General features: G+C 34.5%; 2 protein-coding genes across 2 annotated transcripts; both read left to right on the top strand.

Moving 5' to 3' along the window:
- The first annotated feature begins 2,294 nt into the window (after positions 1-2,294).
- On the top strand, positions 2,295-7,597 carry LOC120633250 (proton-coupled folate transporter-like). Its single transcript, XM_039903413.1, has 5 exons — positions 2,295-3,324; positions 3,448-3,549; positions 4,311-4,532; positions 6,400-6,556; positions 7,436-7,597. Exons 1-5 carry the CDS (start codon positions 2,376-2,378, stop codon positions 7,533-7,535), a joined length of 1,530 nt encoding a protein of 509 aa, XP_039759347.1. The 5' UTR covers positions 2,295-2,375; the 3' UTR covers positions 7,536-7,597.
- A 4,795-nt stretch (positions 7,598-12,392) lies between these two features.
- Positions 12,393-32,104, top strand: LOC120633350. Its single transcript, XM_039903543.1, has 5 exons — positions 12,393-13,365; positions 25,220-25,321; positions 27,324-27,545; positions 29,344-29,500; positions 31,812-32,104. The coding sequence occupies exons 1-5, from the start codon at positions 12,393-12,395 to the stop codon at positions 31,903-31,905; spliced, it is 1,548 nt and encodes a 515-aa protein (XP_039759477.1). The 3' UTR covers positions 31,906-32,104.
- Positions 32,105-60,948: the final 28,844 nt, after the last annotated feature.

Genomic DNA, 60,948 nt, shown 5'->3' with positions numbered 1-60,948 from the left:
TCTCCTCTCAGACTCAGAATGATAAGTTTTTTGAATTGAAAGAAGTAATCAATTTAAAACGAAGAACTCTTCACAGTTTTCTTCAAGGCGAAAGATTACATTGAAAACTTCATTTGGTACCTTACTCATACGGATAAACACTAACGGATAAACTCTGATAAATCGTGAAGATATAAAAAAAAAATACAGTTGAAAGATTTTAAAACAGTTGGGCTTGTTTATTTTGTAGTTTTAACGACCACTATTGTTAAACATAGCAGTTTTGTAAGAGATTTACTGATAGGTGCAGACTTAAAAATTTTACTTTCTTCCTGTCATATTCTTGTACCCGGAAACAAAGCTTACTTTTTTATTTGATTCCTATAACCAGTATCTGTAAGTATATTGAATTTCACCGAAATAGGGGCCGGTGTTTGAGTTACAAAGACTTACTTAATAGAAGCACTTTTTATTCGGTGTAGGCAGCAATACACGGTCAGATATTTCTGCTGCTAGGACCGCAAGTAATGCTAGTTTTAATAACAGTGGCCGAAGGTAAGGTAAGGTAAACTATAAAAATCAATTTTTCTAAAGCAAAGCGCCTAGTGATAAATTACAGCAGTAACGCTTAAGCGGAAAATAAGAACTTAAAAAAGTAGGTTTTGCTGCGTGTATCATTTTTACCAAGTTGTTCGCCTCAAACTAAGATAACCTTACATTTTTCGTAATTTTCTTTTACATGCCGAGTTATGCTTACACACCATCTAAAATCGTTTAATATTAAAGATGATTACAAAAAAAATGTTATGACATTACTGTTTAAGATGTGCATTCCAACAATGTTTCCTTTTAGAGACACTCAAACACGTTTTTTAGAATTCATAATTTTATTTATAGCTTAGGACCTTTAATTACCATAATATTTGTGAATTTAGTGATAAGGCGATGTCTTGTTTATTTTAGGATTTAGATAAACTAACAGTGAAATGATTTGCAAAAATCTCTTGGCCGAAAATTTCGCCGTCTAGGGAGTGCCAGGAGTGACAAGTAGGGTACATAGTACGAAAGGGTATAATTATTCAAGATGAATTTTGAAGTTGTCATGTTGCTGTATTTATTGTAATTAAATATGTTTCTTTCCTAGGTGATTTTCATTCGTATATTGAAATACTGGTATAGTTATATAATCAACACCTTTAAGTCGGTCTTAACAAAATTAGTAAAGTAAAAAGTATTGAATAGAGTTGACTACAGGGTAGGGTTCTTCGCTGAACTCTGTTACAGACATACACATCTAAACACATCAAAAGCCTGTGCCAGTTCCGCATTCCACAAGTTTTGTCCAGGGGTAGACTCAGTGGCGTGCATAGAGAGTATGCAATGGGTATGCAGACGATATAAAATGAAGAAAGTCTCCAGTACGAGTTACTAAAAACTTAAGGATAGGCTTTGTTAGGGATATAAAAAGCCTCCCCTCAAGTATCTATAACTCATACTGGAGATTTTCTTCATTTTATATCATCTGCATACCCAGTGCATACCCTCTATGCACGCCACTGAGACTGGAGAAATGCTACATAGATGTGCCGAGCATTGAAACAGGTCGAAAGTGCAAAAACTGACACTTATCCTCTCCAAAACCAAGACCATTTTGCAGTACCATTTACACCTAACCAATTATTTCTAAAAAAAAGGTCGCTAGTTGCCAAGCTAAGGCAAAACCTTTCTTTCTAATACAATCATTACTTAGTATAAATATTCTAAGATGATTAAATCATTTTATGTATATTATACCTAAATTATTTAGAAAAATATGTTTGGGATATCATATTGTTATTGTTGGACACAGATTCCTGCCGGCTTCTTCATAGCAGCATTAAGAGATTTCTAAAATATACCTTAGCCTTTCTGAAATATACAATACCTATTTGTACTTGTATGTTATATGTTTGTATGTACAAGCTACCTACCTATAATGTACGTTTACTACACTTACATGCAATATAGTAAAGTTTAGAAATTGGGGATCAGCATTTGGATTTCTAAAATTATAGATATCTTTAAATTTAGTATTCTGATAAGCGTAAAGGAATACGCTTAATAAAAAACATTTACTGACCCGTAACTTCACACCATAAAAATAACTTACTTATCTTAAAACTAAGTATTTTAGAAATGATTGAACTTTGACTTACATGATGATCTTCGTCAAGGTTAATACGTCGTCATATAATTACGGAGGTTTTAAATTGGTTCCATATTATACATTGAGACGGAAACCAGTTTGTTAGAGCTTCAAAGTCGCTACAAGTCATTTGTGTTTCGTGTTTACAAATATTCGGACTTGATACATAAGTTTCTTAAAAGATTAAATTGTTTAAGCGTAGCCTAATAAAATGGCTAAAACAGAGCAAAGTGAAACTGAATTAAGTGATGTGAGTGAATCAAATAAAAATGGTGGAGTCGCGAGTGATTTTGTTTCGAAGGCACAAAATGGGATAAAAGCATTTTTTAATTTCTTTACGGTGGAACCTTATTTATTTTGTTTCATCTTACCTAATATCATATCATCAGTGGCGGTTCAGAAACTAAATATGGAAAAAGCTTGTCGGGCTGATCTAAATTATACAGAATATACTTGCTCGGATGTTATTTCTGGAAATGCTGAAGATATCTATACCCTAACTGCTTCAACTGAAGCTCAAACAATGGTAGCCTATATGACTACATGGACACAGCCAATACAAAGTGGCATTCCAGCTATTGCAATTTTATTTATCGGTTCTTGGAGTGATTCCACTGGAAATAGAAAAGCTTTGATGCTTATTCCAGTTTTCGGGGAACTAATATCCTCCTTAGGATTGATTCTGGCCAATTATTACTTTCTGGAATGGCCACTATGGGTAACGGGATTGATTGAAGCATTACCTTCTGCGTTTGCTGGAGGTATTTCTATCGCTTTAATGGGCTCATACAGCTATATTGCAGATGTAACAACATTGGAGTCACGTACATTTCGAATGGGTTGCGTAGCTGTAATTGTTACATTAGGAATACCATTGGGATCTGCTATTAGTGGAGTGTTAACAGAATCCGTTGGCTACTATGGTATTTTTGGAATATGTGCAGCTCTCTATGCATTTGGATTTGTTTATACTTACCTCAGAGTACATGACATCAAGAATGTACCCATGGAAGGCACAATGTTTCAAAAGTTAATAAAATTTTTCCACCCATTAAATGCTTGGAAAACACTTTCACTTTTATTCTTGTCACCTAAGAGAGAGTTAATCCAAATATGGTTGGTTATATTGGCTCATGTTGTTGTAATGGGTCCTGTTTTTGGTAAGTGTGGACAAAACATATTTGTATTTTTATAAATAGTTCTTGACCTTTTTTTTATTCATAGCACTTAGTGTAAAGTTTGGAATTTTACATTTTAAAATATTAATGCGTATTTTTTTTTAGGTGAAAGTCCGGTATTGTTTTTGTATACTTTGAATAAATTCAGTATGGACTTAGTGGACTTCAGCTTGTTCTCTACTTATTCCGTATTAATGGGAATATTTGGTAAGTTTGTAGATATAAATTTGATTTAAATTGAATGTGAGCCGATGAAGAATAATGTTGTAAATAAAGATTTTTGAAAAGCCGTCTTGATATGACAAGCTATGTGCCTGATCATACATAAAAAGACATCTGAATCTATAACCTCCTACTTTTTTGATATCGATCAAAAGACTTCTTAAATAAAGTTTCGAAGACGGGATCTCATGGTGCTCGGTTGGTACCCCACACTGGTAAACGAAGCGCAGTGGACGCCTTAAATATGTAGACAGACGACATCAAACAAGTCGTAGAGAGCCGCTGGACATAAACCCTATTTCACAACAGAACACGATGTCCAGCAGTACACGTAAATTTGTTTATATGATGATGATTAAATAAACTAGTATCAAGTGAGTTCTACTGGGTTAGGATTTATTCTTTTCATTAATCACGTATCTTTAAGCATAATAGGAATAACGAAAAAAAATCTTGTCTTTACTATAAAGTCCAGTCGTGCCGAGTGTCTTCGGCAAATCAGAATACAGTTATTACTCGATTATTTCTGCGAAGTGATGTGAAAGGAAGCGACTAAGGGAATATAAAGGAGATGGGCATCAGCGTCTCTGTGCTCCTACTACCAGCTCCTGTAATAACCAACGCGACTGCCCAGCTAGATGATTATAGCCAAACCTTCCCTTTGGGAGAGGCCTTTAGTCCAGCAGTACATTGTTGATAACATATGATTGATGATTAAAATATTAATGTTTAAGGTATTTTTTCAGGAACGGCAATTGCTGTGATAGTTTTCAGCAAGCGTTTACAGATGCACGATGCACTTATTGGTATTATAGCTACCTCGTCTAAAGTAGTATCCAGTTGCGTCTATGGATTGGCTCCTAACAGATCATGGTTCTATTCAGGTCCAATTTTTGACCTATTTGGGAATTCTGGTTCTACTGTCGTCAGATCTTTGGGAACTAAAGTCGTGATTCCGGATGAAGTTGGTAAGTTATTTTTTTTTGACCGATTCGTAACCTGATGAAATGTTAATTAATTCAACATTGGAATTAATTAACATTTTATTATTGTTTTAATTTCACTTGTATTGTGTGCTATTGAGTTAAAATAATTTGAATAAAGTTGATGGTAATATTGAGTTTCTATTTTAAGAACTGTATCTATCGTACTTAGTCTACGAGAGATTTATGTCCAGTCATGATATGATGAAATGATGATGATAAACCGTACCGACCATCAACGATTAAAAAGTGTTCGCTATATTTTACAAAGAATTTTTAATCATTATTTGCATTTACTAACTTTCTGTTACTTTTTATACACTTTCAAAAAAAATTGGTGAAGTGTGAACCAGACTTGGAAACTATAGGAAATTAAACTTGGTGATTTTGCAGTTAGAATTGTTCAATTCCCTTCAAAAATAAAACAGATCTACCTACTTATTTGTGTTTTCTTGTCATAGTTTACTAAAGAAATTAAGAATCAGTGTTCTCAGTATTACTTTCATGAATAAGTAATGGAAACGACAACTGACATACAGGTACAATTTAATTGAATTTGTCAACGTGCTCAAAAAATCTAAATTCATTGAACATTAATTAGGTCATATCCAATTCTGTTAATAATTCTGCGTACTAAAATTTAGAACATACGGGGTAGACAACCGAGTGACATGTACAGAGTTTTGTGTACGAACTATTAGAACTAAAATGTAACCGTATTATAACCGTGTTGTATTTCATAATAATGTCTCACACAAACGTGACCGATACAAGTTAATGAGTACTAAAACGAAATACACATGATGAGACAAAATCTAGTAAACCTTGAGACTCAATTGAAGATGAGAATACAGAATTTAAAAAATAAACTCGTTCCTATATACTTGTTAGATTGTGATGTAATAGTGTCTTATAAACTCAACAGTGAATTCCAGACAACCGCATAAACCGGATATCTCGTAAAGGCTTAATATTGTTTCTTTGACATAGATATTGCCAAAGGTAATCATATAGGTACGTCAGACTACAGGTATTTGCATGACCTCTACCTCTAACTAGAAATTGAAAGAAGTGAAGAATACATTTCAAAATATATTCCTAAATCTAAACCACTAAAACTGGATTGTGGAAGGGCCAGTTTTTTTTTGATTTCTTATAAATTAAATTTTAGCGTAATTTGTTATATTGTCATCTCCCTTAAATGATAAAGTCAAGGGGGTCAGTTTGGATGTATATGCGGAGCAATGGATGAATGATATATTCATCCATTCATCCATGTTCAATATGTTCCTAGTTCAATAGAGTATAACTTACTTCCATGGAAAACGAGAAACATTTATAATGTTGTACGTGTACAAGGATCAACTATTTTGTTTATATTATCTATACAAACAAAATATCATCAGATCGTGATCACGAAGCTGATTGATTTTCTGTATATTTATATTTTTAAACGACTGCAAAACGTGGCGGTTTTCAATTCGAAGGTGTGAGTATTATGCGATATTTCCGGCAATTGTGACTCGATTGTATTGGTTATATTTTTAAGAGTAGGGTTTTCAAGGAAGCCCCAATGTGCCAGACGTTTATTTTATACGGCTAGGTTTGTTTAGGCCCACCAAAGTTTCCAACGTGGTTTTAGTTTAAAGTTAACGAATCGCATTCCGTTGTCACCATAATCTGGCTTGGATAGGAATATAGTACCAATTTTATTTGATAAACCGACTTCGAATAAGGGCAGATTTTTGTATTTTGTAGGTTTTTGTATAATTATAATGATGTAAGTTTTATTTAACATTTATTATCTATTATTACTGACGCTAATTTTATTATTTATATATTTTTGTTCCAGGAAAAATGTGCTCCTTAATCGGATTTGTTGAAGCAATAATACCAGTATTTTATGCACCGCTGTACAGCACGGTTTATACTAATACTTTAGCGATCTTCCCTGGAGCATATTATATTGTCGGTGGAGTGATGACAGTGCCTGCGATATTTGTATTTATGTAAGTAAATATTAAAAGCGGTGGTAAGAAAGGAAAAGAAGAAATTAGTGCTAGTCTGCAGTGGTTAAGACTCCAGCCGGTTAACCAAGTCTGATTTTTAATAGTAATATTTGACGGACCAAGCACCTGTTCTACTTTTAAAAAAAAATGATTAGGTTATGTGCTAAATAATAAGGTAATTATTCGAAAAGTGCCTATCTATTCGAAATTCGAAACCAATTCGAAAATATACTACAACCGGTGCGAAGCGGTGATAGCCCAGTGTTTAGAACGTCGGCTTCAGGAACATGGTATAAGAGAAGTTTACCCCCGTTTATTATTACACATTGGTGCGCTAGTGCTCTGGGAGTTGATAAAGATATGGGAGAAGATATTTTCTTATACTTTTGTAGGGATGATTTTTGATTTTTGTATGATTTTTGTATATGATTATACTACATTACATTACAATAGCACATTTGAAAAGTGTAGTCAGCCTGTTTGTAGTGACTCTACCACCGGTATTAAACTCAACCGGGAAGAAGCCGGCAAACACACAGCAGTTGATTTTTTCTAACATTAAACATTTTAACATTAGTATTTTTATATTGTACGAAATGAAAGTGGAGCTTGATGCGTCCTAGCAACCATTGTCATTATAAAATTCATTATTTGTACAGTAACCTGGCTGTAATAATGTTTTAACACATTATTTAAAGTTGTGCATTAGTAGACCCAAAATTATCTTATGAATTACAGTATAAATGCAATTACTCTATCCCACAAATTACCTAATATTTTTCACCGACGATATGTAGGTGTTACTCATTTCGACGGCTTACCTACTCTTTTAAATACTCTTTTATCGTTTCCTAAACAGTACCTACCTTTACATTTCAGAATTCTTTATGCTATATACCGAAGAGAGCAAAGAGATGTGGTTAAGAATCCTGATGTAAAGGAAATGCATGCTCACGACAACGCCGTCAGCGAATTATAAAACAGGAACTAAAATGATGAATAGGTTCGATATAATGAATTATGGAAAACAAACTGTACAAAGCCAACATAATATAAACAATTATTACTAAAGTAAGAAATAAAGTTCAATCTTTAAAAAAACATTTTTTTGTGATAATTTAGTCATACACGTGATTTTTTCCTATGCCCTATTGTGAATATTAAGTTTTTTTGCCATACTTTTCGCGGAGTATAGCAAAATAAGCTTCATTTTCATAATATATCATGAAATTTCGCAAAGTAACGCCTGCTTGTATTCAATATTTCATATGCCTTTACTTTTTGTATGAAATTTTGAAATCAGGTTTTGCCGTTGTATTACGTTATTTACTACTTAATAGATAGATCGGGGTTATAACTAAAAACGGATCCCAGGATCACTCTTTTATCAGTACGTCTATCCGTCTATCCATCCACCGTCTGTCCGAAGCAGTCACAACGCTTTTTCTCAAAGACTTTTTGAGTTACAAACTTGAAACTCATATAATAAGGACCCTATTGCTGCCTACATATCAATCTTTAGATGAAATCTACCTGCTGGAACTTATTAGAGTAGTGCCGAGGTTTGTATACGCACTTTATTTTTTATGAGAAAGGAAGCCTGTACTCAGTTTGGGCTTATTATAAAATGTTGTGTTAATAACCGGGAATAATGGTTTAAATACTCGGCAAGGCACAGGGCTGGACTCCGTTAAAATTATCTAACTCCGGGCTGGTACTAAGAGTTTGAACAGAATAATCTAATAATAACAACTCTTGGCCATATCCGTGAATTGAACGAAGGGCCCCTTAAACTGTAGTTGAATGGCGTAACCACTAGAACTAAAGGCAGTTCCCTGTGAAGTAAAAGTACTTTGCTGTGAACTGTATTTAATTGATTATGGGTGTATTGGTGGTAGATAAGTGCTTTTTGATAAAGACTAAACTGTAAATTAAAACGATATAAAATACGCTTAGCGTAATTAAAGAAATAGGTACTACCTACTATAATGTATTAAAGTGGAAAATATGAATACCTACTATAGTAATCCTTACTAAGATTTTTAATTAATGGTAAGTGCATTTCGATTTTAAAATTAAGCTCAATTTGCTATACTTCGCGAAAAGCAGGAGTATCTGTACGGTGTCTGTGATTTATAATTTCTTCAATCTTTATACTCCTCACCCAACAGATCTTCGGCAATGTACAATTGTAAAGTCCTACACGGCTAGGAGAAAGTACTACGGCTAGGGGAAAGGATAAAAAATTATCTTTTCTGGGGCACAAGTGGAAATAATAATCCAAATAATATATGTGTAATAATAAAACTAGCAGTACCATGTTCCCGTGCTTTAACAAGTGGACACGTTAATTATTTCCTTTTCAGGGGGTATAATAGGGGGGATATAATTGTTGTCTCCTGCCTGTGATAGCCCTGCAGGGGATGCTCCGATGTCGGAGATAGACGTGCGTAGAGAGTAGATACGAGTACAATGCATAGGTACATTGAAGATCATGGAATCCCGCAAGGTAACGCCTGCTTCCAAGATACGAGTACAATGTAAATTCCGCAATTCCGCATTCCAATTCTGATAAATAGACAATACAAAAAAGGACATTTAATAATTAATATAGACAAATTGGAAGATAATGCCGTTATTACATTATGGTTTCATCTTACTCAATTCTTATATAATATTAGATTAGGAAAATTATTAGATTAGGATATTTTTTATTTAAGGCCTATGGTTGCCTGAATTCGTTTAGGATCCTTGACCTACTGTTAACAGTTTGGGTAAAATAAGTTAATAGCAAATGTGGTTTAAATAATTGAATGAATGGCTATTACTTTTTTCCAGGGGCATAATATCTTGAACTCATTCTCCTTTAGTGATTCTCCAGTATTGGGACAATAAAAGGGTAGCACTTACAGATGGGAACAGAACTTATTAGGGGCATAAATTTAGCGCTTCGATTCACCACGCTACTCCAATACGGGCTGGTGGGTTTTAACGTTTATTGATAAGAATAATCGGGACCAAGCGACATTAACATTACGAATAAATGTGCTGTGTAATAAACTTGGAAAACATTGGCAAGCTATTGCAAAAAAATTTTAGTATAACCAAAAGTATATTAATACGTGAAGCAAAAAAAATTTGTACCCCTTTTTACGAAAATTGTAATACGATGGACTATGATATTACCCATACTTATAATTTGTGTGAGGAGGAATGCAGAATGCTAATATTTTTTTTAAATTATGCATTAAACATTATATTAAACTAGCTTTTGCCGGCGGCTTCGCTCACGTTAAGTTCAATTTTTGATTTGGTAAATTTTTAAAACAAAGGTTTAAAAAAATGTCTTGCTGCTAATAGAAAAAAAAGAACTCTTTGGGTTGGAATTTTCAAAAATGCTTTCTTAGCGGATTCGTACATTGAAATAACTATACGTGTGCAAAATTTCAGCCCGATCCGTCAAGTGGTTAGAGCTGAACGTTGATAGTTGATCAGTCAGTCAATCAGTCAGTCACCTTTGCCTTTTATGTATTATATAGATCAATAAACAAAAATTACACACACTACCATGTATTTGACACAAACATTCATATACATTATTTTAATGATAGTTTGGATTATAATTTGTTTAAAAGAAACAGGCAAATTGACAGTGTAGCCTTGGCAATACCTGTTATTGATGAAGTTAATTAATGAAGTTTTATAGTCTTTAACAATAGAAGCTTATTATTGTTCAAATTTATATTTTTAAGTAAATTATGTTCGAATTTCGACCAACGGGCGACAACTAGTAATTAATAAATCGATCAATGATGGATCGAATATGGCGTAACAGTAAACTTCGATAGTAACATATTAAGTCAATGTGGCGTAATAATAAAAACTCCGACTACCTAGCTGTCAACCTGCTACATCAGGGATTAAATAGACTTTTTGTCGGGGCACTTCTAAAACACTAAATAAACATAATTACATACAATATAAGAACTGTAAGGACTATACATCAATACATTATAATAAAAATATCGTTGCTAAGACGGGTTTTATTGTCTCGCTTCCCCATAGAGACGGTATGTACACAATGCCCACAGCCCGAAAGTACGAACTGAGGAACACATCCTTGCCCTGGCCCAGAGCTGTTAGCACGTGGTAGCCAAAGTAGGTTGTCCGCTGAAGTTTACGCAATACATAACTTTAAACAATATGCTTATAACCCATATATTTCAGCTAGGAATAAAATTGATGAATTTCTTAATGATATGGTCGCATGGAACCGCCGTCCTTCTCATTTCTCACATATTACAAAAATGAACGTTAAACGTAAATTTTAGATGTTGAAAAGAGAAACTGCTTTCTTGCCGGCCGGCTTCCTCTTCTCTCAAGTTTGTCAGTTTGTGTTTTGAAGGCAGGTTCCAGCCTTAAAAACACAAACTGACAAACTTGACGTTTTAAAATTGCTTTATGTAGTAAGCTAACTTTAAACAAACTTTAAATAAGAATTACCTACTTACATTACTACGATGTGAATTGATCGGCAAAAGAGACATAAAATATAAACAAAAATACACCAAAAGAAGTTGATAAATTAAATTAAGTGCATGAGTAAAACAGCATACACTTTCTTCTTTTCCGCTTATTTTGGTCTGGCATACAATTTTATAATGGCGTGAGTATTACAGACTTAGAGCAAATAAAAAAAAACTAAGATAGGTCATAAAGTAAACGAATTTATTAAGAAAATTCCAACTATAAGTTGCCCGTAATTCATCAGCGCTGAATTCCTTTTTTTATATTCAGTATTAGTATTTATAATGTTATAGAAATAACTAGTCTACACTGTTTATAAAGGGATTCTTTGACTCAAATGGACTTGAGTTTTGGTTAAATCAGTTTAGTGTTTCCTGTGTTAATAAGAACTTAGTTTTATTAATTCTTGCGACATCTTTTATTTGCTTCTGCAGATCGTAGAAACCGGCTAATCGTTCCAAATTACCCTGGAAAACAGAAAGCCTTAGAACATATTTTAAACGTGTATTTGGGTTAAGCTATCTTTCAAATAATCAGCATTTTATGAAATTAATTTGAAGAAATTATTTAAAATGACTGAATTTATTTGTAAATATACGGTTATGTAGGAACAAAAACTATAGATTAATTATTGTATACATTGTAAAATATGTCATGGAAACGAGACAAGTAAAAAGTCTATAATATTATTTACGTTTAACAGCCGTCCTTCATAAATCGGTTATAAAATGTTAAGAACTTGTTAATATCTACACCTATGTGTAGTAATATCGTGTACTTTGCCACATTACTTTTTTTTTTTTAAAGACGTTACTAAAATAAACAAATATTTCTTAATGGTGTTACATCGATGATAAACCAATTGGCTAATAAAAACAAATATTTCCTTTATCGCACCAGACAGCCAGTAACTTTAGTGACACTTCAATTATTCGCAGTTGTTTAAGCACTTAATACCTATTTGTTTTTTATTCGAATGGAAGAAGCGAAACAATGTTGTGCGATGCGTAACTCAAGGTGCTCAGATAAATTAGCTATTTATTAAAAGAGTTGCCGAGTACGGCAAGACCTCTGTTATCGTAACGAACGAGATGCGAGTGGCTTGCTCGCCTCGGTACACTCTCATATCGCGCTCGATTTTACAACCTGACATTAACAACTCTGGTTTTTGGAAACGACAGTCGGAAAGCCTCGGATTAAGTAGTCACTATCGGTCGCCGGCGCCGCATACCAACTTAGTGCAGTGCGTGGTTCAAATAACGAACAGTGCTTCCACTTTTACTAACTCTCACTTTTAGTGCCGCTGAATATGACAGCCAGTGATTGCAGTACAATTGATCTCACCAAATCGAGCTTGCGGCTCACTGGTAATAAAGAAGAGGAGACGTGGCGGGAAAAATCTAAAATTTTATTAAAACAGATAAGATACTTGTTCCGTGAGATCACAGTGGAACCATGCCTGTTTGTTTACATGCTGTGTACGGCATTGTCGTCTCTCGCCGTACAGAACATGCACTTGGAAAAATCGTGCCGCGTCAATTGCGCGTTCAGTGAGGAGGTATGTGATCGTATAAGAGATCGAAATACAACTGGCCTGACGTTTGAACAAACTCAGGTACAGTCGTTGGTGGCTAAGGTAGTCGCATGGAAGTTTCCCCTACAGACAGGAATACCGGCTGTGATGGTGCTGTTTATTGGCGCGTGGAGTGACAAGACTAAGAAACGGAAAATATGTATACTACTTCCAATTTTTGGTGAAATTATCACGAACATTGGTCTTTTATTAGCTACATACTACTTTTATGAGTTATCGTTGATCGCTACTGTATTGATAGAGGCATTACCGGCTGCGTTTACTGGCAGTTATGTCGTTATATTCATGGGAATGTACAGTTTTATGGCTGATAGGACTACAGTGGAAAGCAGGACGTTTCGTTTGGGCCTAGTTACAATATGTGTTACTTTAGGTACTCCCACGGGAACAGTACTCAGTGGAATACTGTTACAGTCTTTAGGATATTATGGTGTATTTTCTACGTTAATATGTTTACATGCTAGTGCGTTTTTATATGGTGTTTTAAGACTTGAAGACGTGTTGCCTTCTGAGGTACATAGGCCTGTGCGCGTGAGTGGGCAAAGTAACTTTAAACAATTGTGGCATGATGTATTTGGTCTGGTTACTACTACCGTGTTGGTGGCAGTAAGACCGCGTGCATATGGGATGAGGAAGCAGATATTATCAGTGGTCATCCTATACGTCATTATGGTTGGTCCGTTATACGGTGAGTGGTAATGATTTCTGATCAAACAAGTTTTTTTTCCTTCTAATAATATTAGTGAGCTTGTTGTTGTCCCTTTGTACCTATTTTATATCGCCTGGAGCTACTAATCAATCTTAAATCAATCACAATCTTCAGATCAAATAATATTATCATAGAAGCCACATGGTGGAGTAGGAAAATGATAGAACTACTATTATTATATTTAATCTTCATTCCTAAGATTTGTGACAAGATTTACTCGTATTATTAATAATAAAAGACATATGCCAGCTACGAATTAACATAATTTTTGGATAAAGATAAACTTACAAACCGTAGAACCGTGTTACCTTTTTATCCTAAAAATAATTCATTTAGGTATAGGTAGCATCTACAGATTTTATTCTATATTCATGTTAAAATAACTTAACTGGATTTTAATGATATTATTTTTTATCTCATTAATCCGTTGGCTACGGCCTAAACCCTCCCCTTTTTGGAATATGGTGATGATGAGGATTTCGGTTATTAGGTATCTAAGATTGATACATAGGATATTTTTATTAGTAAACCTATGTATGTATGTATGTTGATTAGTCCGTCTCTGCCGTTGCAACTTTCGCATTTCGGAATTATAACGTTATTGGGATAAGTAAGGGTTCGATGCCACTGCGGGTTATATAGTAGTACGACAGTTCTCTAGTCGCTTTTAGATCACAATGTGTAAATATAGTCACGTTTATCAAAACTTGGTAAATATTAATAATTAGGACGTGGTTGAGATAAAAGTCGTATCAGACGAGGAGCTTCACGAGCTCTGACGTTTCATACATAAAAGTGGTCATTTGAGATGAAATCAAGCGTGTGTGACAATAATTATCGTATTTTATGACGAATGATGCTAATGTACGAGTTACGGTCAAAGACCTTTATTTAACAGAAGATTTGAATAAATGTGTGACAGACTTTATATTTCAATAATTTTTATGGTTTAATATTTTTGCTATACTTAAAAAAAATTATACTTCGGTTTATAATACGGTGATGATGATGAGTTACGGTAGATACTAATTAAATAGGCCAGATAATATACAAAAATAATTTTAATCTAGTTGATATTATTGAATGAGTTTAAGTAAATTGATGTTATTAGCTGTCATAGAGTTTTGAGGTACCCTTTTAATCAAAATGACAGGTAGGTAAAAAGTACTTCTAAGTTATAATTTAATCTTCTAAATTCGATAACATTACGTTTTATTCTGCTTGAACTAAACAGTTGGTTGAGCGGGTTAAACAACGTGGAGTCAAGTCACTAACCGGATAGGTGAGCATTTTCGAAGAATTGAGAAGAATGAATTCGCCACTGTTTGGTTCCGAACACTTTATAATTCCTTAGGCGTAAGAGTTTGTCTTTTTGCCAATGCATGTCAAACTGTACTGAATAAACATCGAGGGACTAAAGATTGTCCTACCAAAAAGGAGGCCTAAGGTTAGGTTATTGACCAAATTGAGGTATACCTACCCAGTGAAAGCATACTAACAAAGGCTAAATAACCACTATGTTTTACCAGTTAATCTTATCATCGTGATCATAAAAACCGTCTACAAAAAGTAGAAGTCATCTTTTCCACAGTCTAAGGCCTTTTGTCGCTATGGCCACCAATTCTCTGCAACTCATTTTATGACGTTTATCTATGGGGAAGGGTACTTACTGATGTTGCGGTTTTCGAGGTGGGCTCTTCTTTCTAATAACTTTCACGCTGAATGGTTGTGCGCAGTAGTCGCTGTGGAAAGTCCGGGATTCAATCCGCGAATCACTCATTTATCTTCTCCCATAGCTTCATCAAGTCTCCGAGCACTGGCGCACAAATAAACTTCTCCTAATCCCGTGCTTTAGCAGGGATCGGGATCGGGGGATATAATTTTTGCCTCCTAGCCCTGCAGGTCTCGTGGGAGGCTGCGGCTTCGGATAGTTACCACCCTGGCGATAGAGAAGTGCCGCCAAGCGATTAAGCGTTCCGGTACGAAGCCGCGTGGAGAATTACGGGAGGAACTCATATCCATATAGATTTAATATAACTTGCATAACATGTTACCTTACCATTATAGTCAGCTTTCCTAGGTTAGCCTAACCTAACCTTATATTTATTGCTCCTCGAAGCGTTGTGCCCATTGCAACTTTTTTGATCTCTAGAAGCACCAGAACAAATCTCTGTAGGAACCAGAGATTCCCCCTCATTTCCGATTCGATCATCACAATTAATCAACATAAATTAAATACTTCGCTAACACAGAGCGGAGTTAGTTAACGGCTAATGAACGTTATATACGACTAACGCTCTAGAAATATTGCATCGAAGACAGTGAAAAAAAAATTTAATTGAATGTGAACCATTTTGTTTTCATGGAACTTATTGCTCATTAATGTCTGCGGAATAATCTTATATGTATAACTGCATTTAGGTCGTTACACACCAACGATCGAGGTAAACTACTACTTCAGCACGCAACGTTAATTCCTTGTTGCCATGTTTAGCAATCGAAAAAAGGTGTAAAACTCACTTCACCTACATAATATTATTAATTGTAGCCCTCTGTGTCCTATTTTGTGGCTCTTTCCTTCTACTTATCCCGGTCTGTTGTAATTTAGAGCCAGTACATAAGATTTTTATTACATAACACATAAGATTTGATTTTGAATGGTGAGTCGTGTGGGTATGGCTTCAGCTTCTCTTTTGGGGAGACCGAGTTCGATCCCCAGCATGCACCTTTTACTTTTAAGGAGTTATGTGCGTTTTTACTTAAGCTATTAAACATTACTTATTTAACGGCGAAGGAAAACATCGTGCGGAAACCTGTATGCCTGAGAGTTCTCCATAATATTCCCAAGGTCGTGTGAAGTCTACCAATCCACAATTGGTCAGCGTGGTGGACTAAACCCTTCTCATTTTGAGAAGAGGCCGTGTAGTGGGCCGTAAATGAGTTGATGATAATGATCACATAAGATTTGTACGCCTAATCCTAGTTTTTTTCGAATATTGAAACTCTAATACATCAGAGTAAATAGGTTCTGATTTTTGTTTCGCAAACGGTCCAGATCTCTAGCTGTAGAAATGTAAACGAGTTTGAGATTTGAAATAATGCTAATAAGACCCACTTTGTTGTTGTAGTTTTAGAATAGAATAGAAATAGAAAAACTTTATTGTAACACAACACAATAGGAGAAATACAAGGAAGACAGTAATACTTAGTGCTAGCGTGCAAAGGCGGCCTTATCACTAAAAGTGATCTTTTAAAAGCAACCTGAGCGTACGAAGCCGATAAAAAACTGGAAAGTGGGTGGTGCGTTAAGTATGTTACAAAAAAATCAAATAAACTTACATAATACTCAATTAGATAGATAAGTAATAATTTTGTAACCCATTTTGTCATTATAGAATGGCAATCCTAATTTAATTTAATAAATGGGTATAATTATTCATTGAAGATTTAATGGTTGACAATAATTATTGCAATCAGCATTCGAAAATGATTATAATAATGGTGCATAAAATAAATAACAGACGATTAAATTTAAAAAGATGACATTAAAATAAATATTATAAAGTTTAATAATAACAGTTAAAATAAATTAAAATATTAATTATCTCACAAAGTAGTTGAAAGAACTAATTATAAACATTTAAGAAAAGAGAAGAACAATGTACGAACTGAATGTCAATAATTGCTTTATGAATAATCATTTCTATTATTTAAGCTATTTATTTTTCTATGACGTCACACCATTCATCCATTTTATTAAATGCAATTACTGTTGCATTTAGAATGACTATTGAATAAACTTACATTAGACAATTAATAATTGTTTTCGCATACCGTTAAATAAAGTACCTTAGAGCAGTAGGTAACTAGGGTGGGTGCCAGTCTTAAACCTATTAGGAATAGTTCTACACTTCAAATTTACATTATTGTTAAATAATTATATATATCAAATTTAAATAGTTTACTATTTTTTGTTTGATTTGGTTTTTTTATTTTAAGTAAAAGACTATAGGAAAAACGTTTAATCTGTTTTGGTTTATTTGGTATCTCATATAGAATTCCAAAAAATAGAATCCTACCCTTTTTCCAACAATAGACTCCAGTGTTAGACCGTATTTGTATCAGTGATTGCCCAATTACTTCTATGGTTATTCTGATATTTTCTTACTAAAAAAGACGCAAGGGCTATATGTTATGACATGACCCGGGCGTTATTTTTTTTCTGGATTTTATGTTTAGCATATCAAGTAAGTAAATGTTGAAGATGTAGTTTTGACGACGTACCTGGCGTAGCGGTGATCGCTGTGGTTTAAAATGTGAGGTAGCATGGCATTACCATATCCCTAAACCTTTTCTAGGCCGCGTCGTACCGGAACGCTAAATCGTTAAGCGTCACGTCTTAGTCGATAGGCGGGCAGCTAGCCAAAGCTTAACGCTAGACCAGAGAATATTTTAAAATAATAAATTCCTAAATAGTCCAAGCCGGGAATTGAACCGGGGGCCTCCAACTTAAAACCAGGGAGGGAAATCATCGTTCTGGTGATTTATGCTCAAAAAGTTTTGTGTATATCATAAAACTTTTTGAGCTTCAAAATTGTTGATGATTTGTCTTTCGACAAAACATAAGCAATATAAAAAGAAATAGATTATGGCGGGAAATCTTAATATTTACATTTAATTCTGCAAGTGGTAAAACCCGATGCATAGTAAAGTATAAGGACAACTTGTAACATCTTGTGACTGCCTGTTAAGTATTTGTCTCGAAAGAGACATTTGTTATCTAGACTACATCTAGATATATGAAATATATCTTTCCGAGTCCTTCACTTGCCTTTGAAAATTAACATTGGTTGACCCATTTTGTAGATTGTGTGTTTCGTTTTTTTCGTATTAGTAGAGTTTTATTTACGGCCAAGTGGCGCAGTGGGCAGCCACCCTGCTTTCTGAATCCAAGGTCGTGGGTTCGATTCCCACAACTGGAAAATGTTTGTGTGATGAACATGAATGTTTTTCAGTGTCTGGGTGTTTATCTGTATATTATAAGTATTTATGTGTATTATATTCATAAAAAAAATATTCATTAGCTATCTCAGTACCCATAACACAAGCTATGCTTACTTTGGGGCTAGATGGCGATGTGTGTATTGTCGTAGTATATTTATTTATTTATTTATTTTTGAACCAGAGCTCGTTCGGGTAAGTACTATCGCCATGCTTACTTTGTCGCCAAGCAGCAAAGCCTTGTTCCAGTCTTAAGGACGTGGTTGCCTTTGTAATAACTGGTAGATACATGAGGTTCAAACCCTATGCCTTAGCATGACAAAAGCAGATTGTGTTTATGAGTATTGGTACAATATTTGTTACACTACTTACTACTTATTGTGAAGATTGTATTACTATAGAGGTACATACATTTGTGTATTATATATATATATATGTATATAAATATGTTTATTTTATTATATATATTTATTTATTTTATTAATTGTTATATGTGTATGTTATATAGTATATAGTATAGTATATGGTATATAGTATTTATATATGTATATTTTTTTTTTCTCGCCTGTGTATGTTTCATTGTTTGCACTGTCCCTCTTTCATGTTTTATATTATTACTTTCACCAAGGGTTTTCTGTAAGAGATTATTATTATTAAACTCTTTATTTGTATACCACAACATTTAAAATATAACAAAAACAGAAACAGCGAAAGAAGTAGTAATACAAAAGGCGGCCTTATAGCTTAATAGCGATCTCTGCCAGGCAACCTTAGAATTAGGAAAAAAAAGAAGAGGTAGAGGGAGATTGCCTTTTGTACACAACTGTATTTAACTTTTTTATTATTTCTTGTGTGTTTTTGTGTTGTTTTTAAGTGTGTGCAATAATGTATTCTAAATAAATAAATGAAAGGGCGGCAATTTGTAGTATTTCGTGTTTCTTGCGTGACCTGCAAAGTGCTGCTTTACTTAAAGGCGATGATTCTTAACTTACCAAAAGTTTAGCAATCTGCTTTATGAGTTAATCTTTACTGTAAAAAAGCCATCTAAATATTGGTAGGTAACAACAGTTAAAAAAAACCTGTTATTGCTGTCGTTCATATAATCACTTTATATACGCCAATGGTCTGGAAAATCATTAGCTCAAAGTAGGGCAAACTTAATTAAAATATAGATTAACGAAAGTATTTAATATTATCTACCGGAACATGGCTTAATCTGTGAAAAAGCATGTGGGCTTTTTTATAATAAAGGTAAAATTGCAATGATTTCTTTCTATTATAAAATATTTAAAAATATAGTTAGAGATAGGTTAATGGTACCCTGATGGTTAGGTCTTCCTCTAATTTTTCTGAATTATGTAAGAAATCCAGCATGCTTGAGACTTCTTCATTTTGTTCTCAAAGGTTTGTGGATTCTACCAATATGAACAGACTAGTATTACTAGAGATTGGCCCCAACGAAAAGAATACTCCAACCTTATAACATTTATACATAGATATTATAAGTACCTACTTAGTAGCTTTATATTAAGGTTATTGAAAGTGTGTGGTTTCGCAGCCTCGTGTTTCTTTTTATCCTCCTTATTATAAAATTTCCTTTAACTGGGACCTTGAGTATTAATGTTGGCACTTGACAAAATGACTGCTCCACAATTGCAATTGATAAGTTCACTGGTTTTCTTTTGCACACTTTTGTATGTTAATTGAGGGTCATCATTGTTTATATATTAGAGCTCTCAGTGATGATCTGCGTTTAAGGTTCAAGGTCTTACTATACTAACAAAACAAAACATTACTAAGTTTTGATATATAAAATGTATATTTCGAGTGGTTCCCATCCCTGATGCGTTTGCCAGGTTACCAGGAAGTCATAACTTACCACAAGGTGAGATTGCACTCAAGTGCTAAATTATGGCAAAATAAAAAAAACTCTTTCAGGTCCTTAAGAGCTGTCTTATAAAAGGCTCTTTTAAAAATTTAATCATATAAGCATCACTAGAAATTTCAGTTTACCTAAAAGGGGGATAACCTAGTGGTTAGGGCTTTGGCTTCCTTTTGGGAGGATCGAGTTCGATCTCCGGCGATTTACACGTAGTGGGTGCGTATGAACGTTTGTTCGTATTAATATATCTAGTGCCATAACCTTATCACTGTTGGATTAGTTATCCGTGAGCCCATTTGACCCTAAATATAAACACAGCTGAGGCTGACACTGCCCAGTATTGAACTAATATACCTAAAGTAAATTCTCTAAAATATTTAATCGCTTGAAAAAGTAGTATGGTAATAAATTTCAATATTATGAATACTTACCAAAACCAACCGGCTTAGTATCCTTCATAAAACGGGTGATGATTTTTGCAGTCCTGTGACATGTATTCTATAAAATATGTCAATAGTGTCACGTGAGAAAAGTATGTGATACCACAAGGTCTACCGTAAGAAATAAAAGCATTCTTCAATATGACGAATAACTATGATATATTATGTCCACTGCTGAACATAGCTCTTTTGTATAAACATTCACACTTCACTGCTTATGCCATTTGTTTCCTGCAACTCCTCGCTCCACTCGCCTCCAAGATAACATGCTTTAACATATTATATTTTCCAAGGTATTTTGAGGTTCCCAATCTCTTCAGCCAAACCATAAAAAGTTTAATAGGCAATCCAACACAATATACAACGAAAAATTTGAAAAGGTAAATATTTTTTCCTCACAAACTCTCATCCCCTACTCAACACAATATATAATGATCCACCGCCACGCATCGCCCGCCGCGATTTTATTCTTTTGCTCAGCTCCTTGGTATTAACCTGATATTAATTGGCTTATACTAGTTTTTCAAATCTTTTCGCACGAATGCAGTAAAAGACAATATTGCGATCAAACAAGAAAATGTAATAAAATAGTACCTCTAATTTAATTTTTTTTCTCTTGGATTGAAAACCAAACAGGTGTTATTCACTCTTCTATACTTACCTACTAATATTATGAATGCAAATTTTTTTTATGCTACTTATTCTTTAACCACAAATCTTAACTAATTAAGGCTTAACCGTTGGAGTGATCTAAATGAAATTTGGCATACTTACATGAAAAGCTGCTATTAAAAGTTTCCGGTGGGATTTAAAAAAATAGAATTGGTTACCTTCGATTGGCTTGACCTATCTTGGAGAAACTTTGCTAAAGAAATAGTTTGCAGTGATACGTTTACCCCGGTAAAAGAAAGGGCTCATGCATTTATAAAAAACAAAAATGAACGCTGATGCAGATTTTTTTTTTTTAATTATTTTTATCAATAGATGCGCACATATGTTACAAAAAAAATCTCGTCAAACTGGTTAATCAGGTTGTTGGCGAGTTTAAAGAAACCTTAAATTTATTGAGTAAAGTTCATAATAATTGTGTTTTTGTGTAAAATCTTTTACAACGATTATATTGAATAAGTCATTACCTAATATTATATTTCATTTGTATCGCTGATTTATTGTAATATTTGCTTTGTTGTAAACAATCAGAAACTCGTCGAATACCTAAATGAACAAGGTCACAAATAATAACAATATGCTATGTCTCAAGGACTTTAACGTACGTGTTAAAATTTTCAAGGAAAATTTTGTTCAAGTTCAAGTTCGTTCCTAGGTGGTGAAAACTAAACGTGATTCGGGAAAAATCCGTGGAAATTCATTTAACGTCATCATCACCTATCTATAGTATAAAAGGATTCAGAGCCAAGCCCATTAGAAGCTATAATAAACTTACAGTGCATACAATATGCTAAGCTATATAAAAATAGTTTTTTGTTAAAATTGTAAAGGTACAATTTTAAAATAAATACCTGTCGACATCGTGGAGATGTCTCTTAAAAAGTTCAAAGAATAGAAATTAGAAAAAGAAAAAAAGAAAAAAAAAAAAAAAATTAGAAAAGTCCTATTATAGTATAATCGATTGCCTTTTTACCACATAAACGCTCGAGGGTAAATTATTGTTCTAAACAGGCTTTTTTTAAACGAAAATGTGAGTTGGTGATAAAAAAACAATGCCCGGCTAAGTTTTTTGACCAGGGCGTACTTATTTGGAAACCTTGTATTAAGTTTTGAATGTACCTATTACCATCATCTCACTACAATGTTCAGATATTATATGTACCTACGCATCAAAAATGCATTCTTATTTTGACTTTGATTTTGCCCTTCCACGGTGCTCCAATGCGAAAAATAGAGTAAGTATGTGTTCGTCACAAACAGTGCATTTTATACGCTACAACTATGTACCCGTAACTTAGCGAGTAATCTTACAAAGTTTCACGAACCTATATTGGCCCATTCAGATAGGCATATATTATACCTTCGCGCATTAGCCAATCAAGGCCTGCCTTCAAATATCAACAGTCTACTTGGCCGTATTGTCCAATTACCAAGTAGGTACCTTTCAATCAACTGAACTTATATACCCGCCTATAGAGAATCGGACTACTTATCAGTTTGTGTTTTAAATTAATAATATAGAACTTAAATAAAACCATAAAAAAATATTTTTTCTAGCGTTTAATGTACCCAAAAACAGGCTTTAAAAATATATTTTTAAAAATGCCGCGTAAACGGTCTCATCAAACGGCATGACGTCATCTGTGTTTAAATAAAGCGATCGAGTGAATTGATTGCTTTTTAAGATCTTCTAAATAATATAAAAATGGAGCAATTTACACTCATGCTTTACTAAATAAAACTATACTTTGAACTTATTGAGAGACATCTCAAAGATTTCATACGGTTATTTATTATAAAATAATATACAATTGCCCTTGAATGAATTAGCAATTTTATGTAGCCTAGTAAACTGCACGACGAGTTTATTTTTGCTTCTAATATTTATATTGATGATAAGTTAAATAATTTATTCCTGAAATTGCCACAGAGTAGGGTGTGGGGCAATGCTATATTTCTCTCTTTTAGGATATTAAAGAGCTGAAGATGGCGGATGTAGAAATTAATAAGGTAGGGCTTAAGAAACTCACATATGTACCGTTAGGTCAGGTTTGTAGGTATTTAAAGGTACGTCAATTACCTTCAAGTGACATCACAGTCAAGCGCTAAGTTCTCCTTAAAAAAAAAAATATTTTTTATTATTTGTAAACAGCAAATGAAAAAATTCTTTCGCTGTTTCTAAATCGATATTTTTTTGTAAAATTTCACTCTACGTAATAAGGTAACTATAACATCATCCAGTTCATAAAACGCCTCTACATAACGTTATGTTAATTTATTTAGAAACAATATTGCAACAAATCAGCCACATAGCACTCTAAAAACATGTAACATGTGATTTGCATATTTATTGGTGACGTCTTCTACATAATATAAGAAGTTACGTTAACATTTGACAATTAACACACCAATAACAAATACATAGTTAAATTTTGATCGAAACTTCGTTCGCATGGATTTGTTTTAGTAAATTCTGTGGATACTATATTCCACCTTACTAGTAAAAATAGATTATAGTTTATTCTTCATAATAAAAACATTTCTTAATACATTATATGTTGTTTTTAGCTTTAGAAATATATTTTTTTCTCCTGTTTTTAATGATAAGAATAAATAAAGAATAAGACATTAAGATAGCTTCGCCCTCCAAGATGTCTTTAACTGTAGAACTATAATTGTAATGATATAATCAGAATGAGAATGGGCTAGGCCACAGTCCGCCAATCTAACCCATTAGCAGATTGGTAGTATTTTCATATCTTTGAGAACATTTTGAGGAACTCTCAGGCATGCAGTTTTCCTCGAGATCGAATTAAGTCCCCCCCCCCTCAAGGGAGGCTGAAGTCCTTACCACAAGGATTTCCCCGCTGTTATCTTCGCATTTCAGAAAATAAATTGTTGTGTTATCTCAACCCTATTTTTGCGTCATAAGAAAGAGATATTTAGAAAATAAATAGCACACACCAACTCGTAACTACAGCGAAATTTTTAAGAGATATATAAAACAATGAGCCACATGTAGTTATTGACATACAAGTTAATGAACCCAAAACATGACCGATAACAATAAGGAGCCACGCATATTACGCGGCTTACTACAGTTACTCCCACGTCTACTTTTTTCGACGGATCATCGACATATTGTGCGTTTATTTGAATATTTTCTGTAACAGAATTGTATGTCTTATGGAGGAGAATAAAGATAAAAATGGAAAAAAATGTCACGAGTATGATCGTAGCTATAAGCACTCATCCATTGTATACACACTACAATGTATGACTTAATAGTAAAACATTCATTTGGATAAAAAGTTGCTAAATTTACGTCACAAAATTTATTATTTATTTCATACCCATTCAAGCCCATTAGGCTTACTAATAATAAAGCAATATTATATTTTCATATGAAATTCCTTCACTCCAAAAAAAAAAGTTTATAACTCTGTAACGAGAACGGCAACAATATTAAAATAATAGTGCTTTAAGCCACGGTAGTAAGACTCTTGATTGCTGCGTGTGTAAATATTTTTTTTTACTATATCGGTATTCTTACAAACAAGTCATAGGAATAGAGTGAGTGGGTTATTCTGTAACTCTTATCTTATAAAACTATATCTAATATTAATTAAGCTGAATGAAAGATAATAATTCAATTCATTTACAAACTCGTAGACAGTCAGTTATTTTTAGTGTACAATTTTTAAACTTCATTTAATGCAGAATGAACGACGCGACGTTAAGATGGTTGATGTACGCGAGTACCGGAACCTCAGTCTGTGCTGACGCTGACCGTTTCCTACCGTAACTACTATTTAACTCGTATTTTTTAATATTTTTTCAGGTGACTCGCAAGTGAGCTATTTGTACGCGATAAGAAAATTTAACTTCAATTCAGTGGAATACAGTGTGTATGGAACGATCAATATCGTGCTTGGATTATTTGGTAAGACTTTTAATGCATTTCTCTATATCTTTCTAACTTTGTATATAGAACCTAAAAGTAAATTATAAATTATAAAGTGAATAATTTTCCCAATAACTAGACCTTCCACGACGCTTATATGCATTGGTCCACAGTAAATATTTTATGAGAAAATTATACGGAAGTGTGTAAAGCGGCCTACTATCTAGTCAGAAATATAGTATTTCAAAATGCATTTTTAGACCGTGTAGAATACATAGATTATATATTCAGCATAGCAGCTCTCAGCACCTTATCTATTATATAATATTGGATGTAAGTATAATATATTATTAACATATGTTAACGATGTTAAATATTATGATAAATTAAATAATAAAGTCATATAATAAAGTATATGTAGTATGTACCTATAAAATATTTATGAATAAAACTTAAAGGTCAATCAGAGGACTAGCTTATTTTTAGATGACACTATGATCATTGCCGATAGTTAGTTGCAATCGTAACCGACTTTAGGTAACTATCATTCTTTAAAAACATAAAATCATGTATAAACCGGTTTTCTCATGGAGTAAAGCGATTTTTTATTCACAATATAACGGATACACGTGTAGGTTTATTTTAAGCACGGTCGGCCTCTAGACTATCATCATCTCATCGATCTAGATCGAATTTTGTCAAGAAAGCTGGCGTCCTGGAGAAGAAATAGGCTAGCAACATAGGATTCTTTTCATGTCAGGAAAACGAATGGGTGTCGCGGGATTCCGAAAACAAATACGATATATGGCGATGCTGCGGCCACTTTTGGTTTTCAATCATTTTAGATCTTCTTTCAAAGTTAGTGCAGGCACAATTTTGTCTAAGGCAGTAAAAAATGTATACGAATTTAGATCGTAAGATGTGGGGTAGACCGGGAACAATTGTAACACTGCTTAATTGTTAATTGTGGATGTAACTGCAATAGTATTAATACTCGATGATATTTAGTATTAGCTTAGTTTTGGCTAAAAATATAAATATATCTATTTACTTTTATGCAGTCCAGGATCTGCATTCGCATTTGCGCGCTGTGAGTCCTATAAATATTATCTTAATTCGATCACCAGGACTTCTCTAATATGGTGTGTGAAATTTTTTACAATTAACATTTTTGCCTTACTTTTCAAACTTCTTTTTCATTTATACAAATACGCACACGAAATAATCAAAGAGACAGAGAGGTTGTAGTCAACGGATACCGAAATTGATAATGTATGGAATAGAAATTTGATTCTAGGGCATTCTGTGTGCAAAAGAAATTGCAGAGCCAATGTAGGCGTCCCAAGACTTCCCTACAAAACAGTCAAGCAGTGGACGTCAAACGATTGATATGATTGATTGGCCAATCATCGTCATCAGCATATCAATCGATTGACTTGACTGTTTCGTAGGGAAGTCTTGAGTCTACTTCCTTTGGCCCTGAAATTTACCTACTAACCTAAGATTAAAAAATCTTGGATAGAATCTATTGGAAAGATTATACTGGCCAATATCACTAAGGTTAGGACATAAGTTTGTATGCCAGGATGACATCAGGTTAACAAGTAGGTTTGGCTTTGTCATAGTATTCTAGATTCTTACCACATGCAAGGATTTTACCTTAGTGAATTAATGGAGATTTAACGTTCCCTAGCACATTATATATATGTACTACAAATATTCAATCTGTAAAAGTACCAGACTCTGATACTTTGCTATTCAAATTTCAATCTATTCCTGACTAAAATTTTGTGTGATGTGATTCTTGACCCTGACTGTTTGAAATGTATTTCTTTGTAAGATGCCTTATGAGTGACAACTTTAATTTGATCTAGAACTACAATAAGACAAAGCTACCCACTTTTTACAGATTTTATATTTAAAAGTGGTTAAAGTAGACAGGTTTTTAAAGCGCTTATAAAGTCGACCTACTTGGAATAAATAACTTTTGCATTTGATATTTATTTAAATAATTAAACAGGTAAAAATCTCTACTCTCCAGGAACATTCTTCTGCATAACAATCCTATGCAGAACATTCCACGTTCAAGATAGCATGATTGGTTGTCTGGCTGCTGTGAGCAGGATAGCAGGATGCCTGGCTTTCGCCCTCTCTCCCACCAGGACGTGGTTCTATACGGCGCCACTTTTCAACATCTTCAGTCATACTGGCCTGACTGCTGTAAGGTCTATCGCCACTAAAAGCGTAGCTGTGGAAGAAGTTGGTATGTAACTTTTAGTTTTCGCACATTTTCATCGAGAATAATCCAAAATTTATTTCAAAAATAGCTCTAAGGCCAAGCTAGGTTTCAAGTGAAAGAAGGTGGTTTATCAGGGTAAAGAAACAAACTGGTTGTGAATCTGACCTACAAAGGGTTATAGTTCCTCGGGAATGTTTGACATAAAAGTTGCTTTAAGGAATCTTATACTACCTCTTTCTTACCTATCATTAAGGGAACTTTCATGGATAGTTATAATATTATAATCTATAAGGAAAAGGCCACTAATTAAGGGGTGAACAGTCTTTAAAAGTGTGTTCACCTTTAAAAGTGTGTGTGGCACAGACAGTGGAAGATAACTGATCAGGTTCAGAACCATAGTTCAGCTTTATAGTCTACCTTCATAAATCTAATCAAGATTTATAAAGGTAGAGTTGAGACGATGCCTCCTCTTAGTTTAAAGGTTCTTAAATCATAAGATGCAGAAAATCTAAAGTTATCGCATTGCTAAAAGTTGAACTCGACGGAGTTAACCGCATCAGCTACGTAACTTTACATAACAGCTTATAGCTCATTAGCCATTTGTAATGTAGGTTACTGGGAATTACTCGCAGGTTGGTAATGATTCGATATAATTGCTTCCTGGATCTATAATACGAGTATATAGAAATACGAGGCACTGATAATGACAGATTTCCATTACATTATCAATTTTATAAAATTAACTGGTTAATTATCATAGAATGTTGTTGCAACAATTGATTGGAAACTTCAATCCACCGTTTGTGAATTATTGATGAAAGCTGTTGATAACGTTGATATATTTATATTGCAGAAAAGAGCTGTACTTTCAAATTAATTTCGCGAATCCCTCCGTGGTTAGTTTAAAGTCACTACAAACAGACAGACTTGATGTTTCAAAAGTGCTTATATTATTAGGCCTACTTGAAATAAATGAAATTTTGGATTTTTAAACTTTGAGAAAATAACCATTACTCCATTTAATTATTGTATGATACATTTTCACTAGGTGGCCAGACGACATTAAATGAATCTCAGAGGAGTCGCTGGACACACGCGGCAAGGAACTGAGGAGTGAGAAGTTCTTACAAAATACCTATGTTCAGCAGTGGATTTCTATGTATCAGTGCTCCAAATAAGATAGTCATAAGTTTCATACTTTAAAGCAAATTTATCGTTCTAATGTTATGAATCTTATATCAATTTCAAACCTGTATTATTGATAACCTACTCTACAAGCTTAACCAGTTAGTTCCTGACTTAGTGAATTCCGTGGACTTATCTTCAGATCACGTTTAAGACCCTCGTAGTGTTAATTTTTGAGTTATCCTTACCAATACTATAAATGCGAGAGTCTGTTTGTTTGTTTGTGCCGCCTGAACTAATCAAAACGTTGATGCGGTCGAAGAACAAGGGCAACAGCTTTTATAATCTATGCATAGTGTGTGTGCATAGTGTTCTCCCATAATTTATTTTATTTTTATTTTATTTAATTAATGAGAAGGGTTTATGCAGCAGTCCACCACGCCGGCAAAATTGGACTTGGAATTGGAAGTGTTTTAGAACATTATGAAAAACCTTCAGTTATGCAGGTTTCTTCACGATGTTTTCCTTCACCGTTTAAGATTTGTAATTGCCTAAAACACACATAACTTGGAAAAGTTAGAGCTGCTTGTCGGTAGCCGAATTGGGCCCCCGGAAAGTGTAGCCAAAGTCTAAACTACTATATAGGCTATCATCTATTTTTATTTATTGCTTTAATCTTATTTTACGTTCTTTACAGCTAAACTCAGCTCAGTGATAGGCGTAATGGAGGCTCTAGCGCCTTCGATATACATGCCGACTTCCAGTTTTATTTACGTGCAAACGATAGACACGTTTCCTGGTGCATTTTATTTGTTTGACGCCGCCCTAACAGTTGTAGCCCTGGCGTTATTTATGTAAGTCTAGTACCGCATCTCTTTTATAAGTATGTATACAATAATTATAAGATTTTATTTTAACTTCTTTCGTCTACACGCAGTTGAAATTAAGAGTCAAATTTTGTAATTAGTCTTTTAGCGTTTTCAAAGTTTTAAGTTTTGATCAAGCTGAAATTATAATAACAAGAGCTGAAGTTTGGATAACAAGCTCTGATAATGGTATCATCAAGAATTCCTTAATTACCGAAAACTAAAGTACCACTCAATTGATGCTTTATTGGGAGGGGTTGGAATGGGAACTCCCTGACAAAGTATAGTTGGGGAAGTTATAAGTATTTGTACTGCTCATTTGTTTTTCTACGATAAAAACGTCATTATGACAAGAGTATGCCAAAGGATGGGATGTAGGTGTACTATTGTTACCACCTTTCCTATGAAGACATGCCGCAAAGCCATTTAGCGTTCCGGTACGATGATGAATAGAAACTGATTAGGAGTATAGCTTTAATATAAGTTCCATACCTATAACCCGTTTTATAGTCCATAAAAGTTGCGATCTTAGACTGCATTCCTTTGGTAAGGTAGTCAAGGTTTAACTTGTAGATCGATGAAAAAAAGTAAATACACTAATGGCATATATTAGCTGAGTTCAGACTTTATTTTTTGCTATCACGAAGACGAACAATAAGAATTTGATAAGTTACTGCGAAGTCTATTTTCTAGTTGCCTTTATAGTTATAAATTAACGAAAAATGATTTCTTTTATGATATACCTGCATACATTGTCAATAAATATTAATAAAACTAAAAAGCTATTAAAAAAATAACCCTGAATTTCCATATAGTGTAAATTATTCTTCTAGCCCTTCTAGCTTCGAGCCCTTTCATGCGATATCCAGTGCAAAGATATGTTATCTGCCATCTTGTGGCAGCGGTCATTTTGGACCAATTTCCATCAAAGATAGCTAAGAAAACGACTAATCCAACTTTCAAAATAAAAAGTTAAAATCGGTTTATCCGTTCGGGAAAAACGATGCCACAGACACATACAAACACACTCTCCATTGCGTGATTTATATTCCAGATTCATATTGCAACGCAAAATTTTTGTGAAAGAGAAACTTTTGTCATGCTTTTTTTTATAAGAGATTTGGAGTGTTAAAGAAATAAAACAAAATATATGCAGGTACACGATGTGAAAGTGATTAACAACGTGCTTACGTCCACTTTCAACAAAATGATCGCCTGATGGATTATTATAAAATCTTCTTTTAAATCGACCCGGTTCATTAATACGTCAATCAATAAATAAACTTGTTTCGATAAAGCTGACAAGAATAAATGGCGTATATTTTTTTAAATATAATATTATTTTTATTCCACTACAAGTTAGCCCTTGACTGCAATCTGACCTGATGAATTTGATGCAGCCTAAGAATGGCAACGGGCTAGTCTGTTAGGGGTGTGATATTTGCATTAAACATCGGTAGCATCTAATCGGTGCTACGCGTCATAGTACCTGAACCAGTTACCACCCTAAAGACAGCTGTAGGTAACTGGCCACTGTCAAATTTTTTAATGTTAAAAATAAAAATTAATTAATGTTATTATTTACGAGGCATATCTTACCGCGACGCATCAATAGGCGAATGCATTAAGATCATCTTGGAGCTCTGGAACACGTCCTTCTAATGAAAGATTAATTTGCTGAAGAGTCTGTCTAATTTTTGTTAAGCTGAGGTTTAAAATAAATACATCATCCTCAGTATTATATTATTAGTTAGTGCCATATGGCTAGACTCCTCTCCTATAAGATTAAAGGAGAGAAGGATTATAAGCTTGGACTCGCGCCGCTGCAAAGCTCAATATGGGTAATCAGGAATTAATATCATATAAAGTGCTCTCCAAGGATTAAAAATTGGCAGTATCCAAAGTGCCAACTTTCAAATCTATATATTCAAGCTTCTGGCTGGTAACTTAGAATTTCTTGATAGAACACACAATACCTATTTATACACAATATATTTTTTTCGAATCGATACCAGGATCTAACATTTCATACTTGAACATGCTATTCAGACCAATCCTAACTAATATTAAAATTTTTAATCTATCTTTGTTTTTTTGTCTTTGACGTCCTAACTAAGCAACCAATTACCTTGATTGGTTGGCATAGAGTTAGTTCAAACGCTGAAGAGTAACAAAAACGTTCCGTTGGGATTTGTAAAAAACTGTAACAAACGAGGTCCAAGAACGAGGGCAAAAGCGAAAAATATGATAAGAGCAAAAATTTACTTAAAACAACCTTGAACATCATGTCTGATTTCAGATATATCTACGCGTTGGTGAAGCGAAGAGATGTCGTCACAATATCGAGTAGGAAAGAAGAATATGCTAGAACAAATGAAGTATCTAGATTTTAATGTAATAGTCTTGTACTGTCCCTCGGGTAGCTAGAAAAGCCCTTTCAAGATAGCATTGGTCCAAAAGGTAGGGACAGGCCCTCTATTTTTGAAGCCAATGCGATCTTTGTAATAGAATTAGTCCAGACTGTGTGATGGATGCAATAAATTATTATAAGTATTAGGTTCCGAAAACCAGGGTACGATACGTTGTAAGTCGATAAAAATCACCTGAAAGGTGATAATATAGGTGTTTTATATATATATATAAATGAATTGCTGTTCATTAGGATCACTAAAACTCGAGAAAGGCTAGAGCGATTCGGCTAATTTAGGTTCTGAAATATTTGTATTTGGAAGAATGGGAAAGGTAAATTCTTCTGTGCTTGTGTTTGTCACCTAACTCCTCCTAAACTGCTGGACCGATTTTGATGAAATTTTGTGTGTATATTGCAATAGGTGGCGATTTTAGATGGAGGCCGATGTGTGCCAGATCGGCTAGTAATTGGTATGATTGTTAATAGCAACTACCAACGCTGCGTTAGCCGATGCGAGGTCGCCATACTTACACCTTGGGACCTTATACCTAACATTGGAGATTTATAGTAGGATAGTATTCATTATGTAAATACATAAAGTTCTCGAATTGGATCCACACAGCTCAATGTCGAAGTGGAAGACGTTGGAGGATGCCTACACCAATTTGGTCGAAAAGGGCTGAAGAAGAAGAAGAAGATACATAAAGTTCTCAAAGGCCTCCAATACGCACTGGGCTAGCGTAGTGGCCTAAATCGTTCTCATTGTGAGAGGAGGCGCGAGCCCTGTAGTGGGGTTGTAATAAGTCTATATAATGACATAGTCAGGACGCTCCCGTGACCATGTATTAGACCCACATTTAGATGACGACAGAAATCGGGAACCTCATCGCAGCACAAGAATCCTTTCAGAGGTTGAATATGTATTCTTAATTAAATATAATGTCGGTCGTTTCAGATCACTATTGAATATATACAGTTCAGATAGATCACACACGTTGAGCTACTTTCATCTAGCACATTAAATAGCCAAATCGGGGACAGGCATGACACTGGCAGCCAGAATGTGTAAAGAATAATGAAGAATAATGAATAATAAGAATAATAATAATAATAATAAGAATGCAAGGGTATTGCCGGCAACTCTACTTAATTCTTCTTCAGACTCTTCTTAACAGATGACGATCCTTGTTTGTGTACATGGATAAGGTTGTAACTTGTTACGTTATACGTTCACGAAAACAGTCTGTTAGCTACAAATTATTTTTAATATTGCTAATAGGTTAATTATTAATAATTAGATTATTACGAGCAACGAGCCAATTAATTTATTGCTTATTTATATCTGCTCAATTTATCGTTTTGGTGCACATAAATGTATGAAACATAATTATTTTCATAATGATTTCTCACTTTTTTAACAGCACTGTAGTTCTTAACACTGAATCTGGTAGTAATAAAATGTGTGTCATCAAAAATTATACACAATACGTCTACTGAAAACTGTTAGAATTTTCAAGAAAAAGTTAAAGCCAGAGTCACTAAGGGTTATGTTAGGATTCTTACCCACGTAACTCACTATTCCATACGTGAAAATGTACCCTGCAAAGATTACCTACTTTTTTGAGCATTCGTGAAATTAACAAGTAGGCTAATTTCTAATCTGGATTCTTAGTATGACGAGTAGTCCCTTTCGAGTATTGAAACTTCAGATCGAAATGTACCTAATTTGCCTTGTTTTTAGACTCAAGTTGGTCTACACATATACAGCCAGCGCTCGTAGCGGAACAATTGTAAAATAAAGTTTGGTTTTTCAGTTGTAAACCTGCAACATTATGGTTGAACGGAGGATGTAACTTTGAATTGCATAAAAAATAATGTTAAATGAACAAGAAAGCAGTTTTTTAAGGCCAGTATACTCTAAAAGTATATCTACTATGAGAGACGAGGCCTATGCAAAGTAGTGGGTCGTTAGTAGGCTGTGGATGGTAATGATTATTCGAGTTTTATAAGCGAAATTATCAGACGCAGAACGCATTCTTTCAATGGTCATACTCTACAATACTAATAAGCGTAATAATCCCACATTGAGTACTAAAATTCGATCCCCATTTCGATCTCTACACGATTTTACCCATTAATGAATAAACTAGTAATTCACGTTTTATGCACGTCACTTTCGCAGAATTTTGTTAATACATAACTGTAAAAGTTACATAATATTGTATTTATAAAATTAAACATTTAATTTATGCCATATTATATTTGTTATAAACCATGTTATCTTTATAATTATACAATGAAAGTGTGCCTACGTTTGCCATTAGGTTAACATTGAATAATTATTTAAATTTTATTATAATTATAGTTAGGATATTTCCAAGGCGCAATATAATAGAAAGACTGTTTTTATACATTTTATAAGAATTATATTAATATTGATAATAACATTTGATTTTAATTTAGAAATATATATATTGTTACAAAATGTTGTTTAATGTTTACTAGTTTGTAATTTCTTTATACTCTTTTTCTTTCACCTTATTTAATGGATTATACCTCGTTTTATTCCTTTATTTTTTCGTTGTCTATTTATTACCTTACTGAAAAATGTCTTTGAATTCAGTTCAATTATTTTCCTAGGTAGCCTTAACATATAGGTAGATTTAATATTTTCACCTATTTGTATTACTCTACTAAAATTATAAATACGCCTGCATTTATAATCAGTGTCTTTGTTCACTTGTTCTTATTTCACGCAACAATGAGACAATTTGACGGCAGATGGGCGCAGTGGGCAGCGACCCTGCTTTCTTTGTCCAATCCTGTTTGTTCGATTCCCACAACTGGAAAATGTTAGTGCGATTAACATGAATATTTTTCAGTGTCTTGGTGCTTATTTCCATATTATAAGTATTTATGTACCTATAGTGTTCATAAAAATATTCATCGGGCATCTTAGTACCCATAACATTAGCTGAATTTACTTTGGGGCTAGATGGCGATGTGTGTATTGTCGTAGTATATTTATTTATGTATTTATAATAGATTTACGTTATTTTTTTGGATAACTTGTTAGCCTGAAACCTACCTTTTATCCCAAAAAAAATCTCGTTCTTTGGGCTAGATCTAAGACGCAATTTGATTAAGTACCTCTTTTTCCCGAATGACTCGAGATTTTGATGGCATTCATATAAACTTCCTTCGTCCTTGACGGCCGACTTGTGCAGTTGGCAGCGACCCTGATTTCTGAGACCAAGGCCTTGGGTTCGATTCTCACAACTGGAAATTGTTTGTGTGATGAACATGAATGTTTTTCAGCATCTGGGAGTTTATCTGTATATTATAAGTATTTATGTATATTATTCATAAGTTATTCATCAGTCATGTTAGTATCCATAACACAAGCCAGGCTTACTTTGGGGTAGGTGGCGATGTGTGTATTGTCGTAGTAAATTAAAAAAAAAAAGAGATGTCAAAGGTGATACTTTTTATCCCACTACTAATGCTCCAACATTAGTAGGGAAGAAGTTATACAGTTAAGTAGGCCAAGCTTCTGGTAGATCTACCTATACAATAACGTAATAAGTATTAAAATACTAGCTTATTCACACTGGTAAACCCCGGGTGACAACGACACTTGGATTATCATGTTCCGTCCTATATAAGCCTGTCATGGCGTATAAAAGTAAACCGGTGTTTGTATGCTCTGTACAAAAGTGATTTGGAATGAAAATACCAAATACATGTATGATATTTGTATAAATATTTTCATTTTTCTCAGTGCCTATAACAGCCAGCCAGAGAGCACAAACAGCTTTCGGTTCCGGTATTTTTAATAAAATGTAATAGGTACCTAATAAAGATCCATAAAAGCCGGCACATATTGGAAGCAGCGTAGTAAAAATCCCTCTCGTATGATTGATGATGATCGTAAGGAAGAGATCTGTTGGTAAATAAATATTTTTTATTCTTAATATAAAATCCTAAATTATGGATTACATTTAGTAAGTTCCTTATCTAATTCACTCGGCTAATATTCAAGAAACGTAAACCTTCTCCGAGACATACTCTATATTATATGGATGAAATAAGACCGTAGCCAAACATGATATTTTTATCGTCAGTTTTAATATAACTTTCTTATTTAAGTGAAATTATTACCTGAATAAATCAATTGTAACATATCTTTAAAGAATAAAAAAAGTAATGAAATATAGAGACATTTCGTATTATAAAGTTCAATGTTTCAATATCTTATACAAATAGATGGTTCAAGTGTTTTGGTTGTAAAGTTTCCACTAAATACCTAATATACGACAAATATTTGCGATCTGAGAACTTAGTTATAGTTTTCTAGCCTCAATAGGTACTTCAGATAATGTATTTCAAATACTTCAGTGTTGTGCAACGACCACGTTGCATTCCTACTCGACTTTTCCACAACAAGTTAGCCGCTGACTGTTATCCCACTCGCTGGTAAGTGATAATACAGTCTAAAATGGTAACGCGCTCACCTGTTAGGGGTAAGGCAGTTATATTAAACCCATACCCCTAATCAGTTTCTACGCGACATCGTAACAGAACGCTAAATTGCTTGGCGGCACGTCTTTGTCGGTAGGGTGGTAACTAGCCATGGGCGAAGCCACTAGATTAAAACAGATTTGCGAGTTGGTTGGGAAAATGTGAGGATCTTAAAGTTTATCATTGGTTGACAACTGATTTGAAATTAAAATTGTAAGACTTGAAATTCGCAATTCCGAATTTCGAAATCAGAATTTTCGAAAATTGAAATGAAATGAATGGTTATCTTGAAATTTAAGGCTGGTATATACCAGCATTGATTTAGAAAAGCGGCGCTGCCCACTCCCATACCTTGGAGAGCGTGTAAGCCTGAGTGTCATGTCGGACTCGTCGATCGCATAATACTATGATACGAATATTAGCAGCGTAGTGGGTCTATGCTTTGAAAAACTCTCTCCCATGTCAAAACAGACCTGTACCTACGCAGCATTGGGTAATAAATAGTCTGAGTGTGGTAATAATACTTTCAACCATTCGTTTACGTCTTATAACCAAAAAGGTATAAAGAACATTTAAACTTACTTCTGTGTGCTTTGATAGATGGTGAAAACTTTGGGGCACGATGACGAATTGTTGCAGGAAGGCACAAATTTGAGACACCAATTTAGTACACATATGTTTAGAATAACTTTGGGAACGGAAAAGATTTTCTGTATATTTTTTTTAGTTCTATATATTTCTTACTAGCGTTGCCCGCGACTTCGTTTGCGTTTGATTTTGATGTGGCATTAAATTTAGTTGTAGATCTAAAAATTTTAAAGTATTTAGAATCGCTAAGCCTTAAATGAGGGGTTTGCTGCTGTCCGCTGAGGAATTCAGTCGTCAATCTCCAACCACAGATTGGGCAAAATTAAATACATATTATAACCTTTAAAGTACAAAAATAATTATTTAAATCGGTTATAATTTGTCGGAGTTATGTTGTAAAATCGTAAAACACTCATCCCCTCTTCCAAAGGAACCGAGCTTAATGTTGGGATAAAAAGTATCCTTCATTTCTTCTAACACTTCCAAGAATATCTGTACAAAGTTTCATGAGGATCGGTTAAGTAGTTTTTGCGTGAAAGCGTAACAAACAAACTTACATTCACATTTATAATATTAGTAGGGATGTACAAGAAAAAAAACATTTAACTGATATAATTGATTTGTAACATAAACCCTAACTAAGGGTTAAAGGCTTTTGACCGTTATTTTGGGCGATATGACTTGCATACACAATTTTATAAATCGGCAAATTCAGTTTGTATCGTTTTATATATTTCTTTGCTTTTAGAACAATTAGCCTTTCTTTATACCACTTGGCTTTATGTTAGGACATTATGTGTGCCTAACTGGAAATAATTTGCATTATGGTAAAAACAAGTGCACACAGAGCACAAAAAGGCACTGAAAACGTCTTGGTTTTGAAATTGTTACTATATTACCCGATGCGATTCGGGTAATATTGTAATTTTATAATAATACTAGCTGTTGCCCGCGACTTCGTCTGCGTTTGATTTTGTTTTTAAAGTATTCAGTATCGCTAAGCCTTAAATGAGCATAGTTGTATATATATATATATATATATATATATATATATATATAACATGTGACTGTCAATTAATTATAGACAATAAAATAAAATTGTGACTTTACTTAAAGATCTAAGCTATCCTATCTCTTAATTTGGACCAGACTGCTCACGGTTTGCCAATTTAATTTAAAATCGGTTCAGTAGTTCGCGGACAAACATCGTGACAGGAGATTTATATATATTAAGACATAGTAATTTTAACTTTAATGCACAGTACTAACAACATACAGAACACGACCAATAACAAAAACTACGCATCTCTGATGTTCTGAACATTTACAATAAATTGGGAAAATGAAAAAAGGTTGAGAGACATTCCACAGGTTTGAAGTCAGACGTGCGTGGAGCGTCCTCACTGTGTTTCACTTCAAGCAAAAATAGACATTAGGGCTCTGTAAGTATTTCCTTAATCCTATACTGGGACATTGGAACGATTTGGATGCAAGTTTTTGCATTTTACCATCCCTTGCCTTGTAGGTACGAGATATATTTTAAGGTTTTGGGCCACCAAAAGGTGCTGAGGAAAGATGTATAGCAATATAAAAGTCGAGTAAGTTTAAAGTTTATCCCGTTCATTTTTAATATCCAAAGAAAAAAATCCAAGTTTTAATGAATTTAAAATAAAAGTTGTACATATAAATGTTTTAAATAACGTGAGAACAACGTTTTGATCCAAAACTACTTTCTCCGACCGTATGACAAAACATTCTTGATCCGTCCTAAATGCATAATAATAAGTTTTTAAAATACCTACTCTTTAAATAACGGACACATCATTATCTCGTTTAGCTTTAAAAGGAAACTGAAATTCGAAAGAGTAGTATGTCTATTAGTAAATAATGTACGTAAGTGAATAAATAAGTATATAATGTAAGTAAACTATATAAATAAATAATTTATCACAAGTATATAATGTAAGTAAATAATGGATATAATTAAATAATGTAAATAAGTAAGTATATTATGTAAGGTAATTATATAAGTAAATAATGCAGATAAGTAAATAATTTATCTCAAGTAAGTAGTGTATGTAAGTAAATAATGTACGAAATTTCCATACAAACTAATTTAAAACACTCAACAAGTTTACTGTTTACTTATAACAACCCTATTGCTGATAAAACGAAAGACGCGGGCATTTAATGTTCTGGCTGTATCTGATTTCTTTCAATAAAAACTATGGTAGTGGAGTACTCAAAAACAACGAGCGTTTCGGATTCACAGATAAATCTTATAGACAGTAAATAATGTACCTCTAAAGCCTGTGTAGTAATATATGGGTTTTCGTTTACACGTTGTACACGCCGCCTTCTGCTTGGCTCGTCAATTTTATTACTATAAAAGAGGAATAATATATTAGGTAGTCAAACAGTAATAGTGGTAATATTCAAAAAGGTCTGGAAGTTCTCTAATCTTAATACGAAATAATGTAGAGATTTTTATGTGAATTTCAGCTCAACGCCAGACTATATTATCTGCTATAATCAGGCCCAAAATTCGACACAAAAATACATAAAATAATTGGTATTTATACTGAAGTTAAATGATGAAGTAACCGTTTAATATAGATTGGAGTTGAAAACAATGAGCACAATTATTAGAGCGTGTGTAAACTGTAACTGTCATTGTCAGATACAGTATGTGAATATTTATATAATGGTAGAAACACATTGATCAGGCTGCTCGCTTATCCATCAACCTCCTACTACTGCTGGCCACAAGCCTCCACTATCTTAGGAGAGTGGATTTAAGAGCATAGACCCTCAAGGTTGCTCTAATGCAGGTTGGTGGCCTCTAACAATTATTATCACAAATTAGTGATAACAACGGGATCAGTCGCCGTCAGCACATTACGCCGTCAGTTGACGGCGTAATGTGCTCTCCGCGGCACGGGGGTTGGCAACGCTAATTTCTTAACTCCGGGCTGGTACTGATAATTCTTCGCAGAGAAAGTTATAGGCAAACCCGGGATCCGCCCAGGAACTTGTAATCCGTAGTTAAATAAGCTTACTAATTATTCTTCTTCTAAACTTATAAGTCTGATGACTACAAACAGGCGTTACTTTGTTTTGCATACATATTTCGCGACAGCGAGGCAAATAAGTACGTAAAACTTATGTAAATAAATAAATAAATAAATATACAACGACAGTACACACATCGCCATCTAGCCCCAGGGTAAGCGTAGCTTGTGTTATGGGTACTAAGATGACTGATGAATATTTTTATGAATAATATACATAAATACTTATAATATACATATAAACCCAGACACTGAAACACATTCATGCTCATTACACAAACATTTTCCAGTAGTGGGTATCGAACCCACGGCCTTGGACTCAGAAAGCAGGGTCGCTGCAAACTGCGCCAATCGGCCGTCAAATCTATATATTCTTGTTAATGTAGGTACCTATAGGTTATCAACGGGAATCTATTACTAAATCACCGCTCTTAGTAAGCTCTAAGGGGTGTGAATGCCAGTGCAATTACGGGTAAAGGCTTAGACACCTACTTCTCAGATCGATAGACATAAGACACAGGGCGGTACTTTGCGGGACGTATATACCCTGTAATGTGTTGCCCTGTTTATAAGCGATGGCTTTGCTTTTACCTCAGGTGACACATTTGCTAGGTCCGTCAATTATTACTATATAAAAAAATCTACATGCGCCGCGTGTTGTCAGTTGACAACCATGTTTTAGAACAAGTATGTTCGGACAACATGTGACGTCACGCGTTTCGTTAGCAAATTTCTGGTTTGACAGGGGTCACGTGGTGTACACGTTATACGTTTTCGGTTTGGGGTTATTGGTAATATGTATCTCTGTTTATAAAGGTCATTCATTGATTATATACGAAAACCAGTGTATTTTTATTATATTTCTTTCTCCACAACAAGTTAGGCTTTGACTTCAATCTCACCTGCTGGTGCAAAGTAAGATATTAGTAATGAGCGAACCTGTAAGAAGTATAGCAGTTATATTAAAACCACTCCCCTAATCGGTTTCTACACGACATCGTACCGGGACGCTAAATAGCTTAGCGGCACGTTTTTGTTGGTAGGGTGTTAACTAGCCACGGCCCAAACCTCCTACCACTGTAGAAAATTCTGTAATACTAAATTCCCAAAATGCCTGCCGGTTATCGAACCCCACTCCTACTTAAAAATTCAAAATTCATTTATATCAAGTAAGCACTTTTTAAAACGTCAAGTCTGTCTGGTTGTAGTCACTCTACCACCGGTTCGGAAGGCAGATTCTACCGAGAAGAAGCCGGCAAGAAACTCAGCAGTTGCTCTTTTCCAACATCAAAAATTTACATTTTACAGTGAGAGATGAAAGCGGAGCCGGATGCTTCCAAGCAATTCATCAATTGTATAGTAACTTCGCTGTAATAAAAGTGTTTTAAAATATTCTTTAAATTTATGCATTGATAGGTCCAAAATTACCTTTGGAATCATATTATAAAAGCTTATACTCAATCCCACAAATGACTTCTGTACCTTTTGCAGACTATATGCAGATGTCACTAATTTATGACTAATAAAGTCGACTGTTTATGTCCACTTTTTGTTTATAAAGACTAATATGTTGTCTTACAAAGACTATTATAAATATATTGTGAAGCTACAGTTAGTATCGTACAGTTCTTTTCTGCAATATAAATATAGTTTCGATATCAGCAGCTTTACCCCATAACAAGATTCCGTAGGACATAACACTATGAAAGTACGCAAAATAAACAAGCCTAGCTATTTCAACGTCAGTAATCTGTCTAATTTTTCTGACTGCGTAGGCAGCCGAGCTTAGTTTACCCGCTAGTGTATCTATATGGGCACCCCACTGATTGTATATTTGCCCAGATTGTATATTTCAGCAGCATTAATATTCAGTGCGCGGATGTTATCATCTTGATCACAGATATGGAAGGATGACAGGCATTAGTAAACATTGTCTTCTCTGAAAGCCTCCTATAGTATAAATAACGACTGCAAACAGATCAAGTACTTATTGATGAAAACGAGAGTCATAGTCTGGAATGTATGTACTGTATAAAAAGGAAGGGAAGGCAAAATCAAAATAGTGTTAACTGAAAACTTAAATCATCACTTTGCGAATGTTATTTTTTCTCTGTTCTATTAGTATGGTGCATTTGTCGCCCGATTGGCGCAGTGGGCAGCGACCCTACTTTCTGAGTCCAAGGCCGTGGGTTCGATTTCCTCAACTGGAAAATGTTTGTGTGATTAACAAAAATGTTTTTCAGTGTCTGGGTGTTTATATGTATATTATAAGTATTTATGTACTTATATTATTCATAAAAAATAATCTTAGTACCCATAACACAAGCTACGCTTACTTTGGGACTAGATGGCGATGTGTGTATTGTCGTAGTATATTTATTTATTTATATTTATTTTTAGTAGAAGAGTCTTAATCGGTACGGTAATCAATAGGCGAGATGTGGGTGTACAGGCAGATTCTGCATCTATATTTAGAAGATTTCATGCACAATAGCGGTAATAAACAGCGGTGATAGTCCAGTAGGTAAGATTTCGGCTTTCCTTGTGGGGATAATGTGTTAAATATATCTAAAGGGAAGTTTTAGTAGAGTATCATCCGCATACAGTGGTGCAACGAGGAATGACAGTTTTTTCTTGTGACACTGGTGTAAGGAATCGTTGGTGGCACGACGAAGAAGAAACGGACTTCGAGCCCCGGCACGTATTAATGAATTTTCGGAGTTATGTGCGTTTTTTAATATAAGCAATGAAACTTCACAAGCTGTAACGGTGAAGGAATCGTGAGGAAACCTGCATGCCTAAGAGTTCACCATCGTGTTCTCAAGGGCACTAAAAATCCGCACTTGGACAGCGTGGAAGACTGGAGCCTACAATGTTCTCAATCTGAGAGGAGACCCGTGCCCTGTAGTGGGCTGGTAATGGGTTGATTAGGATGATGCTGATGTAAAATAAATCTTTACATAGTACTGAACTCACAAAGGTTGCTTTGTGGTGCATTTGCTACTCTGATAAAGTTTAGTGTGTAGGTAGACATCAGTATCTACGCTAGTGCATGAGGAAATTCCTGTAAACTAATCGTAAGTTGGAAATAAATAAATAAAATAAATAAATAAATTCACCCACGTCGTATCCACTCCTAGATCTCTTAAAATACGCAACCGATTTTAAAGGTTTATATCTAGAATTATAAATTAAGAACCAAGGTGAAAACCACTGCCATATTTATCACCAAAGTTTAAAGAATGTGTTAAAACATATTTATTACAGCGAGGTTATCATACAATTGATGAATTTCTTAATGACAAGGTTGCTTGGCAGCTCCGCTTTCATCTCTCACAAGATAGAAAAATGAATTTTAAAATGTAAAATGTAAATTGTTGATATTGGAAAAGAGCAACTGCTGAGTTTCTTGCCGGCTTCTTCTCGGTAGAATCTGCCTTCCGAACCGGTGGTAGAGTTACTACACACAGACAGACATGACGTTTCAAAAGTGCTTATATTAGGCCTACTTGAAATAAATTAATTTATAATTTTGATTTTTTTTGAATATTTGTGAAATAAATCAGATACAGCCCTACCATCACATGCAATATTCAACTCAAGTGACTAATGTATGCGCGTGTCGGTCTTTTACCTTCAATAGGGTTGTCAAAAATAAGCACTTAAAATGTTTTGAATTCGTTTGTATGGAAAAAAATTTACTTCTTTACATTTAAATTTTTTACAGGATGATATACTATGAAATATACTTAATAGAAAATATAAACAATAGTTTTTCGTAATACGGTTACGCGTTGCATATAATGTAAACCTTAATTTGTTTTTACATCTAAGTTAGCTCACAGAGCAAAAGATTCGAATCTTTCCAATTGAAATAAATCATTTGACGCCGTTATATTAATGTAGCATGCCAATTTTCGGCATAATTTGGCGAAGTATTCAAATGAAAATTTAATTTTCCCATCGGCTTTATTGATATTATTGGCTTTTATATCACAAAGCTCTGCTATTTGAAACGTTTAGAACATTAATGCATTATCCGATTTATTAGTACTCGATATTTAGATTGTGCTATCAAAATATGTTAAACATTGGCAATGCGTAAACAAAATGCTATTTAACGACTTTACATTATTACGATGAAATCAAATATACATAATATCCTTAATCCTTATAAATGTGAGTGTGTGTTTGTTTGTGCTTTCTTTAGGCCCTAATTAGGCAACAAATAAACTAGATTTTTGGAATAGAGTTATATGAAAGGACAGAGTGTAATATAGGCTTGCAAACAAATTGCAAATTGCCACGGGTTTTGTAAGAAACTGTAATAAATCTGGACAAAGAACGTTCAACAATGAGTAATAAATATATATAAACAAGTGGAAATGGTTTTTCTAATGCATAGCTTACGCATTATCTAATTTATTATATCAAAGTAATGAGCCGGTTTAGAGCGGTAATAGCCCGGTGAGTAGGAGCTCGACTTCACTTTCGGGGGGCCGAGTTCAAATCCCAAGCACGCACCTCCAACTTTTCTAAGTTTTGCGAGTTTGAATTAATTAAAACATCCCTTGCTTCAACGGTAAAGGAAAACGTCGTGAATAAACTTCATGCCTGGGCGTTCTCCATAATGTGGTCAAAGGTGTGTGGAGTCCACCAACCCGCACTGGGCTAGCGTGGTGGACTACGGACTTGACCCCTTCTCGTTGTGGGAGGAGACCCGTGCCCTGTAGTCAGCAGGTAATGGGGTATATGATGATGATGATGATAATAATGATGGTGAATGAGCAGGTTAAGAAATAATTATAAAAGACTAAGTAAATTATATAAAGGATCTATAATCCTTTAATTTGTGAGGTTTGCAATATTATTACGTAATATTTTTCAAGCATACCCTGAGCGAAGCAAAGCAAAAAGGATTTCTTCTAATTTAATTTCATCGAAATAAATTAACGATACTGACAAAATTTCTTAAAAATATATAGATATTCTGATTCTATTTTATAAGCAAAATCTTACAGCATGTTAAAATAATTGAAGTGTTATATTTCTTATATAATCGATTTAGAATAGTTTAAGGTAATAAAAGTAAAAACAAAACCTTTATAATAATATAAAATCTATGTAAACATAAGAGTTTACAAATAAATGTAAATTATATCGACCTTGCCATTGTGTCTCATCATAATCTCAAAGTTGGCGCCTACTCTTTTTTTACTGCAATCTTAAAGAAAATATTTCATAAGGCGCCGTGGATACTCGTAAGTTCATACGAATGTTAAGTAATACCGATTAATGTTACATTAAATATATATCCTTTAACTGTCCATAAATGTAGAAGTGCTATTATACATTGGCTTAGGAATCTATCCTACAGTGATGTAGAAAAGATAATAAAATGATCCTTCCTACTTCAACAGATTTTTAAAAAAAGGCCCAAACTATAGACATACACATAACACACATGCATATACACACACAAATACACACACAGTCATACACAATTGCACACACACACACACACACCTGCACTAAATAAGCCGCTGCATGTTTTTATTATTTTTTTTATTATTTTAATTGACTCTTATTCTCTTTTTTTTATTGGCATTTACTGTGTTCTAGTTTTGTCTTATTGGTGCTATACATTTATTGTTGGAGGTGGGCGTTAATTGTTGCGACACAGTTTATACTACTGCAACAGTTATCGTGGCACCATGTTTATTGTGTCAATTCTGTACCCTTACCAATATTCTGAATAAATGAAATGAAATGTAATGAGGTATTTCTAGTCCAATTTCGTTTTACGTTCGTCTTTCTTTTCTAACCTGTCATAAGTGTCATGACAGTTATAATAAACCAATATCCCAAATCGATTTCTACGCGGAAATCTACGGGATCCTTGGTAGGGCGGCTCCCGGCCGTCGTCTTTCCAAACAGACCAGACAGAGACTTTAGAGAAAATGCAGAAATTAAGAATTACCAAATAGTTCCCGGGAACAAATTTGAAACTTACAGTCATGGGATTCAGATAAATGTCAATTTGCAAGCAAATAATGACAATTTAAGTAACAATTTCGCGTTTAGGTATAATATCAGTAGTGACTTGAAAATAGGACAATCTAGGTAAATAGATTTAATAAAAAATTATAGGGCACTATCATAAACAATTTATACCAAGTTGCAAGAAACCCGGACACTAAGCGAGTTAAAAGTAGCGAAGTTAACTCCAGAGGGATCCCTTTGTTGAGGCTGAGCTGAAAAATTAACGTACAAACTACATTGTATAGCATCTTAACACACTAGTGCAAATAAGAATCGAAATTAAAGGAATTTTAATTTTTAATGTAAGAAGAAGCGTAATGACTAAGTAGTGTTTTTTATATTGCACTATGATAATAACTATCGTCCTCCTTTTTTGAAGTATGATATAACCAGAGTTTATGATCACTTATATTTAAAATTATTGCACATTAGTCGTGTAGAAAACGTGACTGCCGAATTTATGGCTGGTGCTGTAGTTCTTTTTTCTGATACGCTTTAGATTTATTTTATGAAATATCATTAAATAATATATACTTACAGTAATTTGAGTTCAATTTAAGCAATTAATATATTACTTGCTCTAACGATAAAATTCTGAAGAAACCTGCATGCCTGAGAATTTTCCCTAAGGCGTGTGAAGGCTACTATTCCGAACTTGGCCAACCCTGCGGGGTGGACTAAGGTTACACAGGCTTCCTTGCCCTTTACTGGGCCCGTTTACTTGTAATGATGATGAATTATGAAGTTTATTTTCTGAGTTTTTTTACCTCTAAATTAAATAGACCATTCCGGAAATAGAAAAAAAAAACCATTTTCAAATTTTCAAAAAATTGGTGTGGTAAATAAGGATTTAAATATTTATTAAAAAAACTACCCATTAAAAAAATACCTATAAGTTTGAATAGGTCGGTTTAATTACTAACAATTATATTTTTCACCCCGTGTGGACGGGCATCCGCTTCCTAAGAGGCGCGGTGGATGCAATATCCGAGAAACAACTCAGTTATCGTATCGACTGTACACGTAGACACTCGAACCCCCACGGTATATTCATTCGCACCAATAAACTCCTTATTCCATTCACGCAAAGGTCAAAATTGCAAACATAATCCTCTATATAGGTTTAGTGTACTTGTGTGGTATGTGCAACCTTATTGCTAATAGTACTTATTACCCGTCATTGGTTGCTTAATATTATCTATTCCCGATACTGATAATAAAGATAAAAGTGCCTTATTTTAGCGCCTAATACTAGTCCAATTGGTTTCCAAGTTGCTGTCTTTCTGCATTGTAGTCATAGCCCACTTCTTGGGTACTATGACCATTCGAAGCCGAAAAAAGTTAGAAAGAAACACTACGCGAAAACGAAATAACAAGACTGGCTAGCAATGCAACTCATAAATAGTGTTTATTAGAGAATGAAGGCCTATAAAGTCAAAGTCACTAGGGTTTTAATAAACTTAGTGTCAGTTACACAGACCGGCTCGGACCGGAGAGCAGATTTTGATACCGATTAAAATAGAGTGTTGGATAGTTGAAATAAGTTTTATTTTTACATACCACCTCTTTTGTTACTGAGAATGCCGGAGAGCAAACCTTACGCGGTTAGTGTGAAAAAATAAAAGGAGCCGACCGGCTACGAATGATTTCTGATGACGCGCTCTACCTCTCTCGCGCAGCCGAACAGTTCCGTTTGCGTACTCCAGCCGGTCTATGTGATACAAAGCTTGGTCGCTCCGGCCGGTTCAAACCGTACGCGCGCCGGAGGTCTGTGTGAAAAGAAGAGCACCTTCCGATTCGGTCCGAGCCGGTCTGTGTGAACGGACACTTAAGCCAACACGCATTGGAGTAGCGTAGCTATGAAGTGTATTTTTTTTTTTTTTTTTTTTTATTAACGATAGGCCAGCGTTTGACGACAATCATGCCCGTTAGAAAGCAATGATGAGGTCTAGGTTGGAGCACGCTTGCCTAGAAAAAGCCTATTCACTCTAGCCTTGAAGGTACTTAAATTATACGTGGCAGGAAACACAGTTACCGGGAGGGCGTTCCACATCTTAGCGGCACGTATCAGAAACGTGGATAAAAAACGTTTCGTGCGTGTTGATGGGATATCAACCACATAAGGATGCCACCGCTCTCGGTGTCTCGCTGTTCTGTGGTAAAACGGGGAAGGGGGAACAAGATTGTGAAGTTCCTGAGCACACTCAGCGAAGTAAATCCGGTAAAAAACCGATAAACAGGCAACATTGCGTCGGTGCTGGAGACTATGTAGTTTCGCCTGCGTTAACGAATTGTCGCCTATAATTCTCCTGGCGCGACGATCCACCGAATCCAAAGCTTCAAGTTGGTACTTGGCAGAGCCACCCCACAGGTGACTACAGTACTCCATGCAGGTTCGCACTTGAGCCTGATACAGTGCGAGGCGTTGACTTGGCGTGAAGTACCGCCTAACCTTATTGAGGATACCAAGTTTTTTAGCTGCCACTTTGGCTTTGGACTCGATGCATTTGCCAAAATTGAGATTGGATGAGATGTTGACACCCAAGAGCATCCCACAACTGGAAAATGTTTGTGTGATGAGCATGAATGTTTTTCAGTATCTGGGTTTTTTTTTTTTTTTTTTTTCTTTAATTGGAAAACCATCACTTGTAGATACTAAATAGTTAACAAATTGGTTGACTTAAAACTAATAACAGGTTTCCACAGATAAGTCTTATATAAACAAGGGTACCTGATAGAACCCAGCAATAACGCAAACTATAACAAAGTGTTAAGTTTACCTATCATGCAACAGTTTATCTACTAAGTATTAAACATTATATTATTTATAAAAAATATTCATCAGTCATCTTAGTACCCATAACACAAGGTACGCTTAAATTGGGACTAGATGGCGATGTGTGTACTGTCGTATTATATTTATTTTATTTATTTTATTTACTCATAAAATAATTTCCTTACTTCAATTTCCTCTACAATGATCACAAAACACATTTTATTTCATGTGTTTATACATAAAATTGAAAAGACTATTAGCCCGATAAACCCTTATTACGCGAGTGTCAAATCTCGTTGCCTTTTGCCTCTGAACCATGATTACATTCGTAAATTTAATAACATATCCTTTGAAGGAACCATCAGGCGATATTCACGAAATGGATTTGTTTTATTTGCCATTTCCAATTTCTTTTTATGTTATGCTGTAATACATTTTGTTATATAAACTGATTCAACAGTATCTATATGCTTATTCACTTAACTAATGCGTCGTTTTGGTTTAGTCTGATATTAATTATTTCAAACCTTGCTTAGGATTTCCAATTTACGTGGGAAGATAAAATTAATACCTATACCAATATTATAAATTGACAACCTTCCTGGCGCAGAGGTGAGCCCTGTGGCCTTACAGATACGTAGCCTCCCACTCTAACCCGGTTAGATATGTAGGGGGGGAGGGGAATTTGGTAATTTTTAACTTTTTAACTTTCACTGGTCCGGTCTAGTGGTAGGCTTTGGCCCTAGTTAGGCAGTAGGTAGGACAGTGGTAGTAGCACGGAGGACGCTCTTATCCATTCTCAGTCATAATCCCTTCGTCGCTTCGTACTCGAGGAAAGAGGAGGGGGTGATGACAGTTGTATTCCATTCTGCCGTCACCACACTGTACACGTTTAAATGTTTATGTTAATTATATAAATGGATAAACGCCTTTATATTACATACTATAGTCAATTCAAGATAGAACAATAAAGACAAAGAGTACAAACGTAAGTACGTCTAACTATCCAACTATTGCATCCAATGAACTGAAATTGAGGCCAAGAGCGAACAAATGGGTGTTGAAACAATCGACGTTAACTGAAACCAATAATACCCACATACTGGTTGTTCCGGAGTCTTGAAAATGATACAATTACATCGAGATTTCCTACTGTTTTGAAAGTTAAAATGATAGTATTTTTCAAACTATGATCTTTACAATAGCTGCATCAGTTTAGTGGTTAGCAGGTTTGCCTACAATTCATTGATTGATAAGGACAAATCCGGAGTCTGATTTCTGGGAAATTTGTGTCCCTGTGGAATGTGGAATTTAAAATTTCCAAAAATGTTTTGGGTCTGGTCTAGTTCCCTAGCTAGTTTTTTTAGAATTTAGCGAGTTTAGTTTTTTAGAAGAAATAGAAAACTAGCTATATATATATAGCCATAGCAGAAGAAGAAATGAAAAAAAATGTTGAATCTTGTACAAAGGTTTTAATCAAAAATATATTCAATAATATCTTTTTTTTCGTTTTGAAAAATTCAAACATTCAATAAAAGGAACAAAACAAGTTGTTTGAATCCCTATTTTCGAATACTCAGCATACCTACTAACGTCAATGACAGCTTCAGGTAAATAATATATTCAATTTTGTATATTAATTTCTAATGTTTTTTGCTACCGAAGCCAATATCGTGCTTCGTAATTTATTACGACAGGAGGCCTAAGCTGCCAGATGATTTATTAGTGTGCTTTAAAGACGCCTCTGTCTTTTATCCTGGATTTGTATACTACTAATGGCAGCTTAATGAGCCATCAAACAGCGACGATAGATTATAAAATTTGTATGGCTATTTGATAACTATTCTACAACTAGCTGACCTGCGTAGCTTCGTCTGCACCAAACCGGTTACTATCGGTTTTAATATATTAAAAAAACCTAGAACCTAATTCCAGCGCCACCTATCGGGTTCGGTTTTATTTCCAAACTATATTTCTTTACTCGTCGTTACTTTTGCCTTTCCGGAAGCTCTCCACTAACACTTAAACTTTACGGTATGGTATTAAAGTTCAAATTGCCTTTTAAGTAGTATTACGAATAGTCTGTATAGAAAAGTGTTGTTTTTAGACTTTTTTAGGCAACTTTTTTAATTTTTCTCTTTGTACTTCAAGGAATATTTTAAAAAATCGTTATTTTCGCCTAGCCACACATTCAGTTATTCATTTTATATTATCGATAATTATGATAATATAATAATATTAGGAAATAGAAGTGTCCTGCCGCACATGAAATCGTAACTGTTTTTGAAAACACTCGTGAAGATTTAGTGTATATGGCCAAGGGGGCAAGCTCTTTCTATGCTAAAATATAATAAAATATTGTCGATCGGTCAAGCTTCTAAGCCACAGTCAATGCAAGTTGTTTTTTTAAATTCCGTGGGAACGGATTCCTGGGTTCTTTTGCGGAATAAAAAGTATGTTTTGTATCCAAGATGGCAGCAATGTTTGCAAAGCTGGATGTGACGTCAGTAAACATCTTAATTGAAATCTTATTTTGGGGCTATTGAAAGACTATCTTTTTTGTAGTTATAATTATAGAACAACAGGCAGCAATCCTAGATCTAGGTCTAGGGTGTGGGATTTATTCTTAGGAAACCTAACTAGGTTCACGTTTTATTCGAATGTTTTTTGTAATAGTAATTTTCGTCAATTTTCTATACCTTGGGAATTCAATCACTGCAAATAAGATCGAATTAATCTATTACTGCCACATTTACTCGTTATTCTATATTTTTGTTATTCTATTTGTTATTAGTGGTTCACAGCGTGTCGGCTCATTTATTACGAGAGACCTCTACTTGTAAATGATTTATTGGCTTCCCCGAAAACCCTATAAGTCCGCTCTATTTTCTATTAATAACGACATAATAAGGCATCCTATTAGTGTTCGGTTGTGTTGTTCGCTGTAATGATTGCGGGTATTTCGAAGATAATTATCTATAATAAATAAGAAACATTTATATACAAAGGGATTGGTGATAGCTTTTTAGTTAGGAGTTCGGTTTCACTTTCGTGGCGACGATTTCGAATCACAGCTTTGTAAGTTATGTGCATTTTAAGCGATTAAAATAACACTTGCTTGCAGTGAAGGAAAACATACTACGGAAGCTGTGGTAGCCCAGTGGGAATGAGCTCGACTTTACTTTGGGGGAGCTGAGTTTGAATCCCAGCACGCACCTCTAACTTTTCAAAGTTATGTGCATTTTAAGTAATTTAAATATCACTTGCTTCATCGGTGAACGAAAACTTCGTGAGGAAACCTGCATGTCTGAGAGTTCTCCATAATGTCCTTAATGGTTTGTGGTGTCCACCAATCTACACGGGGCCAGCGTGGTGGACTACGACCTACCTTAACTCTTTCTCATTGTGGGAGGAGAACCGTGCCCTGTAGTGGGTCGGTAATGGGTTGATATGATGATGATGATTATACGATACTTCATACGCTATAGTAAACTGATATTTTATCTTTACAATGTATAAATGTAACCTTTGGTAATACGTAGACGAATTCAACAATATTGTTACTCAATTGATTGGCGGTAAAGTTAGTTAATTGAACTAATATGTAATCAATAGCAGTATTATACAGTTGTAGGCTCTCTCTGCGATATTATTATAATAATAGTTATTTGGTTATCAATACTCAATCTACATCTTTGATCATTAAGGCATAACTCGTTGGTTTATAAGTAAATACTATGTTTGAGTTACCAATTACAATTGTTACCGTTTCTTAGATTATAAAAACCCGTTGTTAATGACGCAGTAAAGTCCATTATTATTCAACGGTAGGTACTGTATTCATTCGTCGTAAATTTCCCAGCACCAGACTAAAGTTAAGAAATTGAATCTATCTAACCCCGTGTTTCGGGGAGCACGACAATTCGGCTGTCCTTTTTATAATCAGTAACAATTGCGATAATAACCGCGAAAAGTAATACAAAGTTATTACTGTGTGTAGCTTTAATACTTAACATTTTATTAACAGCTGAAGTACGTTGATTTTGCTACTGATTTGCTCACTTACTCATGTATGATGTATCTATTACTATAGAGGTCTTTTAAAAAGTCCTTAAAAGCTAAAATTTTGCTTATGATGTGCAGATACACAACAATAGGGCTTAGGATGTGCAGATACACAACAAAAAGTTAATAAATTTGTAATAAAAATAAATTAAATCCTATTAACCCAATTTTCAATTAAGTTAAACTTACAGAAATGATTCATGATAAATTTCTTAGATATGAATGCTACCTAAAAATCTTTCACAAAGCTTAATTTACAATTCTGAAACTCCACAAAACCAATATTGACTCCACATAACCGTCCTGTGTGAAAGCCCTTACAAAAAATGTATGTCCAGCACTGGAAATCCATCAAATATTATGAAAATTAAGCTTAATTTGCTATCCTCCGCGAAAAGCAGGAGAATCTGTGTGGTGTAATTTATAAATTCTTCAATCCTTACACTCCACACCAACAAAACAGATCTTCGGCAATGTACTTGGCAAACTACTTAACAATTATATTTGTAAAGTCAACATCTCCAGATGATGATCCGGTTTCGGAGCGAAACATGCGTGGTATATGTACCCTACATTGCAAAAGATCTGTTTGGTGTGGATTATAAGGGTTGAAGAAATTATAAATTACACCGTACAAATTCTCCTGCTATTCGCGGAGTTTAGCCAATTAAGCTTAATTTTCATTTTCACAAAGTTACGCCTTCTTCTATCCAATGTTCATCGAAGTTTGACTGTAATTAACGAGTGAGAAAAGAGTGAATAATCGTCTCTACTTTTTCATCATCATCATCTGGAGGATTGAAGAAATTTTAAATTACACCGTACAGATACTCCTGCTTTTCGCCGAGTATAGCAAATTAAGCTTTTTTTTCATAAACTGCGATGACTAGAGAATAAAATATTGTCGTATTTTCTCTTAGGTCCTTAATGCATTTGAATCAAAGTAATTTAGTACGCTTAAAGTGTTCGTGATAAAGTAGCGAAAATCAATAATCAATAGTTCAATTTAGATTCTCGAAAACTTTAATAAAGAGAATGTCGATTTGTTTGTGACAAAAGCAGGCGCTGACACGCTTTGATTGCTTTCGCAAAATAACTACTAAAGAGCAAAGTTCAATATTTACCGAAGCCTGGAAAACGCAATCAATTGTATTTATAATCTACTAGCTCAGCCCGTGGCTTTACCTTACTAAACCTGCTATATGCACACCTCCCTACTTTTCCTATGCAAACTTATATCGCCTATTCTACAAACATTAATGGTTGTAATAAAAAACTCTCTTTTAGAGGTATTTAATATAAAATGCAGAATTTAAAGGAATTAACCTTCAATCAGATCCGGGAATCGAACTTTAGACCTCGAACTAATTTCCTCGCAACCTCGACTGTGAGGACCTTCACGGCTCAGTGGTGAGCGCTGTGAATTCAAGTTGGAGGTCCCGGGTTCGATCCTCACAGGGTAAATTAGGAAATTTATAATTTCAGAATTTTCTCTGATCTGGGCTGGTGGGAGGCTTCTGCTGTGGCTAGTTACCACCCTACCGACAAAGACGTGGATTACCGACTAAGCGATTTAGCGTACCGGTACGATGTCGCGTAGAAACCGATTAGGGGTCTAGTTTTAATATGGGTATGGCAGTTATACCCATACCACGTTAGCCCGTTACCATCTTAGGAAGAAGAAGAAGAAGAAGAAGAAGAAAAAGTCTTTATTGCAAATACAAATATAAAACCAGGTTAACATAAAAAAAACATAATATATGCACAACGGCGGCCTTATCGCTTGTTGCATCTTCTCCAGGCAATCTTTGGTTGAAGAAACATATTAGAGAAAACGGGATACTGCTTAAATTGTACTGATTATAAACATTAAATATACAATATGTACTAATACTACATATATATAGTAAAAACGTATATATTTAGGCTTAGATTGCATCATTGGAATATAGAAACCCGAAGTTAAAAACAGATTTGGTAACTCGTTCATAAAACCCATTTTATCCTCAACTTAAATCTGGGATAGAATGCAGCACAATAGCAAATGAAATGGATTGTTTTATGCCGTTGTAGGCGAATCTACTGTTTACTCATTTGTTTCTTTTTTAAATTAACCTCTTTTAATGTAATCAAAACCAGTCAGATACAAATAGTACCTACAGCCAAAGAGATTTTATTACAAGTTTATAATATATATGCAAAAAGATTCTTTCAGCGACCTATAGTAGATTTTTCGGGTTCAAAACAAAACTAAGTATCTATACTAACAGTGAGCTAGAATAGTATCCAAGAGCATAAAACCTGATTTAAATATAAATTTAACTAGTTAACTACATACCTTAACCTATTTTTAAGGTGCTGGAATTGCAGCCCGGCACTGGTAAGCGTGTCATCTGTACCCCTCGTTGGTCGACCCCTAACGAGGTGGACAGACGATATTAAGCGCGTCGTAGATAGTCGCTGGACCCAAGCGGCTCAAAACCATGGAATTTGGAACATCGTACAAAGAACTATGTGCAGTGCACAAGCAGTGGACGTCTATTGGTTGATATGATGATGGTGATGATGTAACTACAAAGAAATAGTTATAAAGTAAAAAAAACATAAAACCTTATTAAAAAATAATTAAATCTCTTGGGCTGTAGAACACCCATTCTAAGGAATGAATGTCTTTCAGGGGATTTATAAAAATGAACACTCGCAGGGAATGGAAACGTGTGAGGCTTACAAAATCCGCGGGATAAAGGGAGATATTTAATACTTTTCAAAATGAGTAAGATTCTTCTTGATTCTCCTTAATATTTTTAAATAAAAAAACAATTATACTTCGCTTTTTAAAAAGAAAATTTTATCATTTTTTCTGCTCTCCATCCTGCTTAAATGCAATTTGGTGGACCCATGCTACACTACTACTCGTGTTTATGTACGTATTTTATTGCAATTTGGTGCATCTATGTGGCTACACTGTCCACGAATACAGAAGTCTTAAAAAAAACTACTATTATTGCATTGATTTTATTTTATTTAAATCCTTCAGCCATCAAAATACATTAAACTTTTTAAATGTAAGGTGTAGGTAAACATAAAGCAAAGGTATTCTTCATGCCATCGAGAATCAAACCCTTAATATTTTTATTTTTGTAACGTTTATGATTATTTCCGGTTCAAGCCAAAAATTGTTGGGCTCGCCCTTTAAAGAATTTTAAGTCCCAGGCCGGAGCTAGGAAACTGTGGCTGTCCAACCCAATGCCTCGGGGAGCACGGTAAGCCATTGGCCGAACCAATGATAATAATCGTTCAAGCCCGCAAACTTGCATTACAGCAGATTTGTGGATCTATACTCTACAACATTTTCTCAATGAGAAAGTAACGCTGTTACCATCCGTGGTAACCGGCATTGGGTCTGTCATAATATTTTCGGCTTTTAAAAAAACAGTTGAATTTACGTTTGGGAAATATAATCATATTTTAGGACGAAATATTTGTCAAATTGTCATTTTAAAATGTGGGCTTTTTTAGGGCTTTCCCTTAGGGGCTGGAAGACGTCACAGGATGTCAGGCATCATAAAAATACGAGTTATTATTCTGAAACAAGAAGTCAACAATATCAAAATAATACTGCTGTATGCAATGGTGGAAAGGCCCTTAAGACTTAAATAACTTACAAGGAATTCCTTTGGCCCTTTATTTTTGCGAAGAGAAACCATATTGAAATACTTATCGGACGGGCAAAGAGATGTATTAGGACTGAATGTCCAAGATGAAAAAGATGGATCGGCCTTCAGAATGAAAAACGAATTGTAGCCCACAGTAGCAGACCGCGGATGCTTTATCAACGTTTGTTGTACATGGATCATTTGTATCGAAGCGAAAATGAGGTAAACAGGTGAATGAATAACGCCACTTTTCGTAGGTAAAAGGATAGGTACAGGTGAAAAACAGAGTAAGTAAGAGTTCTAGAGAATGGTTTGCTTTAATAACTATCGGTGGTTCAGGATGCGTGGGGTGCGTTTGGAGAACAGAGAAGGCCCTGTTTTCAAACGTACCTCGCGCCTCAATTCCATTCCCATTTAGCTAGGTATTCCACGACTAATATTCGTAATATACTTAAGATGAAAATTGTGTTAATTTTACCTTCTAGTACAAGTCTTGGGTAGGAAAACTGGTCTTCTTTTTGTTCGTGGATAAAGAAAGCTACTTTTCATAAGAGTCGACATAAGTTCTCGGTTTCCCCTCTAGTTAGACGGAGTGCAGAGTTGCCAGAGTTTCAGATTCTAATCTTGTCGGTTCCGAAATTTTTATGTACATATTATAAAATAATAAAATTGAAGGTATTTAATAAAAATGATAGGTACTCGCAGATGACTTAAGTTTTTTATAAAAAGCAAGTAAACTAGCAACCGGGCCACTTAATGTTAACTGGAGTTTACACAACCGGAGGAGCCACCAATGCAGTGCCTGTAGGAATTTGTGTATCCAGTCCTTGAATCAACCCAAATTGTAGTTTTGAAGGAATACGTTTTCCTGCCCAAGACTTGTACTAGAAGGTAAAACTATTGGAAATAAATCTCTAGGATTTAGAGACATAAATGGTTGGACAATATAAAGGAGGAGCATGGTAGTTTCATTTAACCAGTACGCCTAAAAGGTTTATATGCGACATTGTAACCTATGTTCACGTCTTTGTTGGTAGGCTGGTAGTTGCAAAACAAGAAGCTATGGCTGAATCTAGATAGATAAAAGAAAAGGGAATTTATAAATTTCATGAATAGATCGAAGCCGGGACCTCCCACTTTAAGCCACAGTTCTCACCGCTGCGCTAGGAGATCGGCAAAAATCTTGTAATTTATGATACTTGCCCCTAGGTAACGCAAAATTTTAAACAAGGTGTGTAACAAAACATTTAAAGAATAGCTTAAAATAATGGATACCACTCTAACGACGAAAAAAGACGATTCAATGTAAACATTTCTCGAATATTTTGGGAAATGATTAATTATCGTTTAGTAGGGCGCGATGGCTGTTTATTTATTCCATTCGTCAAATGTTCATACTCATCTTGATTGTTTGAACAACGCCTACTTTTGTACGTATAAAATGTATTTTGAACATAGATATATAATTTCAAGATACGATGCTCTGGAGCGAACGTTTGGCTGATACGTTCGAAGTATTACTACGTGATTTTCAAAACAGGACTTTACCAGCACACTACAGGTTAAGGTCTCCTTCCAGAATGAGAAAGGTTTAGCCAGTAATCCTGACAACCCGGCTATGACCACTTTGAGGGTGGACGTGGATATATGTAATGAATTACAGTGATTGCATCAACGTAAGTAACTAGAGTCATATGCGTGTAAAAAATTCGGCTTATCTTCTTAGAGTACAACAAGCTTCCGTCTTTACATTATTTATTAACTATCGTGCAGTACCGTATGGCGGCAGATCATAATATCCTCTTCCTGCAGGGATCGTATGTGGGAACTAAGGGAATATAACGTAGCAACGTCCTGTGTGCTACTACTAGTACTACTACTCGCCGTAGTTCGATCACCAGCCCAACAGTGATGGTCATTATAAGCTCAATAGGATAGGCCTGTAGTCCAGCAATGAACTGTTTTCAGAACTGTTTAACTGTTTTTTTTTTTTTTTTTTATTTAACTGTTTTTTTAACAGTTTTTGTTTTTTTTGTTTTTTTTTTTCCAGCTTTCGATGATACATTATGAATTCGTTTATTCAAAAAACTTACTTAGGTATTATTTTTTCCCCCAGGCTTTTTTTTAATATTGCAAATGTTAAGTAACCTCTTTTTATTTCAAGATCCATTCGTTGTAGCGCATCAAAAACAAAGATTTTCCTGGTTCGGTATTTTGGATCAGAAACCATTCAACATAAACAAAGGACATCGCGTTTTGTTTCTAAGTACCGTTTAATGTACGTGTGTTTAGATTTACTCTTAGCTCTAGAGTCTAGACAGACGGACAAACAGCTCGAAAGGTGTGAACTTTATCTAAGATCAAATACTAAAGTGGAGTAAAGTGGCAACCTGTATGCTCTTAACATAATAGTTTGTTCATTTAATCTCTACTAGTAAACAAGATACTAGTTAACAATTTAAAATTCAAATGTCGAAATTCAGTTATTACGAATAGGCCTAGTTTATAAGCACTTTTGAAATGTCAAGTTAATATGTTTGTAGTGACAAAGTTCGGCAAATTCTACAGAGAAGACTCGAAAAGAAACAGTAGCTTGCTCTTCTGCCTTCAGTCATGTAGTGTACCTACTCTTTCGCATAACATCTTTTAACCGCTAATCTAGTCGTATATCTCTTTCGCGCTATTACTCGATCGTTATTTTGTCTCGACTGACAGTGGGATTTTTCATAACTATTCGGATCTCAAAATGTATACTATCAAATGCTTACAACATTATCCAAAACAAGTTGTAGTTCCAGAGAAAGATAAGTTAATATACTGCCTCGTATTTAAATGAATTTAACCTATAATATTATATTAATTTTAAAGACACTGTTGGTTTAATGAATATTTAACGCATTTTATTTGACCCATTTTATAAAGTTTACTTCTAATCCTGTTAAGTTCTTCACACTTTATAAACACAGTTTAGCTCTCTTTAAGTTCATTTTCATCTCTGAACAATCCTCGATTGTGAGGTCGACAAAAAGAATATTAACTTCTTTGGTAATATCAAAATTCAATTCAATTCAAAATTATTTTATTTCTTGAAGGCCTAATTTATAAGCAAAAATGTCAAGTCAGTCTGTTTTTAGTGACTCTACCAATGGTTCAGAAGGCAGATTTGGTCAAGAAGTTTCGGCAAGAAATTCGGCAGATTGCTCTTTTTGAACTTCCTTTTACAGTTTATATGTTGTAAGAGATGAGAGCGGAGCTTCCAAACATCTTTGTCGTTAGAAAATTCATCAATCGTACTAATAATCGCATAAATCGTTGGATTGACCTTATGCGTTGGTAGGTCCAAAATCATCTTAGGAACCATATGATAAAAGCAGAATATACTCAATCCCACATCGTCGAAATCGTTTATTCAAGACGTAACGTATGATCACCCTTACGTAGTTTATAGCATAAAGAACAAGAAAAGAGCTTTTCTTTCACGTTTCTCAAACGCACTACGAATATCTGGTATGCCCTTCTGGCTTCCGTTTTCTAACTACCTATAATATTATGGATACCTTCAATAAAACTAAGTGAATAGGCATCTTCCAAGTTCCATGAAATAAATTTTCACCTTTAGTTTCATCTTTGCTTAACATCTGCTGTGATTGCAGACGAGCGCTAGTACTAGGCACATTAAAAAAAAGTATTACGTAGTTTAAGACTGCCCTTAATTCTATCACCATCATCAACATTATGTATACAACAGGGCACGGGTCTCCTCGCAGAATGAGAAGTGCTGAGCCATAGTTCGCAGCTCTTCGCGATGCTTTCTTTCACTGTTAACGCAAACTATATTGAATTGCATGGATTAAAAACGGTATATAACTCTGAAATGTTAGAGGTGTGCACCGGGGAACGAACTGGGTCTCCCGAAAAGGCTGCCGACGATGAACCTATCTCGACTGATCACTTAATTTCTTAGAATACAACCAGTTCATTAGGTGAAGCATTTTCGATTCCCTCCTAACTCAGAGGCAAAAATCGTACATAGATAAAACCAATAACATAAGAGCTTTGCCATCAAACATTATCTGATCGATATCCAGTAAACGATTTATCGCATATTTAAGGACAATTGAAGGGAGCAGCCTGCGCCTATCTGACGTTAAGTATATCACTCGACATTCGACCCCATGACCTACATAAGACAAATGACCAGCAACAAATTGGTTTCCCCAATCTTTTTTGGCTCGAAGTGTTTAATCAAATTTATGCATTACTTATTTTTAATTATGTTGCACTTGCGGTGATAGCCTAGTGGTAGT

Source organism: Pararge aegeria, chromosome 21, assembly GCF_905163445.1.
Source record: "Pararge aegeria chromosome 21, ilParAegt1.1, whole genome shotgun sequence".
In the NCBI taxonomy this organism is placed as follows: Eukaryota; Metazoa; Arthropoda; class Insecta; order Lepidoptera; family Nymphalidae; genus Pararge; species Pararge aegeria.
This window is presented reverse-complemented; position numbering and strand designations above follow the sequence as displayed.

What these genes read in the sequence shown, in the direction of transcription:
- LOC120633250 (XM_039903413.1), top strand. Translation starts at nt 2,376, where the DNA reads ATGGCTAAAACAGAGCAAAGTGAAACTGAATTAAGTGATGTGAGTGAA. An exon ending in CGTATTAATGGGAATATTTG is followed by an intron (nt 3,550 to 4,310) that starts GTAAGTTTGTAG and finishes GTATTTTTTCAG; the next exon opens with GAACGGCAATTGCTGTGATA. An exon ending in CGTGATTCCGGATGAAGTTG is followed by an intron (nt 4,533 to 6,399) that starts GTAAGTTATTTT and finishes TTTTTGTTCCAG; the next exon opens with GAAAAATGTGCTCCTTAATC.
- LOC120633350 (XM_039903543.1), top strand. Translation starts at nt 12,393, where the DNA reads ATGACAGCCAGTGATTGCAGTACAATTGATCTCACCAAATCGAGCTTG. An exon ending in TATGGTTGGTCCGTTATACG is followed by an intron (nt 13,366 to 25,219) that starts GTGAGTGGTAAT and finishes ATATTTTTTCAG; the next exon opens with GTGACTCGCAAGTGAGCTAT. An exon ending in TATCGTGCTTGGATTATTTG is followed by an intron (nt 25,322 to 27,323) that starts GTAAGACTTTTA and finishes TCTACTCTCCAG; the next exon opens with GAACATTCTTCTGCATAACA.